Source organism: Rhipicephalus microplus, chromosome 3 (assembly GCF_043290135.1).
Source record: "Rhipicephalus microplus isolate Deutch F79 chromosome 3, USDA_Rmic, whole genome shotgun sequence".
NCBI classification, from domain to species: Eukaryota; Metazoa; Arthropoda; class Arachnida; order Ixodida; family Ixodidae; genus Rhipicephalus; species Rhipicephalus microplus.
In genome coordinates, this window is record NC_134702.1 from 290,525,455 (window position 1) to 290,597,543 (window position 72,089).

Genomic DNA, 72,089 nt, shown 5'->3' on the forward strand with positions numbered 1-72,089 from the left:
AAGAAAAAAAAAGCGCTGCACCACCACCGGGTGGGCTCGAACCTCCAACCTTACGGTTAACAGCCGATCGCGCTAGCCAATTGCCCCACGGAGACAGTCGTGCTCCACTCTCACCATCGTCAGAACATTTCTTCAGAGCTATCACCCCAAAGAAAAAAAAAAGCGCCGCACCACCACCGGTTGGGCTCGAACCTCCAACCTTTCGGTTAACAGCCGATCGCGCTAGCCAATTGCGCCACGAAGACAGTCCTGCTCCACTCTCACCACCATCAGAACATATTTTAAAAGCTATTACCGCAAAGAAAAAAGCAACAAACCACTACTGGGAGGGCTCGAGACTCCAACCTTTCGGTTAACAGCCGATCGCGCTAACCCATTGCGCCACGGAGGCAGTCTTGCTCCACTCTCACCATCATCAGAACATATCTTCAAAGCTATAAGCGCAAAGAAAAAAAAAGCGCTGCACCACCAACGGGTGGGCTCGAACCTCCAACCTTTCGGTTAACAGCCGATCGCGCTAGCCTATTGCGCCACGGAGACAGTCTTGCCCCACTCTCACCACCATCAGAACATATCTTCAAAGCTATCAGCGCAAAGAAAAAAGCAACACACCACTCCCGGGAGGGCTCGAAACTCCAACCTTTCGGTCAAAGGCCGATCGCGCTAGCCCGTTGCGCCACAGAGACAGTCTTGCTCCCCTCTCACCACCATCAGAACATAACTTCAAAGCTATAAGCCCAAAGAAAAAAAAGCACCGCACCACCACCGGGTGGGCTCGAACCTCCAACCTTTCGGTTAACAGCCGCTCGCGCTAGCCAATTGCGCCACGGAGACAGTCGTGCTCCACTCTCACCACCATCAGAACATATCTTCAAAGCTATCAGCGCAAAGAAAAAAGCAAAACACCACTCCCTGGAGGGCTCGAACCTCGAACTTTTCGGTTAACAGCCGATCGCGCTGGCAAAATGCGCCACGGAGAAAGTCCTGCTCAACTCTCACCACAATTAGAACATATCTTCAAAGCTATCAGCCCAAAGAAAAAAAAAGCCGCACCACCACCGGGTGGGCTCGAACCTCCAACTTTTCGGTTAACAGCCGATCGCGCTAGCCAATTGCGCCACGGGGACCGTCCTGCTCCACTCTCACCACCGTCAGACCATTTCTTCAGATCTATCACCCCAAAGAAAAAAAAGCGCCGCACCACCACCGGGTGGGCTCGAACCTCCAACCTTTCGATTAACAGCCGATCGCGCTAGCCAATTGCGCCACGGAGACAGTCGTGCTCCACTCTCACCACCATCAGAACATATCTTCAAAGCTATCAGCGCAAAGAAAAAAGCAAAACACCACTCCCGGGAGGGCTCGAACCTCCAACTTTTCGGTTAACAGCCGATCGCGCTGGCAAAATGCGCCACGGAGAAAGTCCTGCTCAACTCTCACCACAATTAGAACATATCTTCAAAGCTATCAGCCCAAAGAAAAAAAAGCGCCGCACCACCACCGGGTGGGCTCGAACCTCCAACTTTTCGGTTAACAGCTGATCGCGCTAGCCAATTGCGCCACGAGGACCGTCCTGCTCCACTCTCACCACAATTAGAAAATATCTTCAAAGCTATCAGCCCAAAGAAAAAAAAAGCGCCGCACCACCTCCGGGTGGGCTCGAACCTCCAACCTTTCGGTTAACAGCCGATCGCGCTAGCCAACTGCGCCACGGAGACAGTCGTGCTCCACTCTCACCTTCATCAGAACATATCTTCAAAGCTATCAGCGCAAAGAAAAAAGCAACACACCACTCCCGGGAGGGATCGAAACTCCAACCTTTCGGTTAACAGCCGATCGCGCTAGCCTGTTGCGCCACGGAGACAGTCCTGCTCTACTCTCACCACCATCAGAACATTTCTTCAGAGCTATCACCCCAAAGAAAAAAAAGCGCCGCACCACCACCGGTTGGGCGCGAACCTCCAACCTTTCGGTTAACAGCCAATCGCGCTAGCCATTGCGCCACGAAGACAGTCCTGCTCCACTCTCACCACCATCAGAAGATATCTTCAAAGCTATTACCGCAAAGAAAAAAGCAAAACACCACTCCCGGGAGGGCTCGAACCTCCAACTTTCCGGTAAACAGCCAATCACGCTAGCCAATTGCGCCACGGAGACAGTCCTGCTTCACTCTCACCACCATCAGAACATATCTTCAATGCTATCAGCACAAAGAAAAAAAAGCGCCCCAGCATCACCGGGTGGGCTCGAGCTTCCAACCTTTCGGTTAACAGCCGATCGCGCTAGCCAACTGCGCCAAAGAGACAGTCGTGCTCCACTCTTACCACCATCAGAACATATCTTCAAAGCTATCAGGGCAAAGAAAAAAGCAACACACCACTCCAGGGAGGGCTCGAAACTCCAACCTTTCGGTTAACAGCCGATCGCGCTAGCCAATTGCTCCACGGAGACAGTCCTGCTCTACTCTCACCACCATCAGAACTTTTCTTCAGAGCAAACACCCCAAAGAAAAAAAAGCGCCGAACCACCACCAGTTGGGCTCGAACCTCCAACCTTTCGGTTAACAGCCGATCGCGCTAGCCAATTGCCCCACGGAGACAGTCGTGCTCCACTCTCACCATCGTCACAACATTTCTTCAGAGCTATCACCCAAAAAAAAGCGCCGCACCACCACCGGTTGGGCTCGAACCTCCGACCTTTTGGTTAACAGTCCATCGCGCTAGCCAATTGCGCCATGGAGACAGTCCTGCACCACTCTCACCACCATCAGAACATATCTTCAAAGCTATCAGCCCAAAGAAAAAAAAGCGCCGCACCACCACCGGGTGGGCTAGAACCTCCAACTTTTCAGGTAACAGCCGATCAGGCTAGCCAATTGCACCACGGAGACAGTCCTGATCCACTCTCACCACCATCGGAACATATCTTCGAAGCTATCAGCCCACAGAAAAAAAGCGCCGCACCACCACCGGGTGGGCTCGAACCTCCAACTTTTCGGTTAACAGCCGATCAGGCTAGCCAATTGCGCCACGGAGACAGTCCTGCTTCACTCTCACCACCATCATAACATATCTTCAAAGCTATCAGCCCACAGAAAAAAAAGCGCCGCACCACCACCGGGTGGGCTCGAACCTCCAACTTTTCGGTTAACAGCCGATCACGCTAGCCAATTGCGCCACGGAGACAGTGCTGCTTCACTCTCTCCACCATCATAACATATCTTCAAAGCAATCAGCCCAAAGAAAAAAAAGCGCCGCACCACCACCGGGTGGGCTCGAAACTCTAACCTTTCGGTTAACAGCCGATCGCGCTAGCCAATTGCGTCACGGAGACAGTCCTGCTCCACTCTCACCACCGTCAGAACATTTCTTCAGAGCTATCAGCCCAAAGAAAAAAAAGCGCTGCACCACCACCGGTTGGGCTCGAACCTCCAACCTTACGGTTAACAGCCGATCGCGCTAGCCAATTGCCCCACAGAGACAGTCGTGCTCCACTCTCACCATCGTCAGAACATTTCTTCAGAGCTATCACCCCAAAGAAAAAAAAAGCGCCGCACCACCACCGGTTGGGCTCGAACCTCCAACCTTTCGGTTAACAGCCGATCGCGCTAGCCAATTGCGCCACGAAGACAGTCCTGCTCCACTCTCACCACCATCAGAACATATTTTAAAAGCTATTACCGCAAAGAAAAAAGCAACAAACCACTCCTGGGAGGGCTCGAGACTCCAACCTTTCGGTTAACAGCCGATCGCGCTAACCCATTGCGCCACGGAGGCAGTCTTGCTCCACTCTCACCATCATCAGAACATATCTTCAAAGCTATAAGCGCAAAGAAAAAAAAAGCGCTGCACCACCAACGGGTGGGATCGAACCTCCAACCTTTCGGTTAACAGCCGATCGCGCTAGCCTATTGCGCCACGGAGACAGTCTTGCCCCACTCTCACCACCATCAGAACATATCTTCAAAGCTATCAGCGCAAAGAAAAAAGCAACACACCACTCCCGGGAGGGCTCGAAACTCCAACCTTTCGGTCAAAGGCCGATCGCGCTAGCCCGTTGCGCCACAGAGACAGTCTTGCTCCCCTCTCACCACCATCAGAACATAACTTCAAAGCTATCAGCCCAAAGAAAAAAAAGCACCGCACCACCACCGGGTGGGCTCGAACCTCCAACTTTCCGGTAAACAGCCAATCACGCTAGCCAATTGCGCCACGGAGACAGTCCTGCTTCACTCTCACCACCATCAGAACATATCTTCAATGCTATCAGCACAAAGAAAAAAAAGCGCCCCAGCATCACCGGGTGGGCTCGAGCTTCCAACCTTTCGGTTAACAGCCGATCGCGCTAGCCAACTGCGCCAAAGAGACAGTCGTGCTCCACTCTTACCACCATCAGAACATATCTTCAAAGCTATCAGGGCAAAGAAAAAAGCAACACACCACTCCAGGGAGGGCTCGAAACTCCAACCTTTCGGTTAACAGCCGATCGCGCTAGCCAATTGCTCCACGGAGACAGTCCTGCTCTACTCTCACCACCATCAGAACTTTTCTTCAGAGCTAACACCCCAAAGAAAAAAAAAGCGCCGAACCACCACCAGTTGGGCTCGAACCTCCAACCTTTCGGTTAACAGCCGATCGCGCTAGCCAATTGCCCCACGGATACAGTCGAGCTCCACTCTCACCATCGTTAAAACATTTCTTCAGAGCTATCACCCAAAAAAAAGCGCCGCACCAACACCGGTTGGGCTCGAACCTCCGACCTTTTGGTTAACAGCCCATCGCGCTAGCCAATTGCGCCATGGAAACAGTCCTGCACCACTCTCACCACCATCAGAACATATCTTCAAAGCTATCAGCCCAAAGAAAAAAAAGCGCCGCACCACCACCGGGTGGGCTAGAACCTCCAACTTTTCAGGTAACAGCCGATCAGGCTAGCCAATTGCACCACGGAGACAGTCCTGATCCACTCTCACCACCATCAGAACATATCTTCGAAGCTATCAGCCCACAGAAAAAAAGCGCCGCACCACCACCGGGTGGGCTCGAACCTCCAACTTTTCGGTTAACAGCCGATCAGGCTAGCCAATTGCGCCACGGAGACAGTCCTGCTTCACTCTCACCACCATCATAACATATCTTCAAAGCTATCAGCCCACAGAAAAAAAAGCGCCGCACCACCACCGGGTGGGCTCGAAACTCTAACCTTTCGGTTAACAGCCGATCGCGCTAGCCAATTGCGTCACGGAGACAGTCCTGCTCCACTCTCACCACCGTCAGAACATTTCTTCAGAGCTATCAGCCCAAAGAAAAAAAAGCGCTGCACCACCACCGGGTGGGCTCGAACCTCCAACCTTACGGTTAACAGCCGATCGCGCTAGCCAATTGCCCCACGGAGACAGTCGTGCTCCACTCTCACCATCGTCAGAACATTTCTTCAGAGCTATCACCCCAAAGAAAAAAAAAGCGCCGCACCACCACCGGTTGGGCTCGAACCTCCAACATTTCGGTTAACAGCCGATCGCGCTAGCCAATTGCGCCACGAAGACAGTCCTGCTCCACTCTCACCACCATCAGAACATATTTTAAAAGCTATTACCGCAAAGAAAAAAGCAACAAACCACTCCTGGGAGGGCTCGAGACTCCAACCTTTCGGTTAACAGCCGATCGCGCTAACCCATTGCGCCACGGAGGCAGTCTTGCTCCACTCTCACCATCATCAGAACATATCTTCAAAGCTATAAGCGCAAAGAAAAAAAAAGCGCTGCACCACCAACGGGTGGGATCGAACCTCCAACCTTTCGGTTAACAGCCGATCGCGCTAGCCTATTGCGCCACGGAGACAGTCTTGCCCCACTCTCACCACCATCAGAACATATCTTCAAAGCTATCAGCGCAAAGAAAAAAGCAACACACCACTCCCGGGAGGGCTCGAAACTCCAACCTTTCGGTCAAAGGCCGATCGCGCTAGCCCGTTGCGCCACAGAGACAGTCTTGCTCCCCTCTCACCACCATCAGAACATAACTTCAAAGCTATCAGCCCAAAGAAAAAAAAGCACCGCACCACCACCGGGTGGGCTCGAACCTCCAACTTTCCGGTAAACAGCCAATCACGCTAGCCAATTGCGCCACGGAGACAGTCCTGCTTCACTCTCACCACCATCAGAACATATCTTCAATGCTATCAGCACAAAGAAAAAAAAGCGCCCCAGCATCACCGGGTGGGCTCGAGCTTCCAACCTTTCGGTTAACAGCCGATCGCGCTAGCCAACTGCGCCAAAGAGACAGTCGTGCTCCACTCTTACCACCATCAGAACATATCTTCAAAGCTATCAGGGCAAAGAAAAAAGCAACACACCACTCCAGGGAGGGCTCGAAACTCCAACCTTTCGGTTAACAGCCGATCGCGCTAGCCAATTGCTCCACGGAGACAGTCCTGCTCTACTCTCACCACCATCAGAACTTTTCTTCAGAGCTAACACCCCAAAGAAAAAAAAAGCGCCGAACCACCACCAGTTGGGCTCGAACCTCCAACCTTTCGGTTAACAGCCGATCGCGCTAGCCAATTGCCCCACGGATACAGTCGAGCTCCACTCTCACCATCGTTAAAACATTTCTTCAGAGCTATCACCCAAAAAAAAGCGCCGCACCACCACCGGTTGGGCTCGAACCTCCGACCTTTTGGTTAACAGCCCATCGCGCTAGCCAATTGCGCCATGGAAACAGTCCTGCACCACTCTCACCACCATCAGAACATATCTTCAAAGCTATCAGCCCAAAGAAAAAAAAGCGCCGCACCACCACCGGGTGGGCTAGAACCTCCAACTTTTCAGGTAACAGCCGATCAGGCTAGCCAATTGCACCACGGAGACAGTCCTGATCCACTCTCACCACCATCAGAACATATCTTCGAAGCTATCAGCCCACAGAAAAAAAGCGCCGCACCACCACCGGGTGGGCTCGAACCTCCAACTTTTCGGTTAACAGCCGATCAGGCTAGCCAATTGCGCCACGGAGACAGTCCTGCTTCACTCTCACCACCATCATAACATATCTTCAAAGCTATCAGCCCACAGAAAAAAAAGCGCCGCACCACCACCGGGTGGGCTCGAAACTCTAACCTTTCGGTTAACAGCCGATCGCGCTAGCCAATTGCGTCACGGAGACAGTCCTGCTCCACTCTCACCACCGTCAGAACATTTCTTCAGAGCTATCAGCCCAAAGAAAAAAAAGCGCTGCACCACCACCGGGTGGGCTCGAACCTCCAACCTTACGGTTAACAGCCGATCGCGCTAGCCAATTGCCCCACGGAGACAGTCGTGCTCCACTCTCACCATCGTCAGAACATTTCTTCAGAGCTATCACCCCAAAGAAAAAAAAAGCGCCGCACCACCACCGGTTGGGCTCGAACCTCCAACATTTCGGTTAACAGCCGATCGCGCTAGCCAATTGCGCCACGAAGACAGTCCTGCTCCACTCTCACCACCATCAGAACATATTTTAAAAGCTATTACCGCAAAGAAAAAAGCAACAAACCACTCCTGGGAGGGCTCGAGACTCCAACCTTTCGGTTAACAGCCGATCGCGCTAACCCATTGCGCCACGGAGGCAGTCTTGCTCCACTCTCACCATCATCAGAACATATCTTCAAAGCTATAAGCGCAAAGAAAAAAAAAGCGCTGCACCACCAACGGGTGGGTTCGAACCTCCAACCTTTCGGTTAACAGCCGATCGCGCTAGCCTATTGCGCCACGGAGACAGTCTTGCCCCACTTTCACCACCATCAGAACATATCTTCAAAGCTATCAGCGCAAAGAAAAAAGCAACACACCACTCCCGGGAGGGCTCGAAACTCCAACCTTTCGGTCAAAGGCCGATCGCGCTAGCCCGTTGCGCCACAGAGACAGTCTTGCTCCCCTCTCACCACCATCAGAACATAACTTCAAAGCTATAAGCCCAAAGAAAAAAAAGCACCGCACCACCACCGGGTGGGCTCGAACCTCCAACCTTTCGGTTAACCGCCGCTCGCGCTAGCCAATTGCGCCACGGAGACAGTCGTGCTCCACTCTCACCACCATCAGAACAAAGCTTCAAAGCTATCAGCGCAAAGAAAAAAGCAAAACACCACTCCCTGGAGGGCTCGAACCTCGAACTTTTCGGTTAACAGCCGATCGCGCTGGCAAAATGCGCCACGGAGAAAGTCCTGCTCAACTCTCACCACAATTAGAACATATCTTCAAAGCTATCAGCCCAAAGAAAAAAAAAAGCCGCACCACCACCGGGTGGGCTCGAACCTCCAACTTTTCGGTTAACAGCCGATCGCGCTAGCCAATTGCGCCACGGGGACCGTCCTGCTCCACTCTCACCACCGTCAGACCATTTCTTCAGATCTATCACCCCAAAGAAAAAAAAGCGCCGCACCACCACCGGGTGGGCTCGAACCTCCAACCTTTCGATTAACAGCCGATCGCGCTAGCCAATTGCGCCACGGAGACAGTCGTGCTTCACTCTCACCACCATCAGAACATATCTTCAAAGCTATCAGCGCAAAGAAAAAAGCAAAACACCACTCCCGGGAGGGCTCGAACCTCCAACTTTTCGGCTAACAGCCGATCGCGCTGGCAAAATGCGCCACGGAGAAAGTCCTGCTCAACTCTCACCACAATTAGAACATATCTTCAAAGCTATCAGCCCAAAGAAAAAAAAGCGCCGCACCACCACCGGGTGGGCTCGAACCTCCAACTTTTCGGTTAACAGCTGATCGCGCTAGCCAATTGCGCCACGAGGACCGTCCTGCTCCACTCTCACCACAATTAGAACATATCTTCAAAGCTATCAGCCCAAAGAAAAAAAAAGCGCCGCACCACCTCCGGGTGGGCTCGAACCTCCAACCTTTCGGTTAACAGCCGATCGCGCTAGCCAACTGCGCCACGGAGACAGTCGTGCTCCACTCTCACCATCATCAGAACATATCTTCAAAGCTATCAGCGCAAAGAAAAAAGCAACACACCACTCCCGGGAGGGATCGAAACTCCAAACTTTCGGTTAACAGCCGATCGCGCTAGCCTGTTGCGCCACGGAGACAGTCCTGCTCTACTCTCACCACCATCAGAACATTTCTTCAGAGCTATCACCCCAAAGAAAAAAAAGCGCCGCACCACCACCGGTTGGGCGCGAACCTCCAACCTTTCGGTTAACAGCCGATCGCGCTAGCCATTGCGCCACGAAGACAGTCCTGCTCCACTCTCACCACCATCAGAACATATCTTCAAAGCTATTACCGCAAAGAAAAAAGCAAAACACCACTCCCGGGAGGGCTCGAACCTCCAACTTTCCGGTAAACAGCCAATCACGCTAGCCAATTGCGCCACGGAGACAGTCCTGCTTCACTCTCATCACCATCAGAACATATCTTCAATGCTATCAGCACAAAGAAAAAAAAGCGCCCCAGCATCACCGGGTGGGCTCGAGCTTCCAACCTTTCGGTTAACAGCCGATCGCGCTAGCCAACTGCGCCAAAGAGACAGTCGTGCTCCACTCTTACCACCATCAGAACATATCTTCAAAGCTATCAGGGCAAAGAAAAAAGCAACACACCACTCCAGGGAGGGCTCGAAACTCCAACCTTTCGGTTAACAGCCGATCGCGCTAGCCAATTGCTCCACGGAGACAGTCCTGCTCTACTCTCACCACCATCAGAACTTTTCTTCAGAGCTAACACCCCAAAGAAAAAAAAAGCGCCGAACCACCACCAGTTGGGCTCGAACCTCCAACCTTTCGGTTAACAGCCGATCGCGCTAGCCATTTGCCCCACGGAGACAGTCGTGCTCCACTCTCACCATCGTCACAACATTTCTTCAGAGCTATCACCCAAAAAAAAAGCGCCGCACCACCACCGGTTGGGCTCGAACCTCCGACCTTTTGGTTAACAGCCCATCGCGCTAGCCAATTGCGCCATGGAGACAGTCCTGCACCACTCTCACCACCATCAGAACATATCTTCAAAGCTATCAGCCCAAAGAAAAAAAAGCGCCGCACCACCACCGGGTGGGCTAGAACCTCCAACTTTTCAGGTAACAGCCGATCAGGCTAGCCAATTGCACCACGGAGACAGTCCTGATCCACTCTCACCACCATCAGAACATAGCTTCGAAGCTATCAGCCCACAGAAAAAAAGCGCCGCACCACCACCGGGTGGGCTCGAACCTCCAACTTTTCGGTTAACAGCCGATCAGGCTAGCCAATTGCGCCACGGAGACAGTCCTGCTTCACTCTCACCACCATCATAACATATCTTCAAAGCTATCAGCCCACAGAAAAAAAAGCGCCGCACCACCACCGGGTGGGCTCGAACCTCCAACTTTTCGGTTAACAGCCGATCACGCTAGCCAATTGCGCCACGGAGACAGTGCTGCTTCACTCTCACCACCATCATAACATATCTTCAAAGCAATCAGCCCAAAGAAAAAAAAGCGCCGCACCACCACCGGGTGGGCTCGAAACTCTAACCTTTCGGTTAACAGCCGATCGCGCTAGCCAATTGCGTCACGGAGACAGTCCTGCTCCACTCTCACCACCGTCAGAACATTTCTTCAGAGCTATCAGCCCAAAGAAAAAAAGCGCTGCACCACCACCGGTTGGGCTCGAACCTCCAACCTTACGGTTAACAGCCGATCGCGCTAGCCAATTGCCCCACGGAGACAGTCGTGCTCCACTCTCACCATCGTCAGAACATTTCTTCAGAGCTATCACCCCAAAGAAAAAAAAAGCGCCGCACCACCACCGGTTGGGCTCGAACCTCCAACCTTTCGGTTAACAGCCGATCGCGCTAGCCAATTGCGCCACGAAGACAGTCCTGCTCCACTCTCACCACCATCAGAACATATTTTAAAAGCTATTACCGCAAAGAAAAAAGCAACAAACCACTCCTGGGAGGGCTCGAGACTCCAACCTTTCGGTTAACAGCCGATCGCGCTAACCCATTGCGCCACGGAGGCAGTCTTGCTCCACTCTCACCATCATCAGAACATATCTTCAAAGCTATAAGCGCAAAGAAAAAAAAAGCGCTGCACCACCAACGGGTGGGCTCGAACCTCCAACCTTTCGGTTAACAGCCGATCGCGCTAGCCTATTGCGCCACGGAGACAGTCTTGCCCCACTCTCACCACCATCAGAACATATCTTCAAAGCTATCAGCGCAAAGAAAAAAGCAACACACCACTCCCGGGAGGGCTCGAAACTCCAACCTTTCGGTCAAAGGCCGATCGCGCTAGCCCGTTGCGCCACAGAGACAGTCTTGCTCCCCTCTCACCACCATCAGAACATAACTTCAAAGCTATCAGCCCAAAGAAAAAAAGCACCGCACCACCACCGGGTGGGCTCAAACCGCCAACTTTCCGGTAAACAGCCAATCACGCTAGCCAATTGCGCCACGGAGACAGTCCTGCTTCACTCTCACCACCATCAGAACATATCTTCAATGCTATCAGCACAAAGAAAAAAAAGCGCCCCAGCATCACCGGGTGGGCTCGAGCTTCCAACCTTTCGGTTAACAGCCGATCGCGCTAGCCAACTGCGCCAAAGAGACAGTCGTGCTCCACTCTTACCACCATCAGAACATATCTTCAAAGCTATCAGGGCAAAGAAAAAAGCAACACACCACTCCAGGGAGGGCTCGAAACTCCAACCTTTCGGTTAACAGCCGATCGCGCTAGCCAATTGCTCCACGGAGACAGTCCTGCTCTACTCTCACCACCATCAGAACTTTTCTTCAGAGCTAACACCCCAAAGAAAAAAAAGCGCCGAACCACCACCAGTTGGGCTCGAACCTCCAACCTTTCGGTTAACAGCCGATCGCGCTAGCCAATTGCCCCACGGAGACAGTCGTGCTCCACTCTCACCATCGTTAAAACATTTCTTCAGAGCTATCACCCAAAAAAAAGCGCCGCACCACCACCGGTTGGGCTCGAACCTCCGACCTTTTGGTTAACAGCCCATCGCGCTAGCCAATTGCGCCATGGAGACAGTCCTGCACCACTCTCACCACCATCAGAACACATCTTCAAAGCTATCAGCCCAAAGAAAAAAAAGCGCCGCACCACCACCGGGTGGGCTAGAACCTCCAACTTTTCAGGTAACAGCCGATCAGGCTAGCCAATTGCACCTCGGAGACAGTCCTGATCCACTCTCACCACCATCAGAACATATCTTCGAAGCTATCAGCCCACAGAAAAAAAGCGCCGCACCACCACCGGGTGGGCTCGAACCTCCAACTTTTCGGTTAACAGCCGATCAGGCTAGCCAATTGCGCCACGGAGACAGTCCTGCTTCACTCTCACCACCATCATAACATATCTTCAAAGCTATCAGCCCACAGAAAAAAAAGCGCCGCACCACCACCGGGTGGGCTCGAACCTCCAACTTTTCGGTTAACAGCCGATCACGCTAGCCAATTGCGCCACGGAGACAGTGCTGCTTCACTCTCACCACCATCATAACATATCTTCAAAGCAATCAGCCCAAAGAAAAAAAAGCGCCGCACCACCACCGGGTGGGCTCGAAACTCTAACCTTTCGGTTAACAGCCGATCGCGCTAGCCAATTGCGTCACGGAGACAGTCCTGCTCCACTCTCACCACCGTCAGAACATTTCTTCAGAGCTATCAGCCCAAAGAAAAAAAAGCGCTGCACCACCACCGGGTGGGCTCGAACCTCCAACCTTACGGTTAACAGCCGATCGCGCTAGCCAATTGCCCCACGGAGACAGTCGTGCTCCACTCTCACCATCGTCAGAACATTTCTTCAGAGCTATCACCCCAAAGAAAAAAAAAAGCGCCGCACCACCACCGGTTGGGCTCGAACCTCCAACCTTTCGGTTAACAGCCGATCGCGCTAGCCAATTGCGCCACGAAGACAGTCCTGCTCCACTCTCACCACCATCAGAACATATATTAAAAGCTATTACCGCAAAGAAAAAAGCAACAAACCACTCCTGGGAGGGCTCGAGACTCCAACCTTTCGGTTAACAGCCGATCGCGCTAACCCATTGCGCCACGGAGGCAGTCTTGCTCCACTCTCACCATCATCAGAACATATCTTCAAAGCTATAAGCGCAAAGAAAAAAAAAAGCGCTGCACCACCAACGGGTGGGCTCGAACCTCCAACCTTTCGGTTAACAGCCGATCGCGCTAGCCTATTGCGCCACGGAGACAGTCTTGCCCCACTCTCACCACCATCAGAACATATCTTCAAAGCTATCAGCGCAAAGAAAAAAGCAACACACCACTCCCGGGAGGGCTCGAAACTCCAACCTTTCGGTCAAAGGCCGATCGCGCTAGCTCGTTGCGCCACAGAGACAGTCTTGCTCCCCTCTCACCACCATCAGAACATAACTTCAAAGCTATCAGCCCAAAGAAAAAAAAGCACCGCACCACCACCGGGTGGGCTCCAACCTCCAACCTTTCGGTTAACAGCCGCTCGCGCTAGCCAATTGCGCCACGGAGACAGTCGTGCTCCACTCTCACCACCATCAGAACATATCTTCAAAGCTATCAGCGCAAAGAAAAAAGCAAAACACCACTCCCTGGAGGGCTCGAACCTCCAACTTTTCGGTTAACAGCCGATCGCGCTGGCAAAATGCGCCACGGAGAAAGTCCTGCTCAACTCTCACCACAATTAGAACATATCTTCAAAGCTATCAGCCCAAAGAAAAAAAAAAGCCGCACCACCACCGGGTGGGCTCGAACCTCCAACTTTTCGGTTAACAGCCGATCGCGCTAGCCAATTGCGCCACGGGGACCGTCCTGCTCCACTCTCACCACCGTCAGACCATTTCTTCAGATCTATCACCCCAAAGAAAAAAAAGCGCCGCACCACCACCGGGTGGGCTCGAACCTCCAACCTTTCGATTAACAGCCGATCGCGCTAGCCAATTGCCCCACGGAGACAGTCGTGCTCCACTCTCACCACCGTCAGAACATTTCTTCAGAGCTATCACCCCAAAGAAAAAAAAGCGCCACACCACCACCGGTTGGGCTCGAACCTCCAACCTTTCAGTTAACAGCCGATCGCGCTAGTCAATTGCGCCACGAAGACAGTCCTGCTCCACTCTCACCACCATCAGAAAATATCTTCAAAGCTATTACCGCAAAGAAAAAAGCAACACACCAATCCCGGGAGGGCTCAAAACTCCAACCTTTCGGTAAACAGCCGATCGCGCTAGCCCATTGCGCCACGGAGACAGTCTTGCTCCACTCTCACCACCATCAGAACATATCTTCAAAGCTATCAGCGCAAAGAAAAAAAAGCGCTGCACCACCACCGGGTGGGCTCGAACCTCCAACCTTTCGGTTAACAGCCGATCGCGCTATCCCATTGCGCCACTGAGACAGTCTTGCTCCACTCTCACCACCATCAGGACATATCTTCAAAGCTATCAGCGCAAAGAAAAAGCAAACACACCACTCCCGGGAGGGCTCAAAACTCCGACCTTTCGGTCAACAGCCGATCGCGCTAGCCCATTGCGCCACGGAGACCGTCTTGCTCCCCTCTTACCACCATCAGAACATAACTTCAAAGCTATCAGCCCAAAGAAAAAAAAGCACCGCACCACCAGCGGCTGGTATCGAACCTCCAACCTTTCTGTTAACAGCCGATCGTGCTAGCAGATTGCGCCACGGAGACAGTCGTGCTCCACTCTGACCACCATCAGAACATATCTTCAAAGCTATCCGCGCAAAGAAAAAAGCAAAACACCACTCCCGGGAGGGATCGAAACTCCAAACTTTCGGTTAACAGCCGATCGCGCTAGCCTGTTGCGCCACGGAGACAGTCCTGCTCTACTCTCACCACCATCAGAACATTTCTTCAGAGCTATCACCCCAAAGAAAAAAAAGCGCCGCACCACCACCGGTTGGGCGCGAACCTCCAACCTTTCGGTTAACAGCCGATCGCGCTAGCCATTGCGCCACGAAGACAGTCCTGCTCCACTCTCACCACCATCAGAACATATCTTCAAAGCTATTACCGCAAAGAAAAAAGCAAAACACCACTCCCGGGAGGGCTCGAACCTCCAACTTTCCGGTAAACAGCCAATCACGCTAGCCAATTGCGCCACGGAGACAGTCCTGCTTCACTCTCATCACCATCAGAACATATCTTCAATGCTATCAGCACAAAGAAAAAAAAGCGCCCCAGCATCACCGGGTGGGCTCGAGCTTCCAACCTTTCGGTTAACAGCCGATCGCGCTAGCCAACTGCGCCAAAGAGACAGTCGTGCTCCACTCTTACCACCATCAGAACATATCTTCAAAGCTATCAGGGCAAAGAAAAAAGCAACACACCACTCCAGGGAGGGCTCGAAACTCCAACCTTTCGGTTAACAGCCGATCGCGCTAGCCAATTGCTCCACGGAGACAGTCCTGCTCTACTCTCACCACCATCAGAACTTTTCTTCAGAGCTAACACCCCAAAGAAAAAAAAAGCGCCGAACCACCACCAGTTGGGCTCGAACCTCCAACCTTTCGGTTAACAGCCGATCGCGCTAGCCATTTGCCCCACGGAGACAGTCGTGCTCCACTCTCACCATCGTCACAACATTTCTTCAGAGCTATCACCCAAAAAAAAAGCGCCGCACCACCACCGGTTGGGCTCGAACCTCCGACCTTTTGGTTAACAGCCCATCGCGCTAGCCAATTGCGCCATGGAGACAGTCCTGCACCACTCTCACCACCATCAGAACATATCTTCAAAGCTATCAGCCCAAAGAAAAAAAAGCGCCGCACCACCACCGGGTGGGCTAGAACCTCCAACTTTTCAGGTAACAGCCGATCAGGCTAGCCAATTGCACCACGGAGACAGTCCTGATCCACTCTCACCACCATCAGAACATAGCTTCGAAGCTATCAGCCCACAGAAAAAAAGCGCCGCACCACCACCGGGTGGGCTCGAACCTCCAACTTTTCGGTTAACAGCCGATCAGGCTAGCCAATTGCGCCACGGAGACAGTCCTGCTTCACTCTCACCACCATCATAACATATCTTCAAAGCTATCAGCCCACAGAAAAAAAAGCGCCGCACCACCACCGGGTGGGCTCGAACCTCCAACTTTTCGGTTAACAGCCGATCACGCTAGCCAATTGCGCCACGGAGACAGTGCTGCTTCACTCTCACCACCATCATAACATATCTTCAAAGCAATCAGCCCAAAGAAAAAAAAGCGCCGCACCACCACCGGGTGGGCTCGAAACTCTAACCTTTCGGTTAACAGCCGATCGCGCTAGCCAATTGCGTCACGGAGACAGTCCTGCTCCACTCTCACCACCGTCAGAACATTTCTTCAGAGCTATCAGCCCAAAGAAAAAAAGCGCTGCACCACCACCGGTTGGGCTCGAACCTCCAACCTTACGGTTAACAGCCGATCGCGCTAGCCAATTGCCCCACGGAGACAGTCGTGCTCCACTCTCACCATCGTCAGAACATTTCTTCAGAGCTATCACCCCAAAGAAAAAAAAAGCGCCGCACCACCACCGGTTGGGCTCGAACCTCCAACCTTTCGGTTAACAGCCGATCGCGCTAGCCAATTGCGCCACGAAGACAGTCCTGCTCCACTCTCACCACCATCAGAACATATTTTAAAAGCTATTACCGCAAAGAAAAAAGCAACAAACCACTCCTGGGAGGGCTCGAGACTCCAACCTTTCGGTTAACAGCCGATCGCGCTAACCCATTGCGCCACGGAGGCAGTCTTGCTCCACTCTCACCATCATCAGAACATATCTTCAAAGCTATAAGCGCAAAGAAAAAAAAAGCGCTGCACCACCAACGGGTGGGCTCGAACCTCCAACCTTTCGGTTAACAGCCGATCGCGCTAGCCTATTGCGCCACGGAGACAGTCTTGCCCCACTCTCACCACCATCAGAACATATCTTCAAAGCTATCAGCGCAAAGAAAAAAGCAACACACCACTCCCGGGAGGGCTCGAAACTCCAACCTTTCGGTCAAAGGCCGATCGCGCTAGCCCGTTGCGCCACAGAGACAGTCTTGCTCCCCTCTCACCACCATCAGAACATAACTTCAAAGCTATCAGCCCAAAGAAAAAAAGCACCGCACCACCACCGGGTGGGCTCAAACCGCCAACTTTCCGGTAAACAGCCAATCACGCTAGCCAATTGCGCCACGGAGACAGTCCTGCTTCACTCTCACCACCATCAGAACATATCTTCAATGCTATCAGCACAAAGAAAAAAAAGCGCCCCAGCATCACCGGGTGGGCTCGAGCTTCCAACCTTTCGGTTAACAGCCGATCGCGCTAGCCAACTGCGCCAAAGAGACAGTCGTGCTCCACTCTTACCACCATCAGAACATATCTTCAAAGCTATCAGGGCAAAGAAAAAAGCAACACACCACTCCAGGGAGGGCTCGAAACTCCAACCTTTCGGTTAACAGCCGATCGCGCTAGCCAATTGCTCCACGGAGACAGTCCTGCTCTACTCTCACCACCATCAGAACTTTTCTTCAGAGCTAACACCCCAAAGAAAAAAAAGCGCCGAACCACCACCAGTTGGGCTCGAACCTCCAACCTTTCGGTTAACAGCCGATCGCGCTAGCCAATTGCCCCACGGAGACAGTCGTGCTCCACTCTCACCATCGTTAAAACATTTCTTCAGAGCTATCACCCAAAAAAAAGCGCCGCACCACCACCGGTTGGGCTCGAACCTCCGACCTTTTGGTTAACAGCCCATCGCGCTAGCCAATTGCGCCATGGAGACAGTCCTGCACCACTCTCACCACCATCAGAACACATCTTCAAAGCTATCAGCCCAAAGAAAAAAAAGCGCCGCACCACCACCGGGTGGGCTAGAACCTCCAACTTTTCAGGTAACAGCCGATCAGGCTAGCCAATTGCACCTCGGAGACAGTCCTGATCCACTCTCACCACCATCAGAACATATCTTCGAAGCTATCAGCCCACAGAAAAAAAGCGCCGCACCACCACCGGGTGGGCTCGAACCTCCAACTTTTCGGTTAACAGCCGATCAGGCTAGCCAATTGCGCCACGGAGACAGTCCTGCTTCACTCTCACCACCATCATAACATATCTTCAAAGCTATCAGCCCACAGAAAAAAAAGCGCCGCACCACCACCGGGTGGGCTCGAACCTCCAACTTTTCGGTTAACAGCCGATCACGCTAGCCAATTGCGCCACGGAGACAGTGCTGCTTCACTCTCACCACCATCATAACATATCTTCAAAGCAATCAGCCCAAAGAAAAAAAAGCGCCGCACCACCACCGGGTGGGCTCGAAACTCTAACCTTTCGGTTAACAGCCGATCGCGCTAGCCAATTGCGTCACGGAGACAGTCCTGCTCCACTCTCACCACCGTCAGAACATTTCTTCAGAGCTATCAGCCCAAAGAAAAAAAAGCGCTGCACCACCACCGGGTGGGCTCGAACCTCCAACCTTACGGTTAACAGCCGATCGCGCTAGCCAATTGCCCCACGGAGACAGTCGTGCTCCACTCTCACCATCGTCAGAACATTTCTTCAGAGCTATCACCCCAAAGAAAAAAAAAAGCGCCGCACCACCACCGGTTGGGCTCGAACCTCCAACCTTTCGGTTAACAGCCGATCGCGCTAGCCAATTGCGCCACGAAGACAGTCCTGCTCCACTCTCACCACCATCAGAACATATATTAAAAGCTATTACCGCAAAGAAAAAAGCAACAAACCACTCCTGGGAGGGCTCGAGACTCCAACCTTTCGGTTAACAGCCGATCGCGCTAACCCATTGCGCCACGGAGGCAGTCTTGCTCCACTCTCACCATCATCAGAACATATCTTCAAAGCTATAAGCGCAAAGAAAAAAAAAAGCGCTGCACCACCAACGGGTGGGCTCGAACCTCCAACCTTTCGGTTAACAGCCGATCGCGCTAGCCTATTGCGCCACGGAGACAGTCTTGCCCCACTCTCACCACCATCAGAACATATCTTCAAAGCTATCAGCGCAAAGAAAAAAGCAACACACCACTCCCGGGAGGGCTCGAAACTCCAACCTTTCGGTCAAAGGCCGATCGCGCTAGCTCGTTGCGCCACAGAGACAGTCTTGCTCCCCTCTCACCACCATCAGAACATAACTTCAAAGCTATCAGCCCAAAGAAAAAAAAGCACCGCACCACCACCGGGTGGGCTCCAACCTCCAACCTTTCGGTTAACAGCCGCTCGCGCTAGCCAATTGCGCCACGGAGACAGTCGTGCTCCACTCTCACCACCATCAGAACATATCTTCAAAGCTATCAGCGCAAAGAAAAAAGCAAAACACCACTCCCTGGAGGGCTCGAACCTCCAACTTTTCGGTTAACAGCCGATCGCGCTGGCAAAATGCGCCACGGAGAAAGTCCTGCTCAACTCTCACCACAATTAGAACATATCTTCAAAGCTATCAGCCCAAAGAAAAAAAAAAGCCGCACCACCACCGGGTGGGCTCGAACCTCCAACTTTTCGGTTAACAGCCGATCGCGCTAGCCAATTGCGCCACGGGGACCGTCCTGCTCCACTCTCACCACCGTCAGACCATTTCTTCAGATCTATCACCCCAAAGAAAAAAAAGCGCCGCACCACCACCGGGTGGGCTCGAACCTCCAACCTTTCGATTAACAGCCGATCGCGCTAGCCAATTGCCCCACGGAGACAGTCGTGCTCCACTCTCACCACCGTCAGAACATTTCTTCAGAGCTATCACCCCAAAGAAAAAAAAGCGCCACACCACCACCGGTTGGGCTCGAACCTCCAACCTTTCAGTTAACAGCCGATCGCGCTAGTCAATTGCGCCACGAAGACAGTCCTGCTCCACTCTCACCACCATCAGAAAATATCTTCAAAGCTATTACCGCAAAGAAAAAAGCAACACACCAATCCCGGGAGGGCTCAAAACTCCAACCTTTCGGTAAACAGCCGATCGCGCTAGCCCATTGCGCCACGGAGACAGTCTTGCTCCACTCTCACCACCATCAGAACATATCTTCAAAGCTATCAGCGCAAAGAAAAAAAAGCGCTGCACCACCACCGGGTGGGCTCGAACCTCCAACCTTTCGGTTAACAGCCGATCGCGCTATCCCATTGCGCCACTGAGACAGTCTTGCTCCACTCTCACCACCATCAGGACATATCTTCAAAGCTATCAGCGCAAAGAAAAAGCAAACACACCACTCCCGGGAGGGCTCAAAACTCCGACCTTTCGGTCAACAGCCGATCGCGCTAGCCCATTGCGCCACGGAGACCGTCTTGCTCCCCTCTTACCACCATCAGAACATAACTTCAAAGCTATCAGCCCAAAGAAAAAAAAGCACCGCACCACCAGCGGCTGGTATCGAACCTCCAACCTTTCTGTTAACAGCCGATCGTGCTAGCAGATTGCGCCACGGAGACAGTCGTGCTCCACTCTGACCACCATCAGAACATATCTTCAAAGCTATCCGCGCAAAGAAAAAAGCAAAACACCACTCTTGGGAGGGCTCGAACCTCCAACTTTTCGGTTAACAGCCGATCGCACTGGCAATCGCACCACGGAGAAAGTCCTGCTCAACTCTCACCACAATTAGAACATATCTTCAAAGCTATCAGCCCAAAGAAAAAAAAGCGCCGCACCACCACCGGGTGGGCTCGAACCTCCAACTTTTCGGTTAACAGCCGATCGCGCTAGCCAATTGCGCCACGAAGACAGTCCTGCTGCACTCTCACCACCCTCAGAACATAACTTCAAAGCTATTACCGCAAAGAAAAAAGCAACACACCAATCCTGGGAGGGCTCGAGACTCCAACCTTTCGGTTAACAGCCGATCGCGCTAGCCAATTGCGCCCCGGAGACAGTCGTGCTCCACTCTCACCACCATCAGAACATATCTTCAAAGCTATCCGCGCAAAGAAAAAAGCAAAACACCACTCCCGGGAGGGCTTGAACCTCCAACTTACCGGTTAACAGCCGATCACGCTAGCCAATTGCGCCACGGAGACAGTCCTGCTCCACTCTCACCACCATCAGAACATATCTTCAAAGCTATCAGCCCACAGAAAAAAAGCGCCCCACCACCACCGGGAGAGCTCAACCTTCAACTTTTCGGTTAACAGCCGATCGCGCTAGCCAATTGCGCCACGGAGACAGTCCTGCTCCACCCTCACCACCGTCAGAACATTTCTTCAGAGCTATCAGCCCAAAGAAAAAAAAAGCGCTGCACCACCACCGAGTGGGCTCGAACCTCCAACCTTACGGTTAACAGCCGATCGCGCTAGCCAATTGCCCCACGGAGACAGTCGTGCTCCACTCTCACCATCGTCAGAACATTTCTTCAGAGCTATCCCCCCAAAGAAAAAAAAGCGCCGCACCACCACCGGTTGGGCTCGAACCTCCAACCTTTCGGTTAACAGCCCATCGCGCTAGCCAATTGCGCCACGAAGACAGTCCTGCTCTACTCTAACCACCATCAACACATATATTCAAAGCTATCAGCCCAAAGAAAAAAAAGCGCCGCACCACCGCCGGGTGGGCTTGAAACTCCAACCTTTCGGTTAACAGCCGATCGCGCTAGCCAATCGCGCCACGGAGACAGTCCTGCTCCACTCTCACCATCGTCAGAACATTTCTTCAGAGCTATCCCCCCAAAGAAAAAAAAGCGCCGCACCACCACCGGTTGGGCTCGAACCTCCAACCTTTCGGTTAACAGCCTATCGCGCTAGCCAATTGCGCCCATGAGACAGTCCTGCACTACTCTCACCACCATCAGAACATATCTTCAAAGCTATCAGCCCAAAGAAAAAAAAAAGCGCCGCACCACCACCGGGTGGGCTCGAACCTCCAACTTTTCAGGTAACAGCCGATCACGCTAGCCAATTGCGCCACGGAGACAGTCCTGCTTCACTCTCACCACCATCAGAACATATCTTCAAAGCTATCAGCACAAAGAAAAAAAAGCGCCCCAGACCAACCGGGTGGGCTCGAACTTCCAACTTTTCGGTTAACAGCCGATCGCGCTAGCCAACTGCGCCAAGGAGACAGTCGTGCTCCACTCTCACCACCATCAGAACATATCTTCAAAGCTATCAGCGCAAAGAAAAAAGCAACACACCACTCCAGGGAGGGCTCGAAACACCAACCTTTCGGTTAACAGCCGATCGCGCTAGCCAATGGCGCCACGGAGACAGTCCTGCTCCACTCTTACCACCATCAGAACATATCTTCAAAGCTATCAGCCTAAAAAAAAGCTCCGCACCACCACCGGGTGGGCTCGAACCTCCAACTTTTCGGTTAACAGCCAATCACGCTAGCCAATTGCACCACGGAGACAGTCCTGTTCCACTCTCACCACCATCAGAACATATCTTCAAAGCTATCAGCCCACAGAAAAAAAAGCGCCGCACCACCACCGGGTGGGCTCGAACCTCCAACTTTTCGGTTAACAGCCGATCACGCTAGCCAATTGCTCCACGGAGACAGTCCTGCTTCACTCTCACCACCATCATAACATATCTTCAAAGCTATCAGCCCAAAGAAAAAAAAGCGCCGCACCACCACCGGGTGGGCTCGAACTACCAACTTCTCGGTTAACAGCCGATCACGCTAGCGAATTGCGCCACGGAGACAGTCCTGCTCCCCTCTCACCACCATCAGAACATATCTTCAAAGCTATCAGCCCAAACAAAAAAAAGCGCCGTACCACCACCGGGTGGGCTCGAAACTCTAACCTTTCGGTTAACAGCCAATCGCGCTAGCCAATTGCGCCACGGAGACAGTCCTGCTCCACTCTCACCACCGTCAGAACATTTCTTCAGAGCTATCAGCCCAAAGAAAAAAAAAGCGCTGCACCACCACCGGGTGGGCTCGAACCTCCAACCTTACGGTTAACAGCCGATCGCACTAGCCAATTGCCCCACGGAGACAGTCGTGCTCCACTCAAACCATCGTCAGAACATTTCTTCAGAGCTATCACCCCAAAGAAAAAAAAAAGCGCCGCACCACCACCGGTTGGGCTCGAACCTCCAACCTTTCGGTTAACAGCCGATCGCGCTAGCCAATTGCGCCACGAAGACTGTCCTGTTCCACTCTCACCACCATCAGAACATATTTTCAAAGCCATTACCGCAAAGAAAAAAGCAACAAACCACTCCTGGGAGGGCCCGAGACTCCAACCTTTCGGTTAACAGCCGATCGCGCTAGCCCATTGCGCCACGGAGGCAGTCTTGCTCCACTCTCACCATCATCAGAACATATCTTCAAAGCTATCAGCCCAAAGAAAAAAAAGCACCGCACCACCACCGGGTGGGCTCGAACCTCCAACCTTTCGGTTAACAGCCAATCGTGCTAGCCAATTGCGCCACGGAGACAGTCCTGCTCCACTCTCATCACCGTCAGAACATTTATTCAAAGCTATAAGCGCAAAGAAAAAAAAGCGCTGCACCACCAACTGGTGGGCTCGAACCTCCAACCTTTCGGTTAACAGCCGATCGCGCTAGCCCATTGCGCCACGGAGACAGTCTTGCCCCACTCTCACCACCATCAGAACATATCTTCAAAGCTATCAACGCAAAGAAAAAAGCAACACACCACTCCCGGGAGGGCTCGAAACTCCAACCTTTCGGTCAACAGCCGATCGCGCTAGCCCATTGCGCCACAGAGACAGTCTTGCTCCCCTCTCACCACCATCAGAACATAACTTCAAAGCTATCAGCCCAAAGAAAAAAAAGCACCGCACCACCACCGGGTGGGCTCGAACCTCCAACCTTTCGGTTAACAGCCGATCGCGCTAGCCAATTGCGCCACGGAGACAGTCCTGCTCCATTCTCACCACCGTCAGAACATTTATTCAGAGCTATCAGCCCAAAGAAAAAAAAGCGCTGCACCACCACCGGGTGGGCTCGAACCTCCAACCTTACGGTTAACAGCCGATCGCGCTAGCCAATTGCCCCATTGAGACAGTCGTGCTCCACTCTCACCATCGTCAGAACATTTCTTCAGAGCTATCACCCCAAAGAAAAAAAAAGCGCCGCACCACCACCGGTTGGGCTCGAACCTCCAAACTTTCGGTTAACTGCCGATCGCGCTAGCCAATTGCGCCACGAAGACAGTCCTGCTCCACTCTCACCACCATCAGAACATATCTTCAAAGTTATCAGCGCAAAGAAAAAAGCAAACACACCACTCCCGGGAGGGCTCGAAACTCCAACCTTTCGGTCAACAGCCGATCGCGCTAGCCCATTGCGCCACAGAGACAGTCTTGCTCCCCTCTCACTACCATCAGAACATAACTTCAAAGCTATCAGCCCAAAGAAAAAAAGCAGCGCACCACCACCGGGTGGGCTCGAACCTCCAACCTTTCGGTTAACAGCCGCTCCCGCTAGCCAATTGCGCCACGGAGACAGTCGTGCTCAACTCTCACCACCATCAGAACATATCTTCAAAGCTATCAGCGCAAAGAAAAAAGCGCCGCACCACCACCGGGTGGGCTCGAACCTCCAACTTTTCGGTTAACAGCTGATCGCGCTAGCCAATTGCGCCACGAGGACCGTCCTGCTCCACTCTCACCACAATTAGAACATATCTTCAAAGCTATCAGCCCAAAGAAAAAAAAAGCGCCGCACCACCACCGGGTGGGCTCGAACCTCCAACCTTTCGGTTAACAGCCGATCGCGCTAGCCAACTGCGCCACGGAGACAGTCGTGCTCCACTCTCACCATCATCAGAACATATCTTCAAAGCTATCAGCGCAAAGAAAAAAGCAACACACCACTCCCGGGAGGGATCGAAACTCCAACCTTTCGGTTAACAGCCGATCGCGCTAGCCTATTGCGCCACGGAGACAGTCCTGCTCTACTCTCACCACCATCAGAACATTTCTTCAGAGCTATCACCCCAAAGAAAAAAAAGCGCCGCACCACCACCGGTTAGGCGCGAACCTCCAACCTTTCGGTTAACAGCCGATCGCACTAGCCATTGCGCCACGAAGACAGTCCTGCTCCACTCTCACCACCATCAGAACATATCTTCAAAGCTATTACCGCAAAGAAAAAAGCAAAACACCACTCTCGGGAGGGCTCGAACCTCCAACTTTCCGGTTAACAGCCAATCACGCTAGCCAATTGCGCCACGGAGACAGTCCTGCTTCACTCTCACCACCATCAGAACATATCTTCAAAGCTATCCGCGCAAAGAAAAAAGCAAAACACCACACCCGGGAGGGCTCGAACCTCCAACTTTTCGGCTAACAGCCGATCGCGCTGGCCAATCGCGCCACGGAGAAAGTCCTGCTCAACTCTCACCACAATTAGAACATATCTTCAAAGCTATCAGCCCAAAGAAAAAAAAGCGCCGCACCACCACTGGGTGGGCTCGAACCTCCAACTTTTCGGTTAACAGCCGATCGCGCTTGCCAATTGCGCCACGGGGACCGTCCTGCTCCACTCTCACCAGCGTCATACCATTTCTTCAGAGCTATCACCCCAAAGAAAAAAAAGCGCCGCACCACCACCGGGTGGGCTCGAACCTCCAACCTTTCGGTTAACAGCCGATCGCGCTAGCCAATTGCTCCACGGAGACAGTCGTGCTCCACTCTCACCATCGTCAGAACATTTCTTCAGAGCTATCACCCCAAAGAAAAAAAAAAGCGCCGCACCACCACCGGTTGGGCTCGAACCTCCAACCTTTCGGTTAACAGCCGATCGCGCTAGCCAATTGCGCCACGAAGACAGTCCTGCTGCACTCTCACCACCCTCAGAACATAACTTCAAAGCTATTACCGCAAAGAAAAAAGCAACACACCAATCCTGGGAGGGCTCGAGACTCCAACCTTTCGGTCAACAGCCGATCGCGCCTGCCCATTGCGCCACGGAGACAGTCTTGCTCCCCTCTCACCACCATAAGAACATAACTTCAAAGCTATCAGCCCAAAGAAAAAAAAGCACCGCACCACAACCGGGTGGGCTCGAACCTCCAACTTTTCGGTTAACAGCCGATCGCGCTAGCCAATTGCGCCACGGAGACAGTCGTGCTCCACTCTCACCACCATCAGAACATATCTTCAAAGCTATCCGCGCAAAGAAAAAAGCAAAACACCACACCCGGGAGGGCTCGAACTTCCAACTTTCCGGTTAACAGCCGATCACGCTAGCCAATTGCGCCACGGAGACAGTCTTGCCCCACTCTGACCACCATCAGAACATATCTTCAAAGCTATCAGCGCAAAGAAAAAAGCAACACACCACTCCCGGGAGGGCTCGAAACTCCAACCTTTCGGTCAACAGCCGATCGCGCTAGCCCATTGAGCCACGGAGACAGTCTTGCTTCCCTCTGACCACCATCAGAACATAACTTCAAAGCTATCAGCCCAAAGAAAAAAAAGCACCGCACCACCACCGGGTGGGCTCGAACCTCCAACCTTTCGGTTAACAGCCGCTCGCGCTAGCCAATTGCGCCACGGAGACAGTCGTGCTCCACTCTCACCACCATCATAACATATCTTCAAAGCTATCAGCGCAAAGAAAAAAGCAAAACACCACTCCCGGGAGGGCTCGAACCTCCAACTTTTCGGTTAACAGCCGATCGCGCTGGCAAAATGCGCCACGGAGAAAGTCCTGCTCAACTCTCAACACAATTAGAACATATCTTCAAAGCTATCAGCCCAAAGAAAAATAGCGCCGCACCACCACCGGGTGGGCTCGAACCTCCAACCTTTCGGTTAACAGCCGATCGCGCTAGCCAACTGCGCCACGGAGACAGTCGTGCTCCACTCTCACCATCATCAGAACATATCTTCAAAGCTATCAGCGGAAAGAAAAAAGCAACACACCACTCCCGGGAGGGATCGAAACTCCAACCTTTCGGTTAACAGCCGATCGCGCTAGCCTATTGCGCCACGGAGACAGTCCTGCTCTACTCTCACCACCGTCAGAACATTTCTTCAGAGCTATCACCCCAAAGAAAAAAAAGCGCCGCACCACCACCGGTTGGGCGCGAACCTCCAACCTTTCGGTTAACAGCCGATCGCGCTAGCCATTGCGCCACGAAGACAGTCCTGCTCCACTCTCACCACCATCAGAACATATCTTCAAAGCTATTACCGCAAAGAAAAAAGCAAAACACCACTCCCGGGAGGGCTCGAACCTCCAACTTTCCGGTTAACAGCCAATCACGCTAGCCAATTGCGCCACGGAGACAGTCCTGCTTCACTCTCACCACCATCAGAACATATCTTCAATGCTATCAGCACAAAGAAAAAAAAAGCGCCGCAGCATCACCGGGTGGGCTCGAGCTTCCGACCTTTCGGTTAACAGCCGATCGCGCTAGCCAACTGCGCCAAAGAGACAGTCGTGCTCCACTCTTACCACCATCAGAAAATATCTTCAAAGCTATCAGGGCAAAGAAAAAAGCAACACACCACTCCAGGGAGGGCTCGAAACTCCAACCTTTCGGTTAACAGCCGATCGCGCTAGCCAATTGCTCCACGGAGACAGTCCTGCTCTACTCTCACCACCATCAGAACTTTTCTTCAGAGCTATCACCCAAAAAAAAGCGCCGCACCACCACCGGTTGGACTCGAACCTCCGACCTTTTGGTTAACAGCCCATCGCGCTAGCCAATTGCGCCATGGAGACAGTCCTGCACCACTCTCACCAACATCAGAACATATCTTCAAAGCTATCAGCCCAAAGAAAAAAAAGCGCCGCACCACCACCGGGTGGGCTCGAACCTCCGACTTTTCAGGTAACAGCCGATCAGGCTAGCCAATTGCACCACGGAGACAGTCCTGATCCACTCTCACCACCATCAGAACATATCTTCGAAGCTATCAGCCCACAGAAAAAAAGCGCCGCACCACCACCGGGTGGGCTCGAACGTCCAACTTTTCGGTTAACAGCCGATCAGGCTAGCCAATTGCGCCACGGAGACAGTCCTGCTTCACTCTCACCACCATCATAACATATCTTCAAAGCTATCAGCCCACAGAAAAAAAAGCGCCGCACCACCACCGGGTGGGCTCGAACCTCCAACTTTTCGGTTAACAGCCGATCGCGCTAGCCCATTGCGCCACGGAGGCAGTCTTGCTCCACTCTCACCATCATCAGAACATATCTTCAAAGCTATAAGCGCAAAGAAAAAAAAAAGCGCTGCACCACCACCGGGTGGGCTCGAAACTCCATCCTTTCGGTTAATAGCCGATCGCGCTAGCCCATTGCGCCACGGAGACAGTCTTGCCCCACTCTCACCACCATCAGAACATATCTTCAAAGCTATCAGCGCAAAGAAAAAAGCAACACACCACTCCCGGGAGGGCTCGAAACTCCAACCTTTCGGTCAACAGCCAATCGCGCTAGCCCATTGAGCCACGGAGACAGTCTTGCTTCCCTCTGACCACCATCAGAACATAACTTCAAAGCTATCAGCCCAAAGAAAAAAAAGCACCGCACCACCACCGGGTGGGCTCGAACCTCCAACCTTTCGGTTAACAGCCGCTCGCGCTAGCCAATTGCGCCACGGAGACAGTCGTGCTCCACTCTCACCACCATCAGAACATAACTTCAAAGCTATCAGCGCAAAGAAAAAAGCAAAACACCACTCCCAGGAGGGCTCGAACCTCCAACTTTTCGGTTAACAGCCGATCGCGCTGGCAAAATGCGCCACGGAGAAAGTCCTGCTCAACTCTCACCACAATTAGAACATATCTTCAAAGCTATCAGCCCAAAGAAAAAAAAGCGCCGCACCACCACCGGGTGGGCTCGAACCTCAAACTTTTCGGTTAACAGCTGATCGCGCTAGCCAATTGCGCCACGAGGACCGTCCTGTTCCACTCTCACCACAATTAGAACATATCTTCAAATCTATCAGCCCAAAGAAAAAAAAGCGCCGCCCCACCAACGGGTGGGCTCGAACCTCGAACTTTCCGGTTAACAGCCGATCACGCTAGCCAATTGCACCACGGAGACAGTCCTGATCAACTCTCACCTCCATCAGAACATATCTTCAAAGCTATCAGCCCACAGAAAAAAAAGCGCCGCACCACCACCGGGTGGGCTCGAACCTCCAACTTTTCCGTTAACAGCCAATCACGCTAGCCAATTGCTCCACGGAGACAGTCCGGCTTTACTCTCACAACCATCATAACATATCTTCAAAGCTATCAGCCCAAAGAAAAAAAAGCGCCGCACCACCACCGGGTGGGCCCGAACCTCCAACTTTTCGGTTAACAGCCGATCAGGCTAGCCAATTGGGCCACGGAGACAGTCCTGCTTCACTCTCACCACCATCATAACATATCTTCAAAGCTATCAGCCCAAAGAAAAAAAGCGACGCACCACCACCGGGTGGGCTCGAAACTCTAACCTTTCGGTTAACAGCCGATCGCGCTAGTCAATTGCGCCACGGAGACAGTCCTGCTCCACTCTCACCACCGTCAGAACATTTCTTCAGAGCTATCAGCCCAAAGAAAAAAAAGCGCTGCACCACCACCGGGTGGGCTCGAACCTCCAAACTTACGGTTAACAGCCGATTGCGCTAGCCAATTGCCCCACGAAGACAGTCGTGCTCCACTCTCACCATCGTCAGAACATTTCTTCAGAGCTATCACCCCAAAGAAAAAAAAAGCGCCGCACCACCACCGGTTGGGCTCGAACCTCCAACCTTTCGGTTAACAGCCGATCGCGCTAGCCAATTGCGCCACGAAGACAGTCCTGTTCCACTCTCACCACCATCAGAACATATTTTCAAAGCTATTACCGCAAAGAAAAAAGCAACAAAACACTCCTGGGAGGGCTTGAGACTCCGACCTTTCGGTTAACAGCCGATCGCGCTAGCCCATTGCGCCACGGAGGCAGTCTTGCTCCACTCTCACCATCATCAGAACATATCTTCAAAGCTATAAGCGCAAAGAAAAAAAAAGCGCTGCACCACCACCGGGTGGGCTCGAACCTCCATCCTTTCGGTTAATAGCCGATCGCGCTAGCCCATTGCGCCACGGAGACAGTCTTGCCCCACTCTCGCCACCATCAGAACATATCTTCAAAGCTATCAGCGCAAAGAAAAAAGCAACACACCACTCCCGGGAGGGCTCGAAACTCCAACCTTTCGGTCAACAGCCGATCGCGCTAGCCCATTGAGCCACGGAGACAGTCTTGCTTCCCTCTCACCACCATCAGAACATAACTTCACAGCTATCAGCCCAAAGAAAAAAAAGCACCGCACCACCACCGGGTGGGCTCGAACCTCCAACCTTTCGGTTAACAGCCGCTCGCGCTAGCCAATTGCGCCACGGAGACAGTCGTGCTCCGCTCTCACCACCATCAGAACATATCTTCAAAGCTATCAGCGCAAAGAAAAAAGCAAAACACCACTCTCGGGAGGGCTCGAACCTCCAACGTTTCGGTTAACAGCCGATCGCGCTGGCAAAATGCGCCACGGAGACAGTCCTGCTCTACTCTCACCACCATCAGAACATTTCTTCAGAGCTATCACCCCAAAGAAAAAAAAAAGCGCCGCACCACCACCGGTTGGGCTCGCCTCCAACCTTTCGGTTAACAGCCGATCGCGCTAGCCAATCGCCCCACGAAGACAGTCGTGCTCCACTCTCACCATCGTCAGAACATTTCTTCAGAGCTATCACCCCAAAGAAAAAAAAAGCGCCGCACCACCACCGGTTGGGCTCGAACCTCCAACCTTTCGGTTAACAGCTGATCGCGCTAGCCAATTGCGCCACGAAGACAGTCCTGCTCCACTCTCACCACAATTAGAACATATCTTCAAAGCTATCAGCCCAAAGAAAAAAAAGCGCCGCACCACCACCGGGTGGGCTCGAACCTCCAACTTTTCGGTTAACAGCTGATCGCGCTTGCCAATTGCGCCACGAGGACCGTCCTGCTCCACTCTCACCACAATTAGAACATATCTTCAAAGGTATCAGCCCAAAGAAAAAAAAAGCGCCGCACCACCACTGGGTGGGCTCGAACCTCCAACTTTTCGGTTAACAGCCGATCGCGCTAGCCAATTGCGCCACGGAGACAGTCCTGCTCCACTCTCACCACCATCAGAACATATCTTCAAAGCTATCAGCCCAAAGAAAAAAAACCACTGCACCACCACCGGGTGGGCACGAACCTACAACCTTTCGGTTAACAGCCAATCGCGCTAGCCAATTGCGCCACGGAGACAGTCCTGCTCCACTCTCACCACCATCAGAACATATCTTCAAAACTATCAGCACAAAGAAAAAAAAGCGCCGCACCACCACCGGGTGGGCTCGAACCTCCAACCTTTTGGTTAACAGCCGATTGCGCTAGCCAACCGCGCCACGGAGACAGTCGTGCTCCACTCTCACCATCATCAGAACATATCTTCAAAGCTATCAGCGCAAAGAAAAAAGCAACACACCACTCCCGGGAGGGATCGAAACTCCAACCTTTCGGTTAACAGCCGATCGCGCTAGCCAATTGCGCCACGGAGACAGTCCTGCTCTACTCTCACCACCATCAGAACATTTCTTCAGAGCTATCACCCCAAAGAAAAAAAAAGCGCCGCACCACCACCGGTTGGGCTCGCCTCCAACCTTTCGGTTAACAGCCGATCGCGCTAGCCAATCGCCCCACGGAGACAGTCGTGCTCCACTCTCACCATCGTCAGAACATTTCTTCAGAGCTATCACCCCAAAGAAAAAAAAAGCGCCGCACCACCACCAGTTGGGCTCGAACCTCCAGCCTTTCGGTTAACAGCCGATCGCGCTAGCCAATTGCGCCACGAAGACAGTCCTGCTCCACTCTCACCACCATCAGAACATATATTCAAAGCTATTACCGCAAAGAAAAGCAAAACACCACTCCCGGGAGGGCTCGAACCTCCAACTTTCCGGTTAACAGCCGATCACGCTAGCCAATTGCGCCACGGAGACAGTCCTGCTTCACTCTCACCACCATCAGAACATATCTTCAATGCTATCAGCACAAAGAAAAAAAAGCGCCCCAGCATCACCGGGTGGGCTCGAACTTCCAACCTTTCGGTTAACAGCCGATCGCGCTAGCCAACTGCGCCAAGGAGACAGTCGTGCTCCACTCTCACCACCATCAGAACGTATCTTCAAAGCTATCAGGGCAAAGAAAAAAGCAACACACCACTCCAGGGAGGGCTCGAAACTCCAACCTTTCGGTTAACAGCCGATCGCGCTAGCCAATTGCGCCACGGAGACAGTCCTGCTCTACTCTCACCACCATCAGAACTTTTCTTCAGAGCTATAACCCCAAAGAAAAAAAAGCGCCGAACCACCACCGGTTGGGCTCGAACCTCCAACCTTTCGGTTAACAGCCGATCGCGCTAGCCAATTGCCCCACGGAGACAGTCGCGCTCCACTCTCACCATCGTCAGAACATTTCTTCAGAGATATCAGCCCAAAAAAAAGCTCCACACCACCACCGGGTGGGCTCGAACCTCCAACTTTTCGGTTAACAGCCAATCACGCTAGCCAATTGCACCACGGAGACAGTCCTGATCCACTCTCACCACCATCAGAACATATCTTCAAAGCTATCAGCCCACAGAAAAAAAGCGCCGCACCACCACCGGGTGGGCTCGAACCTCCAACTTTTCGGTTAACAGCCGATCACGCTAGCCAATTGCTCCACGGAGACAGTCCTGCTTCACTCTCACCACCATCATAACATATCTTCAAAGCTATAAGCCCAAAGAAAAAAAAGCGCCGCACCACCACCGGGTGGGCTCGAACTACCAACTTCTCGGTTAACAGCCGATCACGCTAGCGAATTGCGCCACGGAGACAGTCCTGCTCCACTCTCACCACCATCAGAACATATCTTCAAAGCTATCAGCCCAAAGAAAAAAAAGCGCCGCACCACCACCGGGTGGGCTCGAACCTCCAACTTTTCGGTTAACAGCCGATCACGCTAGCCAATTGCGCCACGGAGACAGTGCTGCTTCACTCTCACCACCATCATAACATATCTTCAAAGCAATCAGCCCAAAGAAAAAAAAGCGCCGCACCACCACCGGGTGGGCTCGAAACTCTAACCTTTCGGTTAACAGCCGATCGCGCTAGCCAATTGCGTCACGGAGACAGTCCTGCTCCACTCTCACCACCGTCAGAACATTTCTTCAGAGCTATCAGCCCAAAGAAAAAAAAGCGCTGCACCACCACCGGGTGGGCTCGAATCTCCAACCTTACGGTTAACAGCCAATCGCGCTAGCCAATTGACCCACGGAGACAGTCGTGCTCCACTCTCACCATCGTCAGAAGATTTCTTCAGAGCTATCACCCCAAAGAAAAAAAAAGCGCCGCACCACCACCGGTTGGGCTCGAACCTCCAACCTTTCGGTTAACAGCCGATCGCGCTAGCCAATTGCGCCACAAAGACAGTCCTGCTCCACTCTCACCACCATCAGAACATATTTTAAAAGCTATTACCGCAAAGAAAAAAGCAACAAACCACTCCTGGGAGGGCTCGAGACTCCAACCTTTCGGTTAACAGCCGATCGCGCTAACCCATTGCGCCACGGAGGCAGTCTTGCTCCACTCTCACCATCATCAGAACATATCTTCAAAGCTATAAGCGCAAAGAAAAAAAAGCGCTGCACCACCAACGGGTGGGCTCGAACCTCCAACCTTTCGGTTAACAGCCGATCGCGCTAGCCTATTGCGCCACGGAGACAGTCTTGCCCCACTCTCACCACCATCAGAACATATCTTCAAAGCTATCAGCGCAAAGAAAAAAGCAACACACCACTCCCGGGAGGGCTCGAAACTCCAACCTTTCGGTCAAAGGCCGATCGCGCTAGCCCGTTGCGCCACAGAGACAGTCTTGCTCCCCTCTCACCACCATCAGAACATAACTTCAAAGCTATCAGCCCAAAGAAAAAAAAGCACCGCACCACCACCGGGTGGGCTCAAACCTCCAACCTTTCGGTTAACAGCCGCTCGCGCTAGCCAATTGCGCCACGGAGACAGTCGTGCTCCACTCTCACCACCGTCAGAACATTTCTTCAGAGCTATCAGCCCAAAGAAAAAAAAGCGCTGCACCACCACCGGGTGGGCTCGAACCTCCAACCTTACGGTTAACAGCCAATCGCGCTAGCCAATTGCCCCACGGAGACAGTCGTGCTCCACTCTCACCATCGTCAGAACATTTCTTCAGAGCTATCACCCCAAAGAAAAAAAAAGCGCCGCACCACCACCGGTTGGGCTCGAACCTCCAACCTTTCGGTTAACAGCCGATCGCGCTAGCCAATTGCGCCACAAAGACAGTCCTGCTCCACTCTCACCACCATCAGAACATATTTTAAAAGCTATTACCGCAAAGAAAAAAGCAACAAACCACTCCTGGGAGGGCTCCTGGGAGGGCTCCAACCTTTCGGTTAACAGCCGATCGCGCTAACCCATTGCGCCACGGAGGCAGTCTTGCTCCACTCTCACCATCATCAGAACATATCTTCAAAGCTATAAGCGCAAAGAAAAAAAAAGCGCTGCACCACCAACGGGTGGGCTCGAACCTCCAACCTTTCGGTTAACAGCCGATCGCGCTAGCCTATTGCGCCACGGAGACAGTCTTGCCCCACTCTCACCACCATCAGAACATATCTTCAAAGCTATCAGCGCAAAGAAAAAAGCAACACACCACTCCCGGGAGGGCTCGAAACTCCAACCTTTCGGTCAAAGGCCGATCGCGCTAGCCCGTTGCGCCACAGAGACAGTCTTGCTCCCCTCTCACCACCATCAGAACATAACTTCAAAGCTATCAGCCCAAAGAAAAAAAAGCACCGCACCACCACCGGGTGGGCTCAAACCTCCAACCTTTCGGTTAACAGCCGCTCGCGCTGGCCAATTGCGCCACGGAGACAGTGGTGCTCCACTCTCACCACCATCAGAACATATCTTCAAAGCTATCAGCGCAAAGAAAAAAGCAAAACACCACTCCCTGGAGGGCTCGAACCTCCAACTTTTCGGTTAACAGCCGATCGCGCTGGCAAAATGCGCCACGGAGAAAGTCCTGCTCAACTCTCACCACAATTAGAACATATCTTCAAACCTATCAGCCCAAAGAAAAAAAAACCGCCGCACCACCACCGGGTGGGCTCGAACCTCCAACTTTTCGGTTAACAGCCGATCGCGCTAGCCAATTGCGCCACGGGGACCGTGCTGCTCCACTCTCACCACCGTCAGACCATTTCTTCAGATCTATCACCCCAAAGAAAAAAAGCGCCGCACCACCACCGGGTGGGCTCGAACCTCCAACCTTTCGATTAACAGCCGATCGCGCTAGCCAATTGCCCCACGGAGACAGTCGTGCTCCACTCTCACCACCGTCAGAACATTTCTTCAGAGCTATCACCCCAAAGAAAAAAAAGCGCCACACCACCACCGGTTGGACTCGAACCTCCAACCTTTCGGTTAACAGCCGATCGCGCTAGTCAATTGCGCCACGAAGACAGTCCTGCTCCACTCTCACCACCATCAGGAGATATCTTCAAAGCTATTACCGCAAAGAAAAAAGCAACACACCAATCCCGGGAGGGCTCACAACTCCAAACTTTCGGTAAACAGCCGATCGCGCTAGCCCATTGCGCCACGAAGACAGTCTTGCTCCACTCTCACCACCATCAGAACATATCTTCAAAGCTATGAGCGCAAAGAAAAAAAAGCGCTGCACCACCACCGGGTGGGCTCGAACCTCCAACCTTTCGGTTAACAGCCGATCGCGCTATCCCATTGCGCCACTGAGACAGTCTTGCTCCACTCTCACCACCATCAGAACATATCTTCAAAGCTATCAGCGCAAAGAAAAAGCCAAACACACCACTCCCGGGAGGGCTCGAAACTCCGACCTTTCGGTCAACAGCCGATCGCGCTAGCCCATTGCGCCACGGAGACCGTCTTGCTCCCCTCTTACCACCATCAGAAGATAACTTCAAAGCTATCAGCCCAAAGAAAAAAAAGCACCGCACCACCAGCGGCTGGTATCGAACCTCCAACCTTTCTGTTAACAGCCGATCGTGCTAGCAGATTGCGCCACGGACAGTCGTGCTCCACTCTGACCACCATCAGAACATATCTTCAAAGCTATCCGCGCAAAGAAAAAAGCAAAACACCACTCCCGGGAGGGCTCGAACCTCCAACTTTTCGGTTAACAGCCGATCGCGCTGGCCAATCGCGCCACGGGGACCGTGCTGCTCCACTCTCACCACCGTCAGACCATTTCTTCAGATCTATCACCCCAAAGAAAAAAAGCGCCGCACCACCACCTGGTGGGCTCGAACCTCCAACCTTTCGATTAACAGCCGATCGCGCTAGCCAATTGCCCCACGGAGACAGTCCTGCTCAACTCTCACCACAATTAGAACATATCTTCAAAGCTATCAGCCCAAAGAAAAAAAAGCGCCGCACCACCACCGGGTGGGCTCGAACCTCCAACTTTTCGGTTAACAGCCGATCGCGCTTGCCAATTGCGCCACGGGGACCGTCCTGCTCCACTCCCACCACCATCAGACCATTTCTTCAGAGCTATCACCCCAAAGAAAAAAAAGCGCCGCACCACCACCGGTTGGGCTCGAACTTCCAACCTTTCGGTTAACAGCCGATCGCGCTAGACAATTGCGCCACGAAGACAGTCCTGCTGCACTCTCACCACCCTCAGAACATAACTTCAAAGCTATTACCGCAAAGAAAAAAGCAACACACCAATCCTGGGAGGGCTCGAGACTCCAACCTTTCGGTCAACTGCCGATCGCGCTAGCCCATTACGCCACGCAGACAGTATTGCTCCCGTCTCACCACCATCAGAACATAACTTCAAAGCTATCAGCCCAAAGAAAAAAAAGCACCGCAGCACAACCGGGTGGGCTCGAACCTCTAACTTTTCAGTTAACAGCCGATCGCGCTAGCCAATTGCGCCCCGGAGACAGTCGTGCTCCACTCTCACCACCATCAGAACATATCTTCAAAGCTATCCGCGCAAAGAAAAAAGCAAAACACCACTCCCGGGAGGGCTCGAACCTCCAACTTACCGGTTAACAGCCGATCACGCTAGCCAATTGCGCCACGGAGACAGTCCTGCTCCACTCTCACCACCATCAGAACATATCTTCAAAGCTATCAGCCCACAGAAAAAAAAGCGCCGCACCACCACCGGGAGAGCTCGAACCTTCAACTTTTCGGTTAACAGCCGATCGCGCTAGCCAATTGCGCCACGGAGACAGTCCTGCTCCACCCTCACCACCGTCAGAACATTTCTTCGGAGCTATCAGCCCAAAGAAAAAAAAAGCGCTGCACCACCACCGAGTGGGCTCGAACCACCAACCTTACGGTTAACAGCCGATCGCGCTAGCCAATTGCCCCACGGAGACAGTCGTGCTCCACTCTCACCATCGTCAGAACATTTCTTCAGAGCTATCCCCCCAAAGAAAAAAAAGCGCCGCACCACCACCGGTTGGGCTCGAACCTCCAACCTTTCGGTTAACAGCCGATCGCGCTAGCCAATTGCGCCACGAAGACAGTCCTGCTCTACTCTCACCACCATCAACACATATATTCAAAGCTATCAGCCCAAAGAAAAAAAAGCGCCGCACCACCGCCGGGTGGGCTTGAAACTCCAACCTTTCGGTTAACAGCCGATCGCGCTAGCCAATCGCGCCACGGAGACATTCCTGCTCCACTCTCACCACTATCGGAACATATCTTCAAAGCTATCAGCCCACAGAAAAAAACGCCGCACAACCACCGGGTAGGCTCGAACCTCCAACCTTTCGGTTAACAGCCGATCGCGCTAGCCAATTGCGCCACGGAGACAGTCCTGCTCTACTCTCACCACTATCAGAACTTTTCTTCAGAGCTATCACCCCAAAGAAAAAAAAGCGCCGCACCACCACCGGTTGGGTTCGAACCTTCGACCGTTTGGTTAACAGCCTATCGCGCTAGCCAATTGCGCCCATGAGACAGTCCTGCACTACTCTCACCACCATCAGAACATATCTTCAAAGCTATCAGCCCAAAGAAAAAAAAAGCGCCGCACCACCACCGGGTGGGCTCGAACCTCCAACTTTTCAGGTAACAGCCGATCACGCTAGCCAATTGCGCCACGGAGACAGTCCTGCTTCACTCTCACCACCATCAGAACATATCTTCAAAGCTATCAGCACAAAGAAAAAAAAGCGCCCCAGACCAACCGGGTGGGCTCGAACTTCCAACTTTTCGGTTAACAGCCGATCGCGCTAGCCCATTGCGCCACGGAGGCAGTCTTGCTCCACTCTCACCATCATCAGAACATATCTTCAAAGCTATCAGCCCAAAGAAAAAAAAGCACCGCACCACCACCGGGTGGGCTCGAACCTCCAACCTTTCGGTTAACAGCCGATCGCGCTAGCCAATTGCGCCACGGAGACAGTCCTGCTCCACTCTCACCACCGTCAGAACGTTTATTCAAAGCTATAAGCGCAAAGAAAAAAAAGCGCTGCACCACCAACGGGTGGGCTCGAACCTCCAACCTTTTTGGTTAACAGCCGATCGCGCTAGCCCATTGCGCCACGGAGACAGTCCTGCTCCACTCTCAACACCATCAGAACATATCTTCAAAGCTATAAGCGCAAAGAAAAAAAAGCGCTGCACCACCAACGGGTGGGCTCGAACCTCCAACCTTTCGTTTAACAGCCGATCGCGCTAGCCCATTGCGCCACGGAGACAGTCTTGCCCCACTCTCACCACCATCAGAACACATCTTCAAAGCTATCAACGCAAAGAAAAAAGCAACACACCACTCCCGGGAGGGCTCGAACCTCCAACTTTTCGGTTAACAGCCGATCACACTGGCAAAATGCGCCACGGAGAAAGTCCTGCTCAACTCTCACCACAATTAGAACATATCTTCAAAGCTATCAGCCCAAAGGAAAAAAAAAGCGCCGCACCACCACCGAGTGGACTCGAACCTCTAACTTTTCTGTTAACAGCCGATCGCGCTAGCCAATGGCGCCACGGAGACTGTCCTGCTCCACTCTCACCACCGTCAGACCATTTCTTCAGATCTATCACCCCAAAGAAAAAAAAGCGCCGCACCACCACCGGGTGGGCTCGAACCTCCAACCTTTCGATTAACAGCCGATCGCGCTAGCCAATTGCCCCACGGAGACAGTCGTGCTCCACTCTCACCACCGTCAGAACATTTCTTCAGAGCTATCACCCCAAAGAAAAAAAAGCGCCGCACCACCACCGGTTGGGCTCGAACCTCCAACCTTTCAGTTAACAGCTGATCGCGCTAGTCAATTGCGCCACGAAGACAGTCCTGCTCCACTCTCACCACCATCAGAACATATCTTCAAAGCTATTACCGCAAAGAAAAAAGCCACACATAACTCCCGGGAGGGCTCAAAACTCCAACCTTTCGGTTAACAGCCGATCGCGCTAGCCCATTGCGCCACGGAGACAGTCTTGCTCCACTCTCACCATCATCAGAACATATCTTCAAAGCTATAAGCGCAAAGAAAAAAAAGCGCTGCACCACCAACGGGTGGGCTCGAACCTCCAACCTTTCGTTTAACAGCCGATCGCGCTAGCCCATTGCGCCACGGAGACAGTCTTGCCCCACTCTCACCACCATCAGAACATATCTTCAAAGCTATCAACGCAAAGAAAAAAGCAACACACCACTCCCGGGAGGGCTCGAACCTCCAACTTTTCGGTTAACAGCCGATCACACTGGCAAAATGCGCCACGGAGAAAGTCCTGCTCAACTCTCACCACAATTAGAACATATCTTCAAAGCTATCAGCCCAAAGGAAAAAAAAAGCGCCGCACCACCACCGAGTGGACTCGAACCTCCAACTTTTCTGTTAACAGCCGATCGCGCTAGCCAATTGCGCCACGGAGACTGTCCTGCTCCACTCTCACCACCGTCAGACCATTTCTTCAGATCTATCACCCCAAAGAAAAAAAAGCGCCGCACCACCACCGGGTGGGCTCGAACCTCCAACCTTTCGATTAACAGCCGATCGCGCTAGCCAATTGCCCCACGGAGACAGTCGTGCTCCACTCTCACCACCGTCAGAACATTTCTTCAGGGCTATCACCCCAAAGAAAAAAAAGCGCCGCACCACCACCGGTTGGGCTCGAACCTCCAACCTTTCGGTTAACAGCTGATCGCGCTAGTCAATTGCGCCACGAAGACAGTCCTGCTCCACTCTCACCACCATCAGAACATATCTGCAAAGCTATTACCGCAAAGAAAAAAGCCACACATAACTCCCGGGAGGGCTCAAAACTCCAACCTTTCGGTTAACAGCCGATCGCGCTAGCCCATTGCGCCACGGAGACAGTCTTGCTCCACTCTCACCACCATCAGAACATATCTTCAAAGCTATCAGCGCAAAGAAAAAAAAGCGCTGCACCACCACCGGGTGGGCTCGAACCTCCAACCTTTCGGTTAACAGCCGATCGCGCTATCCCATTGCGCCACGGAGACAGTCTTGCTCCACTCTCACCACCATCAGAACATATCTTCAAAGCTATCAGCGCAAAGAAAAAAGCAAACACACCACTCCCGGAAGGGCTCGAAACTCCAACCTTTCGGTCAACAGCCGATCGCGCTAGCCCATTGCGCCACGGAGATAGTCTTGCTCCCCTCTTACCACCATCAGAACATAACTTCAAAGTTATCAGCCCAAAGAAAAAAAAGCACCGCACCACCAGCGGGTGGGCTCGAACCTCCAACCTTTCTGTTAACAGCCGATCGCGCTAGCAAATTGCGCCACGGAGACAGTCGTGCTCCTCTCTGACCACCATCAGAACATATCTTCAAAGCTATCAGCCCAAAGAAAAAAAAGCGCCGCACCACCACTGGGTGGGCTCGAACCTCCAACTTTTCGGTTAACAGCCGATCGTGCTTGCCAATTGCGCCACGGGGACCGTCCTGCTCCACTCTCACCACCGTCATACCATTTCTTCAGAGCTATCACCCCAAAGAAAAAAAAGCGCCGCACCACCACCGGGTGGGCTCGAACCTCCAACCTTTCGGTTAACAGCCGATCGCGCTAGCCAATTGCTCCACGGAGACAGTCGTGCTCCACTCTCACCATCGTCAGAACATTTCTTCAAAGCTATCACCCCAAAGAAAAAAAAAGCGCCGCACCACCACCGGTTGGGCTCGAACCTCCAACCTTTCGGTTAACAGCCGATCGCGCTAGCCAATTGCGCCACGAAGACAGTCCTGCTGCACTCTCACCACCCTCAGAACATAACTTCAAAGCTATTACCGCAAAGAAAAAAGCAACACACCAATCCTGGGAGGGCTCGAGACTCCAACCTTTCGGTCAACAGCCGATCGCGCCTGCCCATTGCGCCACGGAGACAGTCTTGCTCCCCTCTCACCACCATAAGAACATAACTTCAAAGCTATCAGCCCAAAGAAAAAAAAGCACCGCACCACAACCGTGTGGGCTCGAACCTCCAACTTTTCGGTTAACAGCCGATCGCGCTAGCCAATTGCGCCACGGAGACAGTCGTGCTCCACTCTCACCACCATCAGAACATATCTTCAAAGCTATCCGCGCAAAGAAAAAAGCAAAACACCACACCCGGGAGGGCTCGAACCTCCAACTTTCCGGTTAACAGCCGATCACGCTAGCCAATTGCGCCACGGAGACAGTCCTGCTCCACTCTCAACACCATCAGAACATATCTTCAAAGCTATCAGCCCACAGAAAAAAAAGCGCCGCACCACCACCGGGAGAGCTCGAACCTTCAACTTTTCGGTTAACAGCCGATCGCGCTAGCCAATTGCGCCACGGAGAAAGTCCTGCTCCACCCTCACCACCGTCAGAACATTTCTTCAGAGCTATCAGCCCAAAGAAAAAAAAGCGCTGCACCACCACCGACTGGGCTCGAACCTCCAACGTTACGGTTAACAGCCGATCGCGCTAGCCAATTGCCCCACGGAGACAGTCGTGCTCCACTCTCAACATCGTCAGAACATTTCTTCAGAGCTATCACCCCAAAGAAAAAAAGCGCCGCACCACCACCGGTTGGGCTCGAACCTCCAACCTTTCGGTTAACAGCCGATCGCGCTAGTCAATTGCGCCACGAAGACAGTCCTGCTCTACTCTCACCACCATCAGCACATATATTCAAAGCTATCAGCCCAAAGAAAAAAAGCGCCGCACCACCGCCGGGTGGGCTCGACACTCCAACCTTTCGGTTAACAGCCGATCGCGCTAGCCAATCGCGCCACGGAGACAGTCCTGCTCCACTCTCACCACCATCGGAACATATCTTCAAAGCTATCAGCCCACAGAAAAAAAGCGCCGCACAACCACCGGGTAGGCTCGAACCTCCAACTTTCCGGTTAACAGCCGATCACGCTAGCCAATTGCGCCACGGAGACAGTCCTGCTCCACTCTCACCACCATCAGAGCATATCTTCAAAGCTATCGGCCCACTGAAAAAAAGCGCCGCACAACCACCGGGTAGGCTCGAACCTCCAACTTTTCGGTTAAGAGCCGATCGCACTAGCCGATTGCGCCTCGGAGACAGTACTGCTCTACTCTCACCACCATAAGAACATATCTTCAAAGCTATCAGCCCAAAGAAAAAAAAGCGCCGCACTACCACTGGGTGGGCTCAAACCTCCGACCTTTTGGTTAACAGCCGATCGCGCTAGCCAATTGCGCCACAAAGGCAGTCCTGCTCCACTCTCACAACCATCAGAACATAACTTCAAAGCTATCAGCCCAAAGAAAAAAAAGCGCCGCACCACCACCGGGTGGGCTCGAACCTCCAACTTTCCGGTTAACAGCCGATCACGCTAGCCAATTGCGCCACGGAGACAGTCCTGCTCCACTCTCACCACCGTCAGAACATTTCTTCAGAGCTATCAGCCCAAAGAAAAAAAAGCGCTGTACCACCACCGGGTGGGCTCGAACCTCCAACCTTACGGTTAACAGCCGATCGCGCTGGCCAATTGCCCCACGGAGACAGTCGTGCTCCACTCTCACCATCGTCAGAACATTTCTTCAGAGCTATCACCCCAAAGAAAAAAAAAGCGCCGCACCACCACCGGTTGGGCTCGAACCTCCAACCTTTCGGTTAACAGCCGATCGCGCCAGCCAATTGCGCCTCGAAGACTGTCCTGCTTCACTCTCACCACCATCAGAACATATCTTCAAAGCTATTACCGCAAAGAAAAAAGCAACACACCACTCCTGGGAGGGCTCGAGACTCCAACTTTCCGGTTAACAGCCAATCACGCTAGCCAATTGCGCCACGGAGACAGTCCTGCTCCACTCTCACCACCATCAGAACATATCTTCAAAGCTATCGGCCCACAGAAAAAAAGCGCCGCACAACCACCGGGTAGGCTCGAACCTCCAACTTTCCGGTTAACAGCCAATCACGCTAGCCAATTGCGCCACGGAGACAGTCCTGCTCCACTCTCACCACCATCAGAACATATCTTCAAAGCTATCGGCCCACAGAAAAAAAGCGCCGCACAACCACCGGGTAGGCTCGAACCTCCAACTTTTCGGTTAACAGCCGATCGCACTAGCCGATTGCGCCTCGGAGACAGTCCTGCTCCACTCTCACCACCATCAGAACATAACTTCAAAGCTATCAGCCCAAAGAAAAAAAAAGCGCTGCACCACCACCGGGTGGGCTCGAACCTCAAACCTTTCGGTTAACAGCCGATCGTGCTAGCCCATTGCGCCACGAAGACAGTCTTGCTCCGATCTCACCACCATTAGAACATATCTTCAAAGCTATCAGCGCAAAGAAAAAAAAGCGCCGCACCACCACCGGTTGGGCTCGAACCTCCAACCTTTCGGTTAACAGCCGATCGCGCTAGCCAATTGCGCCACGAAGACAGTCCTGCTCTACTCTCACCACCATCAACACATATATTCAAAGCTATCAGCCCAAAGAAAAAAAAGCGCCGCACCACCGCCGGGTGGGCTTGAAACTCCAACCTTTCGGTTAACAGCCGATCGCGCTAGCCAATCGCGCCACGGAGACATTCCTGCTCCACTCTCACCACTATCGGAACATATCTTCAAAGCTATCAGCCCACAGAAAAAAACGCCGCACAACCACCGGGTAGGCTCGAACCTCCAACCTTTCGGTTAACAGCCGATCGCGCTAGCCAATTGCGCCACGGAGACAGTCCTGCTCTACTCTCACCACTATCAGAACTTTTCTTCAGAGCTATCACCCCAAAGAAAAAAAAGCGCCGCACCACCACCGGTTGGGTTCGAACCTTCGACCGTTTGGTTAACAGCCTATCGCGCTAGCCAATTGCGCCCATGAGACAGTCCTGCACTACTCTCACCACCATCAGAACATATCTTCAAAGCTATCAGCCCAAAGAAAAAAAAAGCGCCGCACCACCACCGGGTGGGCTCGAACCTCCAACTTTTCAGGTAACAGCCGATCACGCTAGCCAATTGCGCCACGGAGACAGTCCTGCTTCACTCTCACCACCATCAGAACATATCTTCAAAGCTATCAGCACAAAGAAAAAAAAGCGCCCCAGACCAACCGGGTGGGCTCGAACTTCCAACTTTTCGGTTAACAGCCGATCGCGCTAGCCAACTGCGCCAAGGAGACAGTCGTGCTCCACTCTCACCACCATCAGAACATATCTTCAAAGCTATCAGCCCAAAAAAAAAGCTCCGCACCACCACCGGGTGGGCTCGAACCTCCAACTTTTCGGTTAACAGCCAATCACGCTAGCCAATTGCACCACGGAGACAGTCCTGTTCCACTCTCACCTCCATCAGAACATATCTTCAAAGCTATCAGCGCAAAGAAAAAAGCAACACATCACTCCAGGGAGGGCTCGAAACACCAACCTTCCGGTTAACAGCCGATCGCGCTAGCCAATGGCGCCACGGAGACAGTCCTGCTCCACTCTTACCACCATCAGAACATATCTTCAAAGCTATCAGCCCAAAAAAAAAAGCTACGCACCACCACCGGGTGGGCTTGAACCTCCAACTTTTCGGTTAACAGCCAACCACGCTAGCCAATTGCACCACGGAGACAGTCCTGTTCCACTCTCACCACCATCAGAACATATCTTCAAAGCTATCAGCCCACAGAAAAAAGCAACAAACCACTCCTGGGAGGGCCCGAGACTCCAACCTTTCGGTTAACAGCCGATCGCGCTAGCCCATTGCGCCACGGAGGCAGTCTTGCTCCACTCTCACCATCATCAGAACATATCTTCAAAGCTATCAGCCCAAAGAAAAAAAAGCACCGCACCACCACCGGGTGGGCTCGAACCTCCAACCTTTCGGTTAACAGCCGATCGCGCTAGCCAATTGCGCCACGGAGACAGTCCTGCTCCACTCTCACCACCGTCAGAACATTTATTCAAAGCTATAAGCGCAAAGAAAAAAAAGCGCTGCACCACCAACGGGTGGGCTCGAACCTCCAACCTTTTTGGTTAACAGCCGATCGCGCTAGCCCATTGCGCCACGGAGACAGTCCTGCTCCACTATCAACACCATCAGAACATATCTTCAAAGCTATAAGCGCAAAGAAAAAAAAGCGCTGCACCACCAACGGGTGGGCTCGAACCTCCAACCTTTCGTTTAACAGCCGATCGCGCTTGCCCATTGCGCCACGGAGACAGTCTTGCCCCACTCTCACCACCATCAGAACACATCTTCAAAGCTATCAACGCAAAGAAAAAAGCAACACACCACTCCCGGGAGGGCTCGAACCTCCAACTTTTCGGTTAACAGCCGATCACACTGGCAAAATGCGCCACGGAGAAAGTCCTGCTCAACTCTCACCACAATTAGAACATATCTTCAAAGCTATCAGCCCAAAGGAAAAAAAAAGCGCCGCACCACCACCGAGTGGACTCGAACCTCCAACTTTTCTGTTAACAGCCGATCGCGCTAGCCAATTGCGCCACGGAGACTGTCCTGCTCCACTCTCACCACCGTCAGACCATTTCTTCAGATCTATCACCCCAAAGAAAAAAAAGCGCCGCACCACCACCGGGTGGGCTCGAACCTCCAACCTTTCGATTAACAGCCGATCGCGCTAGCCAATTGCCCCACGGAGACAGTCGTGCTCCACTCTCACCACCGTCAGAACATTTCTTCAGAGCTATCACCCCAAAGAAAAAAAAGCGCCGCACCACCACCGGTTGGGCTCGAACCTCCAACCTTTCAGTTAACAGCTGATCGCGCTAGTCAATTGCGCCACGAAGACAGTCCTGCTCCACTCTCACCACCATCAGAACATATCTGCAAAGCTATTACCGCAAAGAAAAAAGCCACACATAACTCCCGGGAGGGCTCAAAACTCCAACCTTTCGGTTAACAGCCGATCGCGCTAGCCCATTGCGCCACGGAGACAGTCTTGCTCCACTCTCACCATCATCAGAACATATCTTCAAAGCTATAAGCGCAAAGAAAAAAAAGCTCTGCACCACCAACGGGTGGGCTCGAACCTCCAACCTTTCGTTTAACAGCCGATCGCGCTAGCCCATTGCGCCACGGAGACAGTCTTGCCCCACTCTCACCACCATCAGAACATATCTTCAAAGCTATCAACGCAAAGAAAAAAGCAACACACCACTCCCGGGAGGGCTCGAACCTCCAACTTTTCGGTTAACAGCCGATCACACTGGCAAAATGCGCCACGGAGAAAGTCCTGCTCAACTCTCACCACAATTAGAACATATCTTCAAAGCTATCAGCCCAAAGGAAAAAAAAGCGCCGCACCACCACCGAGTGGACTCGAACCTCCAACTTTTCTGTTAACAGCCGATCGCGCTAGCCAATTGCGCCACGGAGACTGTCCTGCTCCACTCTCACCACCGTCAGACCATTTCTTCAGATCTATCACCCCAAAGAAAAAAAAGCGCCGCACCACCACCGGGTGGGCTCGAACCTCCAACCTTTCGATTAACAGCCGATCGCGCTAGCCAATTGCCCCACGGAGACAGTCGTGCTCCACTCTCACCACCGTCAGAACATTTCTTCAGAGCTATCACCCCAAAGAAAAAAAAGCGCCGCACCACCACCGGTTGGGCTCGAACCTCCAACCTTTCGGTTAACAGCTGATCGCGCTAGTCAATTGCGCCACGAAGACAGTCCTGCTCCACTCTCACCACCATCAGAACATATCTGCAAAGCTATTACCGCAAAGAAAAAAGCCACACATAACTCCCGGGAGGGCTCAAAACTCCAACCTTTCGGTTAACAGCCGATCGCGCTAGCCCATTGCGCCACGGAGACAGTCTTGCTCCACTCTCACCACCATCAGAACATATCTTCAAAGCTATCAGCGCAAAGAAAAAAAAGCGCTGCACCACCACCGGGTGGGCTCGAACCTCCAACCTTTCGGTTAACAGCCGATCGCGCTATCCCATTGCGCCACGGAGACAGTCTTGCTCCACTCTCACCACCATCAGAACATATCTTCAAAGCTATCAGCGCAAAGAAAAAAGCAAACACACCACTCCCGGAAGGGCTCGAAACTCCAACCTTTCGGTCAACAGCCGATCGCGCTAGCCCATTGCGCCACGGAGATAGTCTTGCTCCCCTCTTACCACCATCAGAACATAACTTCAAAGTTATCAGCCCAAAGAAAAAAAAGCACCGCACCACCAGCGGGTGGGCTCGAACCTCCAACCTTTCTGTTAACAGCCGATCGCGCTAGCAAATTGCGCCACGGAGACAGTCGTGCTCCTCTCTGACCACCATCAGAACATATCTTCAAAGCTATCAGCCCAAAGAAAAAAAAGCGCCGCACCACCACTGGGTGGGCTCGAACCTCCAACTTTTCGGTTAACAGCCGATCGTGCTTGCCAATTGCGCCACGGGGACCGTCCTGCTCCACTCTCACCACCGTCATACCATTTCTTCAGAGCTATCACCCCAAAGAAAAAAAAAGCGCCGCACCACCACCGGGTGGGCTCGAACCTCCAACCTTTCGGTTAACAGCCGATCGCGCTAGCCAATTGCTCCACGGAGACAGTCGTGCTCCACTCTCACCATCGTCAGAACATTTCTTCAAAGCTATCACCCCAAAGAAAAAAAAAGCGCCGCACCACCACCGGTTGGGCTCGAACCTCCAACCTTTCGGTTAACAGCCGATCGCGCTAGCCTATTGCGCCACGAAGACAGTCCTGCTGCACTCTCACCACCCTCAGAACATAACTTCAAAGCTATTACCGCAAAGAAAAAAGCAACACACCAATCCTGGGAGGGCTCGAGACTCCAACCTTTCGGTCAACAGCCGATCGCGCCTGCCCATTGCGCCACGGAGACAGTCTTGCTCCCCTCTCACCACCATAAGAACATAACTTCAAAGCTATCAGCCCAAAGAAAAAAAAGCACCGCACCACAACCGTGTGGGCTCGAACCTCCAACTTTTCGGTTAACAGCCGATCGCGCTAGCCAATTGCGCCACGGAGACAGTCGTGCTCCACTCTCACCACCATCAGAACATATCTTCAAAGCTATCCGCGCAAAGAAAAAAGCAAAACACCACACCCGGGAGGGCTCGAACCTCCAACTTTCCGGTTAACAGCCGATCACGCTAGCCAATTGCGCCACGGAGACAGTCCTGCTCCACTCTCAACACCATCAGAACATATCTTCAAAGCTATCAGCCCACAGAAAAAAAAGCGCCGCACCACCACCGGGAGAGCTCGAACCTTCAACTTTTCGGTTAACAGCCGATCGCGCTAGCCAATTGCGCCACGGAGAAAGTCCTGCTCCACCCTCACCACCGTCAGAACATTTCTTCAGAGCTATCAGCCCAAAGAAAAAAAAGCGCTGCACCACCACCGACTGGGCTCGAACCTCCAACGTTACGGTTAACAGCCGATCGCGCTAGCCAATTGCCCCACGGAGACAGTCGTGCTCCACTCTCAACATCGTCAGAACATTTCTTCAGAGCTATCACCCCAAAGAAAAAAAGCGCCGCACCACCACCGGTTGGGCTCGAACCTCCAACCTTTCGGTTAACAGCCGATCGCGCTAGTCAATTGCGCCACGAAGACAGTCCTGCTCTACTCTCACCACCATCAGCACATATATTCAAAGCTATCAGCCCAAAGAAAAAAAGCGCCGCACCACCGCCGGGTGGGCTCGACACTCCAACCTTTCGGTTAACAGCCGATCGCGCTAGCCAATCGCGCCACGGAGACAGTCCTGCTCCACTCTCACCACCATCGGAACATATCTTCAAAGCTATCAGCCCACAGAACAAAAGCGCCGCACAACCACCGGGTAGGCTCGAACCTCCAACTTTCCGGTTAACAGCCGATCACGCTAGCCAATTGCGCCACGGAGACAGTCCTGCTCCACTCTCACCACCATCAGAGCATATCTTCAAAGCTATCGGCCCACAGAAAAAAAGCGCCGCACAACCACCGGGTAGGCTCGAACCTCCAACTTTTCGGTTAAGAGCCGATCGCACTAGCCGATTGCGCCTCGGAGACAGTACTGCTCTACTCTCACCACCATAAGAACATATCTTCAAAGCTATCAGCCCAAAGAAAAAAAAGCGCCGCACTACCACTGGGTGGGCTCAAACCTCCGACCTTTTGGTTAACAGCCGATCGCGCTAGCCAATTGCGCCACAAAGGCAGTCCTGCTCCACTCTCACAACCATCAGAACATAACTTCAAAGCTATCAGCCCAAAGAAAAAAAAGCGCCGCACCACCACCGGGTGGGCTCGAACCTCCAACTTTCCGGTTAACAGCCGATCACGCTAGCCAATTGCGCCACGGAGACAGTCCTGCTCCACTCTCACCACCGTCAGAACATTTCTTCAGAGCTATCAGCCCAAAGAAAAAAAAGCGCTGTACCACCACCGGGTGGGCTCGAACCTCCAACCTTACGGTTAACAGCCGATCGCGCTGGCCAATTGCCCCACGGAGACAGTCGTGCTCCACTCTCACCATCGTCAGAACATTTCTTCAGAGCTATCACCCCAAAGAAAAAAAAAGCGCCGCACCACCACCGGTTGGGCTCGAACCTCCAACCTTTCGGTTAACAGCCGATCGCGCCAGCCAATTGCGCCTCGAAGACTGTCCTGCTTCACTCTCACCACCATCAGAACATATCTTCAAAGCTATTACCGCAAAGAAAAAAGCAACACACCACTCCTGGGAGGGCTCGAGACTCCAACTTTCCGGTTAACAGCCAATCACGCTAGCCAATTGCGCCACGGAGACAGTCCTGCTCCACTCTCACCACCATCAGAACATATCTTCAAAGCTATCGGCCCACAGAAAAAAAGCGCCGCACAACCACCGGGTAGGCTCGAACCTCCAACTTTCCGGTTAACAGCCAATCACGCTAGCCAATTGCGCCACGGAGACAGTCCTGCTCCACTCTCACCACCATCAGAACATATCTTCAAAGCTATCGGCCCACAGAAAAAAAGCGCCGCACAACCACCGGGTAGGCTCGAACCTCCAACTTTTCGGTTAACAGCCGATCGCACTAGCCGATTGCGCCTCGGAGACAGTCCTGCTCCACTCTCACCACCATCAGAACATAACTTCAAAGCTATCAGCCCAAAGAAAAAAAAAGCGCTGCACCACCACCGGGTGGGCTCGAACCTCAAACCTTTCGGTTAACAGCCGATCGTGCTAGCCCATTGCGCCACGAAGACAGTCTTGCTCCGATCTCACCACCATTAGAACATATCTTCAAAGCTATCAGCGCAAAGAAAAAAGCAACACCACTCCCGGGAGGGCTCGAAACTCCAACCTTTCGGTCAACAGCCGATCGCGCTAGCCCATTGCGCCACGGAGACAGTGTTGCTCCCTTCTCACCACCATCAGAACATAACTTCAAAGTTATCAGCCCAAACAAAAAAAGCACCGCACCACCACCGGGTGGGCTCGAACCTCCACCCTTTCGGTTAACAGCCGATCGCGCTAGCCAATTGCGCCACGGAGACAGTCGTGCTCCACTCTCACCACCATCAGAACATATCTTCAAAGCTATCAGCCCAAAGAAAAAAAAAGCGCCGCACCACCACCGGGTGGGCTCGAACCTCCAACTTTTCGGTTAACAGCCGATCGCGCTAGCCAATTGCGCCACGGGGACCGTCCTGCTCCACTCTCACCACCGTCAGACCATTTCTTTAGAGCTATCACTCCAAAGAAAAAAAAGCGCCGCACCACCACCGGGTGGGCTCGAACCTTCAACTTTCCGGTTAACAGCCGATCACGCTAGCTAATTGTGCCACGGAGACAGTCCTGCTCCACTCTCACCACCATCAGAACATATCTTCAAAGCTATCAGCCCACAGAAAAAAAAGCGCCGCACAACCACCGGGTAGGCTCGAACCTCCAACTTTTCGGTTAACAGCCGATCGCGCTAGCCAATTGCGCCTCGGAGACAGTCCTGCTCCACTCTCACCACCATAAGAACATATCTTCAAAGCTATCAGCCCAAAGAAAAAAAAGCGCCGCACCACCACTGGGTGGGCTCGAACCTCCGACCTTTTGGTTAACAGCCGATCGCGCTAGCCAATTGCGCCACAGAGACAGTCCTGCTCCACTCTCACCACCATCAGAACATAACTTCAAAGCTATCGGCCCACAGAAAAAAAGCGCCGCACAACCACCGGGTAGGCACGAACCTCCAACTTTTCGGTTAACAGCCGATCGCACTAGCCGATTGGGCCTCGGAGACAGTACTGCTCCACTCTCACCCCCATAAGAACATATCTTCAAAGCTATCAGCCCAAAGAAAAAAAAGCGCCGCACCACCACTGGGTGGGCTCGAACCTCCGACCTTTTGGTTAACAGCCGATCGCGCTAGCCAATTGCGCTACAAAGGCAGTCCTGCTCCACTCTCACCACCATCAGTACATAACTTCAAAGCTATCAGCCCAAAGAAAAGAAAGCGCCGCACCACCACCGGGTGGGCTCGAACCTCCAACTTTCCGGTTAACAGCCGATCACGCTAGCCAATTGCGCCACGGAGACAGTCCTGCTCAACTCTCACCACCGTCAGAACATTTCTTCAGAGCTATCAGCCCAAAGAAAAAAAAGCGCTGCACCACCACCGGGTGGGCTCGAACCTCCAACCTTACGGTTAACAGCCGATCGCGCTGGCCAATTGCCGCACGGAGACAGTCGTGCTCCAATCTCACCATCGTCAGAACATTTCTTCAGAGCTATCACCCCAAAGAAAAAAAAAGCGCTGCACCACCACCGGTTGGGCTCGAACCTCCAACCTTTCGGTTAACAGCCGATCGCGCCAGCCAATTGCGCCTCGAAGACTGTCCTGCTTCACTCTCACCACCATCAAAACATGTCTTCAAAGCTATTACCGCAAAGAAAAAAGCAACACACCACTCCTGGGAGGGCTCGAGACTCCAACTTTCCGGTTAACAGCCGATCACGCTAGCCCATTGCGCCACGGAGACAGTCTTGCTCCCTTCTCACCACCATCAGAACATAACTTCAAAGCTATCAGCCCAAAGAAAAAAAGCACCGCTCCACCACCGGGTGGGCTCGAACCTCCAACCTTTCGGTTAACAGCCGATCACGCTAGCCAATTGCGCCACGGAGACAGTCTTGCTCAACTCTCACCACCGTCAGAACATTTCTTCAGAGCTATCAGCCCAAAGAAAAAAAAAGCGCCGCTCCACCACCGGGTGGGCTCGAACCTCCAACTTTCCGGTTAACAGCCGATCACGCTAGCCAATTGCGCCACGGAGACAGTCCTGCTCAACTCTCACCACCGTCAGAACATTTCTTCAGAGCTATCAGCCCAAAGAAAAAAAAAGCGCCGCACCACCACCGGGTGGGCTCGAACCTCCAACTTTTCGGTTAACAGCCGATCGCGCTAGCCAATTGCGCCACGGGGACCGTCCTGCTCCACTCTCACCACCGTCAGACCATTTCTTTAGAGCTATCACTCCAAAGAAAAAAAAGCGCCGCACCACCACCGGGTGGGCTCGAACCTCCAACTTTCCGGTTAACAGCCGATCACGCTAGCCAATTGCGCAACGGAGACAGTCCTGCTCCACTCTCACCACCATCAGAACATATCTTCAAAGCTATCAGCCCACAGAAAAAAAGCGCCGCACAACCACCGGGTAGGCTCGAACCTCCAACTTTTCGGTTAACAGCCGATCGCGCTAGCCAATTGCGCCTCGGAGACAGTCCTGCTTCACTCTCACCACCATAAGAACATATCTTCAAAGCTAAAAGCCCGAAGAAAAAAAAGCGCCGCACCACCACTGGGTGGGCTCGAACCTCCGACCTTTTGGTTAACAGCCGATCGCGCTAGCCAATTGCACCACAGAGACAGTCCTGCTCCACTCTCACCACCATCAGAACATAACTTCAAAGCTATCAGCCCAAAGAAAAAAAGCGCCGCACCACCACCGGGTGAGCTCGAACCTCCAACTTTCCGGTTAACAGCCGATCACGCTAGCCAATTGCGCCACGGAGACAGTCCTGCTCCATTCTCACCACCGTCAGAACATTTCTTCAGAGCTATCAGCCCGAAGAAAAAAAAAGCACTGCACCACCACCGGGTAGGCTCGAACCTCCAACCTTACGGTTAACAGCCGATCGCGCTGGCCAATTGCCGCACGGAGACAGTCGTGCTCCACTCTCACCATCGTCAGAACATTTCTTCAGAGCTATCACCCCAAAGAAAAAAAAAAGCGCCGCACCACCACCGGTTGGGCTCGAACCTCCAACCTTTCGGTTAACAGCCGATCGCGCCAGCCAATTGCGCCTCGAAGACTGTCCTGCTTCACTCTCACCACCATCAGAACATGTCTTCAAAGCTATTACCGCAAAGAAAAAAGCAACACACCACTCCTGGGAGGGCTCGAGACTCCAACTTTCCGGTTAACAGCCGATCACGCTAGCCCATTGCGCCACGGAGACAGTCTTGCTCCCTTCTCACCACCATCAGAACATAACTTCAAAGCTATCAGCCCAAAGAAAAAAAGCACCGCTCCACCACCGGGTGGGCTCGAACCTCCAACCTTTCGGTTAACAGCCGATCACGCTAGCCAATTGCGCCACGGAGACAGTCCTGCTCAACTCTCACCACCGTCAGAACATTTCTTCAGAGCTATCAGCCCAAAGAAAAAAAAAAGCGCCGCACCACCACCGGGTGGGCTCGATCCTCCAACTTTCCGGTTAACAGCCGATCACGCTAGCCAATTGCGCCACGGAGACAGTCCTGCTCAACTCTCACCACCGTCAGAACATTTCTTCAGAGCTATCAGCCCAAAGAAAAAAAAGCGCCGCACCACCACCGGGTGGGCTCGAACCTCCAACTTTTCGGTTAACAGCCGATCGCGCTAGCCAATTGCGCCACGGGGACCGTCCTGCTCCACTCTCACCACCGTCAGACCATTTCTTTAGAGCTATCACTCCAAAGAAAAAAAAGCGCCGCACCACCACCGGGTGGGCTCGAACCTCCAACTTTCCGGTTAACAGCCGATCACGCTAGCCAATTGCGCAACGGAGACAGTCCTGCTCCACTCTCACAACCATCAGAACATATCTTCAAAGCTATCAGCCCACAGAAAAAAAGCGCCGCACAACCACCGGGTAGGCTCGAACCTCCAACTTTTCGGTTAACAGCCGATCGCGCTAGCCAATTGCGCCTCGGAGACAGTCCTGCTTCACTCTCACCACCATAAGAACATATCTTCAAAGCTATCAGCCCAAAGAAAAAAAAAGCACTGCACCACCACCGGGTAGGCTCGAACCTCCAACTTTTCGGTTAACAGCCGATCGCGCTAGCCAATTGCGCCACGGGGACCGTCCTGCTCCACTCTCACCACCATCAGAACATATCTTCAAAGCTATCAGCCCACAGAAAAAAAAGCGCCGCACAACCACCGGGTAGGCTCGAACCTCCAACTTTTCGGTTAACAGCCGATCGCGCTAGCCAATTGCGCCTCAGAGACAGTCCTGCTCCACTCTCACCACCGTCAGAACATTTCTTCAGAGCTATCACCCCAAAGAAAAAAAAAGCGCCACACCACCACCGGTTGGGCTAGAACCTCCATTCTTTCGGTTAACAGCCGATCGCGCTAGCCAATTGCGCCACGAAGACAGTCCTGCTCCACTCTCACCACCATCAGAACATATCTTCAAAGCTATTACCGCAAAGAAAAAAGAAACACACCACTCCCGGGAGGGCTCAAAACTCCAACCTTTCGGTTAACAGCCGATCACGCTAGCCCATTGCGCCCCGGAGACAGTCTTGCTCCACTCTCACCACCATCAGAACATATCTCCAAAGCTATCATCGCAAAGAAAAAAGCAACACACCACTCCCGGGAGGGCTCGAAACTCCAACCTTTCGGTCAACAGCCGATCGCGCTAGCCCATTGCGCCACGGAGACAGTCTTGCTCATCTCTCACCACCATCAGAACATATCATCAAAGCTATCAGCCCAAAGAAAAAAACCACCGCACCACCACCGGGTGGGCTCGAACCTCCAACCTTTCGGTTAACAGCCAATCGCGCTAGCTTATTGCGCCACGGAGACAGTCCTGCTCCACTCTCACCACCATCATAACATATCTTCAAAGCTATCAGCACAAAGAAAAAAAGCGCCGCACCACCACCGGGTGGGCTCGAACCTCCAACCTTTCCGTTAACAGCCGATCGCGCTAGCCAACTGCGCCACGGAGACAGTCGTGCTCCACTCTCACCATCATCAGAACATATCTTCAAAGCTATCAGCGCAAAGAAAAAAGCAACACACCACCACCGGTTGGGCTCGAACCTCAAACCTTTCGGTTAACAGCCGATCGCGCTAGCCAATTGCGCCACGTAGACAGTCCTGCTCCACTCTCACCACCATCAGAACATATCTTCAAAGCTATTACCGCAAAGAAAAAAGCAAAAGACCACTCCCAGGAGGGCTCGAACCTCCAACTTTCCGGTTAACAGCCGATCACGCTAGCCAATTGCGCCACGGAGACAGTCCTGCTTTACTCTCACCACCATCAGAACATAACTTCAAAGCTATCAGCCCACAGAAAAAAAAGCGCCGCACCACCACCAGGAGAGCTCGAACCTCCAACTTTTCAGTTAACAGCCGATCGCGCTAGCCAATTGTGCCATGGAGACAGTCCTGCTCCACTCTCACCACCGTCAGAACATTTCTTCGGAGCTATCAGCCCAAAGAAAAAACAAGAGCTGCACCACCACCGGGTGGGCTCGAACCTCCAACCTTACGGTTAACAGCCGATCGCGCTAGCCAATTGCCCCACGGAGACAGTCGTGCTCCACTCTCACCATCGTCAGAACATTTCTTCAGAGCTATCACCCCAAAGAAAAAAAAAGCGCCGCACCACCACCGGTTGGGCTCGAACCTCCAACCTTTCGGTTAACAGCCGATCGCGCCAGCCAATTGCGCCTCGAAGACTGTCCTGCTTCACTCTCACCACCATCAGAACATGTCTTCAAAGCTATTACCGCAAAGAAAAAAGCAACACACCACTCCTGGGAGGGCTCGAGACTCCAACTTTCCGGTTAACAGCCGATCACGCTAGCCCATTGCGCCACGGAGACAGTCTTGCTCCCTTCTCACCACCATCAGAACATAACTTCAAAGCTATCAGCCCAAAGAAAAAAAGCACCGCTCCACCACCGGGTGGGCTCGAACCTCCAACCTTTCGGTTAACAGCCGATCACGCTAGCCAATTGCGCCACGGAGACAGTCCTGCTCAACTCTCACCACCGTCAGAACATTTCTTCAGAGCTATCAGCCCAAAGAAAAAAAAAAGCGCCGCACCACCACCGGGTGGGCTCGAACCTCCAACTTTCCGGTTAACAGCCGATCACGCTAGCCAATTGCGCCACGGAGACAGTCCTGCTCAACTCTCACCACCGTCAGAACATTTCTTCAGAGCTATCAGCCCAAAGAAAAAAAAGCGCCGCACCACCACCGGGTGGGCTCGAACCTCCAACTTTTCGGTTAACAGCCGATCGCGCTAGCCAATTGCGCCACGGGGACCGTCCTGCTCCACTCTCACCACCGTCAGACCATTTCTTTAGAGCTATCACTCCAAAGAAAAAAAAGCGCCGCACCACCACCGGGTGGGCTCGAACCTCCAACTTTCCGGTTAACAGCCGATCACGCTAGCCAATTGCGCAACGGAGACAGTCCTGCTCCACTCTCACAACCATCAGAACATATCTTCAAAGCTATCAGCCCACAGAAAAAAAGCGCCGCACAACCACCGGGTAGGCTCGAACCTCCAACTTTTCGGTTAACAGCCGATCGCGCTAGCCAATTGCGCCTCGGAGACAGTCCTGCTTCACTCTCACCACCATAAGAACATATCTTCAAAGCTATCAGCCCAAAGAAAAAAAAAGCACTGCACCACCACCGGGTAGGCTCGAACCTCCAACTTTTCGGTTAACAGCCGATCGCGCTAGCCAATTGCGCCACGGGGACCGTCCTGCTCCACTCTCACCACCATCAGAACATATCTTCAAAGCTATCAGCCCACAGAAAAAAAAGCGCCGCACAACCACCGGGTAGGCTCGAACCTCCAACTTTTCGGTTAACAGCCGATCGCGCTAGCCAATTGCGCCTCAGAGACAGTCCTGCTCCACTCTCACCACCGTCAGAACATTTCTTCAGAGCTATCACCCCAAAGAAAAAAAAAGCGCCACACCACCACCGGTTGGGCTAGAACCTCCATTCTTTCGGTTAACAGCCGATCGCGCTAGCCAATTGCGCCACGAAGACAGTCCTGCTCCACTCTCACCACCATCAGAACATATCTTCAAAGCTATTACCGCAAAGAAAAAAGAAACACACCACTCCCGGGAGGGCTCAAAACTCCAACCTTTCGGTTAACAGCCGATCACGCTAGCCCATTGCGCCCCGGAGACAGTCTTGCTCCACTCTCACCACCATCAGAACATATCTCCAAAGCTATCATCGCAAAGAAAAAAGCAACACACCACTCCCGGGAGGGCTCGAAACTCCAACCTTTCGGTCAACAGCCGATCGCGCTAGCCCATTGCGCCACGGAGACAGTCTTGCTCATCTCTCACCACCATCAGAACATATCATCAAAGCTATCAGCCCAAAGAAAAAAACCACCGCACCACCACCGGGTGGGCTCGAACCTCCAACCTTTCGGTTAACAGCCAATCGCGCTAGCTTATTGCGCCACGGAGACAGTCCTGCTCCACTCTCACCACCATCATAACATATCTTCAAAGCTATCAGCACAAAGAAAAAAAGCGCCGCACCACCACCGGGTGGGCTCGAACCTCCAACCTTTCCGTTAACAGCCGATCGCGCTAGCCAACTGCGCCACGGAGACAGTCGTGCTCCACTCTCACCATCATCAGAACATATCTTCAAAGCTATCAGCGCAAAGAAAAAAGCAACACACCACCACCGGTTGGGCTCGAACCTCAAACCTTTCGGTTAACAGCCGATCGCGCTAGCCAATTGCGCCACGTAGACAGTCCTGCTCCACTCTCACCACCATCAGAACATATCTTCAAAGCTATTACCACAAAGAAAAAAGCAAAAGACCACTCCCAGGAGGGCTCGAACCTCCAACTTTCCGGTTAACAGCCGATCACGCTAGCCAATTGCGCCACGGAGACAGTCCTGCTTTACTCTCACCACCATCAGAACATAACTTCAAAGCTATCAGCCCACAGAAAAAAAAGCGCCGCACCACCACCAGGAGAGCTCGAACCTCCAACTTTTCAGTTAACAGCCGATCGCGCTAGCCAATTGTGCCATGGAGACAGTCCTGCTCCACTCTCACCACCGTCAGAACATTTCTTCGGAGCTATCAGCCCAAAGAAAAAACAAGAGCTGCACCACCACCGGGTGGGCTCGAACCTCCAACCTTACGGTTAACAGCCGATCGCGCTAGCCAATTGCCCCACGGAGACAGTCGTGCTCCACTATCACCATCGTCAGAACATTTCTTCAAAGCTATCACCCCAAAGAAAAAAAAAGCGCCACACCACCACCGGTTGGGCTCGAACCTCCAATCTTTCGGTTAAAAGCCGATCACGCTAGCCAATTGCGCCACGAAGACTGTCCTGCTCCACTCTCCCCACCATCAAAACATATCTTCAAAGATATTACCACAAAGAAAAAAGCAACACACCACTCCTGGGAGGGCTCGAGACTCCAACCTTTCGGTTAACAGCCGATCGCGCTAGCCCAATGCGCCACGGAGGCAGTCTTGCTCCACTCTCACCATCATCAAAACATATCTTCAAAGCTATGAGCGCAAAGAAAAAAAAGCGCTGCACCACGACCGCGTGGGCTCGAACCTCCAACCTTTCGGTTAACAGCCGATCGCGCTAGTCCATCGCGCCACGGAGACAGTCTTGCTCCACTCTCACCACCATCAGAACATATCTTATGCTATCAGCGCAAAGAAAAAAGCAACACACCACTCCCGGGAGGGCTCGAAACTCCAACCTTTCGGTCAACAGCCGATCGCGCTAGCCCATTGCGCCACGGAGACAGTCTTGCTCCCCTCTCACCACCATCAGAACATAACTTCAAAGCTTTCAGCCCAAAGAAAAAAAAGCACCGCACCACCACCGGGTGGGCTCGAACCTCCAACCTTTCGGTTAACAGCCGATCGCGCTAGCCAATTGCGCCACAGAGACAGTCGTGCTCCACTCTCACCACCATCAGAACATATCTTCAAAGCTATCAGCGCAAAGAAAAAAGCAAAACACCACTCCCGGGAGGGCTCGAACCTCCAACTTTTCGGTTAACAGCCGATCGCGCTGGCCAATTGCGCCACGGAAAAAGTCCTACTCAACTCTCACCACAATTAGAACATATCTTCAAAGCTATCAGCCCAAAGAAAAAAAAAGCGCCGCACCACCACCGGGTGGGCTCGAACCTCTAACTTTTCGGTTAACAGCCGATCGCGCTAGCCAATTGCGCCACGGGGACCGTCCTGCTCCACTCTCACCACCGTCAGACCATTTCCTTAGAGCTATCACTCCAAAAAAAAGCGCCGCACCATCACCAGGTGGGCTCGAACCTCCAACCTTTCGGTTAACAGCCGATCGCGCTAGCCAATTGCCCCACGGAGACAGTCGTGCTCCACTCTCAACACCGTCAGAACATTTCTTCAGAGCTATCACCCCAAAGAAAAAAAAAGTTCCGCACCACCACCGGTTGGGCTAGAACCTCCAACCTTTCGGTTAACAGCCGATCGCGCTAGCCAATGGCGCCACGAAGACAGTCCTGCTCCACTCTCACCACCATCAGAACATATCTTCAAAGCTATTACCGCAAAGAAAAAAGCAACACACCACTCCCGGGAGGGCTCAAAACTCGAACCTTTCGGTTAACAGCCGATCGCGCTAGCCCATTGCACCACGGAGACAGTCTTGCTCCACTCTCACCACCATCAGAACATATCTCCAAAGCTATCATCGCAAAGAAAAAAGCAACAGACCACTCCCGGGAGGGCTCGAAACTCCAACCTTTCGGTCAACAGCCGATCGCGCTAGCCAATTGCGCCACGGAGACAGTCTTGCTCATCTCTCACCACCATCAGAACATATCATCAAAGCTATCAGCCCAAAGAAAAAAAAGCACCACACCACCAACGGGTGGGCTCGAACCTCCAACTTTTCGGTTAACAGCCGATCGCGCTGGCCAATTGCGCCACGGAGACAGTCCTGCTCCACTCTCACCACAATTAGAACATATCTTCAAAGCTATCAGCCCAAAGAAAAATAAGCGCCGCACCACCACTTGTGGGCTCGAACCTTCAACCTTTCGGTTAACAGCAGATCGCGCTAGCCAATTGCGCCACGGAGACAATCGTGCTCCACTCTCACCACCATCAGAACATATCTTCAAAGCTATCAGCGCAAAGAAAAAAAAGCGCCGCTCCACCAACGGGTGGGCTCGAACCTCCAACTTTTCGGTTAACAGCCGATCGCGCTGGCCAATTGCGCCACGGAGACAGTCCTGCTCCACTCTCACCACAATTAGAACATATCTTCAAAGCTATCAGCCCAAAGAAAAAAAACGTGCCGCACCACCACTTGGTGGGCTCGAACCTCCGACTTTTCGGTTAACAGCCGATCGCGCTAGCCAATTGCGCCACGGAGACAGGCCTGCTCCACTCTCACCACCGTCAGAACATTTCTTCAGAGCTAGCAGCCCAAAGAAAAAAAAAGCGCTGCACCACCACCGGGTGGGCTCGAACCTCCAACATTACGGTTAACAGCCGATCGCGCTAGCCAATTGCCCCACAACGACAGTCGTGCTTCACTCTCACCATCGTCAGAACATTTATTCAGAGCAATCACCCCAAAGAAAAAAAAAGCGCCGCACCACCACCGATTGGGCTCGAACCTCCAACCTTTCGGTTAACAGCCGATCGCGCTAGCCAATTGTGCCACGAAGACTGTCCTGCTCCACTCTCACCACCATCAGAACATATCTTCAAAGCTATTACCGCAAAGAAAAAAGCAACACACCACTCCTGGGAGGGCTCGAGACTCCAACCTTTCGGTTAACAGCCGGTCGCGCTAGCCCATTGTGCCACGGGGACAGTCTTGCTCCACTCTCACCACCATCAGAACATATCTTCAAAGCTATCAGCGCAAAGAAAAAAGCAACACACCACTCCCGGGATTGCTCGAAACTCCAACCTTTCGGTCAACAGCCGATCGCGCTAGCCCATTGCGCCACGGAGACAGTCTTGCTCCCTTCTCACCACCATCAGAACATAACTTCAAAGCTATCAGCCCAAAGAAAAAAAAGCACCGCACCACCACCAGGTGGGCTCGAACCTCCAACCTTTCGGTTAACAGCCGATCGCGCTAGCCAATTGCGCCACGGAGACAGTCGTGCTCCACTTTCATCACCATCAGAACATATCTTCAAAGCTATCAGCGCAAAGAAAAAAGCAAAACACCACTCCCGGAAGGGCTCGAACCTCCAACTTTTCGGTTAACAGCCGATCGCGCTGGCCAATTGCGCCACGGACAAAGTCCTGCTCCACTCTCACCACCGTCAGACCATTTCTTCAGAGCTATCACCCCAAAGAAAAAAAAAAGCGCCGCACCACCAACGGGTGGGCTCGAACATCCAACGTTTCGGTTAACAGCCGATCGCGCTAGCCAATTGCCCCACGGAGACAGTCGTGCTCCACTCTCACCACCGTCAGAACATTTCTTCAGAGCTATCACCCCAAAGAAAAAAAAAGCGCCCCACCACCACCGGCTGGGCTAGAACCTCCAACCTTTCGGTTAACAGCCGATCGCGCTAGCCATTTGCGCCACGAAGACAGTCCTGCTCCACACTCACCACCATCAGAACATTACTTCAAAGCTATTACCGCAAAGAAAAAAGCAACACACCACTCCCGGGAGGGCTAAAAACTCCAACCTTTCGGTTAACAGCCGATCGCGCTAGCCCATTGCGCCACGGAGACAGTCTTGCTCCACTCTCACCACCATCAGAACATATCTTCAAAGCTATCATCGCAAAGAAAAAAGCAACACACCACTCGCGGGAGGGCTCGAAACTCCAACCTTTCGGTCAACAGCCGATCGCGCAGGCCCATTGCGCCACGGAGACAGTCTTGCTCATCTCTCACCACCATCAGATCATATCATCAAAGCTATCAGCCCAAAGAAAAAAAAGCACCGCACCACCACCGGGTGGGCTCGAACCTGCAGCTTTTCAGTTAACAGCCGATCGCGCTGGCCAATTGCGCCACGGAGACAGTCCTGCTCCACTCTCACCACAATTAGAACATATCTTCAAAGCTCTCAGCCCAAAGAAAAAAAAAGCGCCGCACCACCACCGGGTGGGCTCGAACCTCCAACCTTTCGGTTAACAGCCGATCGCGCTAGCCAATTGCGCCACGGAGACAGTCATGCTCCACCCTCACCACCGTCAGAACATTTCTTCAGAGCTATCAGGCCAAAGAAAAAAAAAGCGCTGCACCACCACCGAGTGGGCTCGAACCTCCAACCTTACGGTTAACAGCCGATCGCGCTAGCCAATTGCCCCACGGAGACAGTCCTGCTCCACTCTCACCACCATCAGAACATAACTTCAAAGCTATCAGCGCAAAGAAAAAAAAGCGCCGCACCACCACCGGGTGGGCTCGAACCTCCAACCTTTCGGTTAACAGCCGATCGCGCTAGCCAATTGCGCCACGGAGACAGTCGTGCTCCACTCTCACCACCAACAGAACATATATTCAAAGCTATCAGCGCAAAGAAAAAAGCAAAACACCACTCCCGGGAGGGCTCGAACCTCCAACTTTTCGGTTAACAGCCGATCGCGCTGGCCAATTGCGCCACGGACAAAGTCCTGCTCCACTCTCACCACCATCAGACCATTTCTTCAGAGCTATCACCCCAAAGAAAAAAAAAGCACCGCACCACCACCGGGTGGGCTCGAACCTCCAACCTTTCGGTTAACAGCCGATCGCGCTAGCCAATTGCCCCACGGAGACAGTCGTGCTCCACTCTCACCACCGTCAGAACATTTCTTCAGAGCTATCACCCCAAAGAAAAAAAAAGCGCCGCACCACCACCGGCTGGGCTAGAACCTCCAACCTTTCGGTTAACAGCCGATCGCGCTAGCCAATTGCGCCACGAAGACAGTCCTGCTCCACACTCACCACCATCAGAACATATCTTCAAAGCTATTACCGCAAAGAAAAAAGCAACACACCACTCCCGGGAGGTCTCAAAACTCCAACCTTTCGGTTAACAGCCGATCGCGCTAGCCCATTGCGCCACGGAGACAGTCTTGCTCCACTCTCACCACCATCAGAACATATCTTCAAAGCTATCATCGCAAAGAAAAAAGCAACACACCACTCCCGGGAGGGCTCGAAACTCCAACCTTTCGGTCAACAGCCGATCGCGCAGGCCCATTGCGCCACGGAGACTGTCTTGCTCATCTCTCACCACCATCAGATCATATCATCAAAGCTATCAGCCCAAAGAAAAAAAAAGCACCGCACCACCACCGAGTGGGCTCGAACCTCCAACTTTACGGTTAACAGCCGATCGCGCTGGCCAATTGCGCCACGGAGACAGTCCTGCTCCACTCTCACCACAATTAGAACATATCTTCAAAGCTATCAGCCCAAAGAAAAAAAAAGCGCCGCACCACCACCGGGTGGGCTCGAACCTCCAACCTTTCGGTTAACAGCAGATCGCGCTAGCCAATCGCGCCACGGAGACAATCGTGCTCAACTCTCACCACCATCAGAACATATCTTCAAAGCTATCAGCCCACAGAAAAAAAAGCGCCGTACCACCACCGGGAGAGCTCGAACCTTCAACTTTTCGGTTAACAGCCGATCGCGCTAGCCAATTGCGCCACGGAGACAGGCCTGCTCCACCCTCACAATCGTCAGAACAATTCTTCAGAGCTATCAGCCCAAAGAAAAAAAAGCGCTGCACCACCACCGAGTGGGCTCGAACCTCCAACCTTACGGTTAACAGCCGATCGCGCTAGCCAATTGCCCCACGGAGACAGTCGTGCTCCACTCTCACCACCATCAGAACATATCTTCAAAGCTATCAGCCCACAGAAAAAAAAGCGCCGTACCACCACCGGGAGAGCTCGAACCTTCAACTTTACGGTTAACAGCCGATCGCGCTGGCCAATTGCGCCACGGAGACAGTCCTGCTCCACTCTCACCACAATTAGAACATATCTTCAAAGCTATCAGCCCAAAGAAAAAAAAAGCGCCGCACCACCACCGGGTGGGCTCGAACCTCCAACCTTTCGGTTAACAGCAGATCGCGCTAGCCAATCGCGCCACGGAGACAATCGTGCTCAACTCTCACCACCATCAGAACATATCTTCAAAGCTATCAGCCCACAGAAAAAAAAGCGCCGTACCACCACCGGGAGAGCTCGAACCTTCAACTTTTCGGTTAACAGCCGATCGCGCTAGCCAATTGCGCCACGGAGACAGGCCTGCTCCACCCTCACAATCGTCAGAACAATTCTTCAGAGCTATCACCCCAAAGAAAAAAAAGCGCCGCACCACCACTGGTTGGCTCGAACCTCCAACCTTTCGGTTAACAGCCGATCGCTCTAGCCAATTGCGCCACGAAGACAGTCCTGCTCTACTCTCACCACCATCAGCACATATATTCAAAGCTATCAGCCCAAAGAAAAAAAAGCGCCGCACCACCGCCTGGTGGGCTCGAAACTCCAACATTTCGGTTAACAGCCGATCGCGCTAGCCAATCGCGCCATGGAGACAGTCCTGCTCCACTCTCACCACCATCGGAACATAACTTCAAAGCTATCAGCCCACAGAAAAAAAAAGCGCCGCACATCCACCGGGTAGGCTCGAACCTCCAACTTTTCGGTTAACAGCCGATCGCGCTAGCCAATTGCGCCACGGAGACAGTCCTGCTCCACTGTCACCACTATAAAACATATCTTCAAAGCTATCAGCCCAAAGAAAAAAGCGCCGCACCACCACTTGGTGGGCTCGAACCTCCGACCTTTTGGTTAACAGCCGATCACGCTAGCCAATTGCGCCACGGAGACAGTCCTGCTCCACTCTCACCACCATCAGAACATATCTTCAAAGCTATCAGCCCACAGAAAAAAAGCGCCGCACAACCACCGGGTAGGCTCGAACCTCCAACTTTTCGGTTAACAGCCGATCGCACTAGCCAATTGCACCTCGGAGACAGTACTGCTCCACTCTCACCACCATAAGAACATATCTTCAAAGCTATCAGCCCAAAGAAAAAAAAGCGCCGCACCACCACTGGGTGGGCTCGAACCTCCGACCTTTTGGTTAACAGCCGATCGCGCTAGCCAATTGCGCCACAGAGACAGTCCTGCTCCACTCTCACCACCATCAGAACATAACTTCAAAGCTATCAGCCCAAAAAAGCGCCGCACCACCACCGGGTGGGCTCGAACCTCCAACTTTCCGGTTAACAGCCGATCACGCTAGCCAATTGCGCCACGGAGACAGTCGTGCTCCACTCTCACCATCGTCAGAACATTTCTTCAGAGCTGTCACCCCAAAGAAAAAAAAAGCGCCGCACCACCGCCGGTTGGGCTCGAACCTCCAACCTTTCGGTTAACAGCCGATCGCGCTAGCCAATTGCGCCTCGAAGACGTTCTGCTCCACTCTCACCACCATCAGAACATATCTTCAAAGCTATTACCGCAAAGAAAAAGCAAAACACCACACCTGGGAGGGCTCGAGACTCCAACCTTTCGGTTAACAGCCGATCGCGCTAGCCCATTGCGCAACGGAGGCAGTCTTGCTCCACTCTCCCCATCATCAGAACATATCTTCAAAGCTATCAGCGCAAAGAAAAAAAAGCGCTGCACCACCACCGGGTGGGCTCGAACCTCCAACCTTTCGGTTAACAGCCGATCGCGCTAGCCCATTGCGCCACGAAGACAGTCTCGCTCCACTCTCACCACCATCAGAACATATCTTCAAAGCTATCAGCGCAAAGAAAAAAGCAACACACCACTCCCGGGAGGGCTCGAACCTCCAACTTTCCGGTTAACAGCCGATCACGCTAGCCAATTGCGCCACGGAGACAGTCCTGCTCCACTCTCACCACCATCAGAACATCTCTTCAAAGCTATCAGCCCACAGAAAAAAAAGCGCCGCACAACCACCGGGTAGGCTCGAACCTCCAACTTTTCGGTTAACAGCCGATCGCGCTAGCCAATTGCGCCACGGAGACAGTCCTGCTCCACTGTCACCACTATAAGAACATATCTTCAAAGCTATCAGCCCAAAGAAAAAAAGCGCCGCACCACCACTGGGTGGGCTCGAACCTCCGGCCTTTTGGTTAACAGCCGATCACGCTAGCCAATTGCGCCACGGAGACAGTCCTGCTCTACTCTCACCACCATCAGAACATATCTTCAAAGCTATCAGCCCACAGAAAAAAAAGCGCCGCACAACCACCGGGTAGGCTCGAACCTCCAACTTTTCGGTTAACAGCCAATCGCACAAGCCAATTGCACCTCGGAGACTGTACTGCTCCACTCTCACCACCATAAGAACATATCTTCAAAGCTATCAGCCCAAAGAAAAAAAAGCGCCGCACCACCACTGGGTGGGCTCGAACCTCCGACCTTTTGGTTAACAGCCGATCGCGCTAGCCAATTGCGCCACAGAGACAGTCCTGCTCCACTCTCACCACCATCAGAACATAACTTCAAAGCTATCAGCCCAAAAAACAAAGCGCCGCACCACCACCGGGTGGGCTCGAACCTCCAACTTTCCGGTTAACAGCCGATCACGCTAGCCAATTGCGCCACGGAGACAGGCCTGCTCCACTCTCACCACCGTCAGAACATTTTATCAGAGCTATCAGCGCAAAGAAAAAAAAAGCGCTGCACCACCACCGGGTGGGCTCGAACCTCCAACCTTACGTTTAACAGCCGATCACGCTGGCCAATTGCCCCACGGAAACAGTCGTGCTCCACTCTCACCATCATCAGAACATTTCTTCAGAGCTATCACCCCAAAGAAAAAAAAAGCGCCGCACCACCTCCGGTTGGGCTCGAACCTCACCCCTTTCGGTCAACAGCCGATCGCGCTAGCCAATTGCGCCTCGAAGACGTCCTGCTCCACTCTCACCACCATCAGAACATATTTTCAAAGCTATTACCGCAAAGAAAAAAGCAACACACCACTCCCGGGAGGGCTCGAAACTCCAACCTTTCGGTCAACAGCCGATCGCGCTAGCACATTGCGCCACGGAGACAGTCCTGCTCCACTCTCACCACCATCATAACATATCTTCAAAGCTATCAGCACACAGAAAAAAAAGCGCCGCACCACCACCGGGTGGGCTCGAACCTCCAACTTTTCGGTTAACAGCCGATCGCGCTAGCCAACTGCGCCACGGAGACAGCCGTGCTCCACTCTCACCATCATCAGAACATATCTTCAAAGCTATCAGCGCAAAGAAAAAAGCAGCACACCACTCCCGGGAGGGATCGAAACTCCAACTTTCGGTTAATAGCCGATCGCGCTAGCCAATTGCGCCACGGAGACAGTCCTGCTCTACTCTCACCACCATCAGAACATTTCTTCAGAGCTATCACCCCAAAGAAAAAAAAGCGCCGCACCACCACCGGTTGGGCTCGAACCTCCAACCTTTCGGTTAACAGCCGATCGCGCTAGCCAATTGCCCCACGGAGACAGTCGTGCTCCACTCTCACCATCGTGAGAACATTTCTTCAGAGCTATCACCCCAAAGAAAAAAAAAGCGCCGCACCACCACCGGTTGGGCTCGAACCTCCAACCTTTCGGTTAACAGCCGATCGCGCTTGCCAATTGCGCCATGGAGACAGTCCTGCTCCACTCTCACCACCATCAGAACATATCTTCAAAGCTATTACCGCAAAGAAAAAAGCAAAACACCACTCCCGGGAGGGCTCGAACCTCCGGTTAACAGCCGATCACGCTAGCCAATTGCGCCACGGAGACAGTCCTGCTCCACTCTCACCACCATCAGAACATAACTTCAAAGCTATCAGCCCACAGAAAAAAAAAAGCGCCACACCACCATCAGGAGAGCTCGAACCTCAAACTTTTCGGTTAACAGCCGATCGCGCTAGCCAATTGCGCCACAGAGACAGTCCTGCTCCACTCTCACCACCGTCAGAACATTTCTTCAGAGCTATCAGCCCAAAGAAAAAACAAGCGCTGCACCACCACCGGGTGGGCTCGAACCTCCAACCTTACGGTTAACAGCCAATCACGCTAGCCAATTGCCCCACGGAGACAGTCGTGCTCCACTCTCACCATCGTCAGATCATTTCTTCAGAGCTATCACCCCGAAGAAAAAAAAGCGCCACACCACCACCGGTTGGGCTCGAACCTCCATCCTTTCGGTTAACAGCCGATCGCGCTAGCCAATTGCGCCACGAAGACTGTCCTGCTCCACTCTCACCACCATCAGAACATATCTTCAAAGATATTACCGCAAAGAAAAAAGCAACACACCACTCCTGGGAGGGCTTGAGACTCCAACCTTTCGGTTAACAGCCGATCGCGCTAGCCCATTGCGCCACGGAGGCAGTCTTGCTCCACTCTCACCATCATCAGAACATATCTTCAAAGCTAGCATCGCAAAGAAAAAAAAGCGCCGTACCACCACCGGGAGAGCTCGAACCTTCAACTTTTCGGTTAACAGCCGATCGCGCTAGCCAATTGCGCCACGAAGACAGGCCTGCTCCACCCTCACGATCGTCAGAACAATTGTTCAGAGCTATCAGCCCAAAGAAAAAAAAGCGCTGCACCACCACCGAGTGGGCTCGAACCTCCAACCTTACGGTTAACAGCCGATCGCGCTAGCCAATTGCCCCACGGAGACAGTCGTGCTCCACTCTCACCATCGTCAGAACATTTCTTCAAAGCTATCAGCCCACAGAAAAAAAAGCGCCGCACAACCACCGGGTAGGCTCGAACCTCCAACTTTTCGGTTAACAGCCGATCGCACTAGCCAATTGCACCTCGGAGACAGTACTGCTCCACTCTCACCACCATAAGAACATATCTTCAAAGCTATCAGCCCAAAGAAAAAAAAGCGCCGCACCACCACTGGGTGGGCTCGAACCTCCGACCTTTTGGTTAACAGCCGATCGCGCTAGCCAATTGCGCCACAGAGACAGTCCTGCTCCACTCTCACCACCATCAGAACATAACTTCAAAGCTATCAGCCCAAAAAAAAGCGCCGCACCACCACCGGGTGGGCTCGAACCTCCAACTTTCCGGTTAACAGCCGATCACGCTAGCCAATTGCGCCACGGAGACAGTCGTGCTCCACTCTCACCATCGTCAGAACATTTCTTCAGAGCTATCACCCCAAAGAAAAAAAAGCGCCGCACCACCGCCGGTTGGGCTCGAACCTACAACCTTTCGGTTAACAGCCGATCGCGCTAGCCAATCGCGCCTCGAAGACGTTCTGCTCCACTCTCACCACCATCAGAACATATCTTCAAAGCTATTACCGCAAAGAAAAAAGCAAAACACCACTCCTGGGAGGGCTCGAGACTCCAACCTTTCGGTTAACAGCTGATCGCGCTAGCCCATTGCGCCACGGAGGCAGTCTTGCTCCACTCTCACCATCATCAGAACATATCTTCAAAGCTATCAGCGCAAAGAAAAAAAGCGCTGCACCACCACCGGGTGGGCTCGAACCTCCAACCTTTCGGTTAACAGCCGATCGCGCTAGCCCATTGCGCCACGAAGACAGTCTCGCTCCACTCTCACCACCATCCGAACATATCTTCAAAGCTATCAGCGCAAAGAAAAAAGCAACACACCACTCCCGGGAGGGCTCGAAACTACAACCTTTCGGTCAACAGCCGATCGCGCTAGCCCATTGCGCCACGGAGACAGTCTTGCTCCCTTCTCACCACCATCAGAACATAACTTCAAAGCTATCAGCCCAAAGAAAAAAAGCACCGCACCACCACCGGGTGGGCTCGAAAGTCCAACCTTTCGGTTAACAGCCGATCGCGCTAGCCAAGTGCGCCACGGAAACAGTCGTGCTCCACTCTCACCACCATCAGAACATATCTTCAAAGCTATCAGCCCAAAGAAAAAAAAAGCGCCGCACCACCACCGGGTGGGCTCGAACCTCCAACTTTTCGGTTAACAGCCGATCGCGCTAGCCAACTTCGCCACGGGGACCGTCCTGCTCCACTCTCACCACCGTCAGACCATTTCTTTAGAGCTATCACTCCAAAGAAAAAAAAGCGCCGCACCACCACCGGGTGCGCTCGAACCTCCAACTTTCCGGTTAACAGCCGATCACGCTAGCCAATTGCGCCCCGGAGACAGTCCTGCTCCACTCTCACCACCATCAGAACATCTCTTCAAAGCTATCAGCCCACAGAAAAAAAAGCGCCGCACAACCACCGGGTAGGCTCGAACCTCCAACTTTTCGGTTAACAGCCGATCGCGCTAGCCAATTGCGCCACGGAGACAGTCCTGCTCCACTGTCACCACTATAAGAACATATCTTCAAAGCTATCAGCCCAAAGAAAAAGAGCGCCGCACCACCACTGGGTGGGCTCGAACCTCCGACCTTTTGGTTAACAGCCGATCACGCTAGCCAATTGCGCCACGGAGACAGTCCTGCTCTACTCTCACCACCATCAGAACATATCTTCAAAGCTATCAGCCCACAGAAAAAAAAAGCGCCGCACAACCACCGGGTAGGCTCGAACCTCAAACTTTTCGGTTAACAGCCAATCGCACTAGCCAATTGCACCTCGGAGACTGTACTGCTCCACTCTCACCACCATCAGAACATATCTTCAAAGCTATCAGCCCAAAGAAAAAAAAGCGCCGCACCACCACTGGGTGGGCTCGAACCTCCGACCTTTTGGTTAACAGCCGATCGCGCTAGCCAATTGCGCCACAGAGACAGGCCTGCTCCACTCTCACCACCATCAGAACATAACTTCAAAGCTATCAGCCCAAAAAAAAGCGCCGCACCACCACCGGGTGGGCTCGAACCTCCAACTTTCCGGTTAACAGCCGATCACGCTAGCCAATTGCGCCACGGAGACAGTCCTGCTCCACTCTCACCACCATCATAACATATCTTCAAAGCTATCAGCACAAAGAAAAAAAAGCGCCGCACCACCACCGGGTGGGCTCGAACCTCCAACTTTTCGGTTAACAGCCGATCGCGCTAGCCAACTTCGCCACGGAGACAGCCGTGCTCCACTCTCACCATCATCAGAACATATCTTCAAAGCTATCAGCGCAAAGAAAAAAGCAGCACACCACTCCCGGGAGGGATCGAAACTCCAACCTCTCGGTTAACAGCCGATCGCGCTAGCCAATTGCGCCACGGAGACAGTCCTGCTCTACTCTCACCACCATCAGAACATTTCTTCAGAGCTATCACCCCAAAGAAAAAAAAAGCGCCGCACCACCACCGGTTGGGCTCGAACCTCCAACCTTTCGGTTAACAGCCGATCGCGCAAGCCAATTGCCCCACGGAGACAGTCGTGCTCCACTCTCACCATCGTGAGAACATTTCTTCAGAGCTATCACCCCAAAGAAAA